The sequence below is a fragment of the Nicotiana tabacum genome, chromosome 2, assembly GCF_000715075.1.
Source record: "Nicotiana tabacum cultivar K326 chromosome 2, ASM71507v2, whole genome shotgun sequence".
Lineage (NCBI taxonomy): Eukaryota > Viridiplantae > Streptophyta > Magnoliopsida > Solanales > Solanaceae > Nicotiana > Nicotiana tabacum.
Genome location: NC_134081.1, coordinates 125,142,972 through 125,215,060, shown reverse-complemented (window position 1 = coordinate 125,215,060; position 72,089 = coordinate 125,142,972). Strand labels below are relative to the sequence as shown.

Genomic DNA, 72,089 nt, shown 5'->3' with positions numbered 1-72,089 from the left:
AGATAACTAAAATTACATGAAGAAAATTCGTTTTAAAGAGCAATATTTCAAATTTATTATGATATTAAGTAAAGTGTGTACAAAATATAGAAGAAATAAATGATTTCTGTAGATGACATCAACTTGCGAAAAGTGTGGTTTGCTTGTGCTCGTCTCACTTACATTAAATAATTAGATTCTAACATTTGCGATGGTCTTTTGTAATTTTATTTAAATATGTGTATGTCAATGTAAGAACAACTGTGTTACTTCAAGAACCTCAAGTCGTATAATTATAATGCGTTATAAAAGTTATTTAGTATATGAATTATAAATTAATTTTTTTAGTAGACATTAGCTAAAGTCTAACTCATACGGTTCATGAATAAAAGATTACATTGTGATCTTCGATATATTATACTACTACAATAATTTCTCATTTCAACTATCATTTTTTTTCCATGAATTGAGTTTGTATTCACATTAAAATTGTATTAAAATTCGCATTACTTTAAAGTTGCACTTTGAAACCCATGTGTGTTATTTTTTCTTTTTATGCTTTTTTGGTTTAGAGCAGAGGGAATAATTTCATTTGGAGATTCTGTAATGGTGTAAACAAGTACACAAATATGGCGTAATATATTATTTTGAAATAATTATAAAAAAATGGCTCCATCTTAAAAGAGGTGCAAAATAGTTGTCGTGTAGTTCTGAGAAAAAAACATAAAATTTAGTGAAGGAGGTGACAGTAAACAAAACCTAAGCCTTTCTGTAAGGTGTGTTTGGTAAGCTCAAGTCACGTCATCTCTCACAATGACTCGGATAGTCAGAAACCTTTCTGTCAATTTTTTCTTATTTTTTATTTTTCTGGAGACAACAATTGTATTTGATATATTTTTTCGGTTTTTGGTAAATAAGAATTTTACTTTTCGTTTTGTCAAGTAAAATATCCTCTCATCTATGGCATCATTACATCTATGACGTTGAACGAAGTCTTATGCGGCGCGAATTTGGATATAGTCATACTCAAATACGGATATCAGATATCGGATGAAAAACCCCAATAAAACATATGTAACGTTTCAATCTAGTTTAGTATAGTTTGAACCTTTGATAAAGTTTTGGGAAATAACTGCAGATTAAACTAATTGCTAATAATGATTTTTGGAGAATTTATTGTTGGTATTATTCCTCTTTAGGCGTTACTCTAATTTGATAATGCAAAGAACAAAGAACACTTCTAATCTACAATTAATTCGTGGTTAATTGTCATATCTATCCACCATTAATTTGCTGTAACATTTCTAGATTTTATGTATATGCAGAGTGGGAGAATGAAGTTACTACTTCATAAATGGTTCACATTCATTCATATGACAGTTTCTTAACTTTTGTGACTTCGTTTGTAAAAAGATACAACTTTTCAGAAGGTTTGAAGTTACTGTCTTTATGAAAATTTTGTCATTAAACCAAAATAAATGTTACATAACATTAACTCACATTTGGCCTCTTACGATTTTCTGATAGAAGAAAACATAAATGATTTGCCTATATAAACATCATCATTTGTGAGTTAAAACACCAACCAAAAATATTATTCTCTCATCCTCTCAAAAGATTATTCTTCTTCCTATTTTTTCTGGGCAATTATTTTTTGCAAACTCCAAACTTTCAGCCACGAGTGCACGTGTTTGGAAGTACTGTGGAACTTTGGGGAGCGACCGGTCTTAACGATTTGCACCCAGTCCGACCGAAATCGCTTTCAAGCCAGTGGCTTGCCACGACACAGTATTTATTCGATAAGTTATTTCTATTCTTGGTCAATATTATCTACTATTTTTCTTATAATTTGAAAACGATTTCGTATATAATATTGACTAATGGCTACCACTTTGAACAAAACACTTCCTGATCCGTCAAAGCTTGAGCCTTTAGATGGCAACAATTATAAGCGTTGGTCTCAGAAACTTCTAATTTTCTTTGAATAATTAGAAGTGGATTACATTTTGTTTAATGAACCTCCTACTGATGTTGTTTTCAATACTCCTAATGTTGCTGATAGTTCTAATATAACTGCTACTGTTGTTGCTGATGATGCTGCTAAAAAGAAATTTGAAAAGGATAATAAAACTGTTCGAGGGCATCTGCTTAACCATATGACTAATACTCTCTTTGATTTGTTTATAAATTATAAATCTGCTAAAGTCATATGGGACAGTTTGGAGAAGAAATATGGTGCGAATGATACGGGAAAAAAGAAGTATGTAGTTGGAAAGTGGATCAACTGAAACACAAGAAGAAAAACTTAACTCTTCAAGAATTGATCAGTCACATGAGGACCGAGGAAGCAAACCGTCTCAAAGATGAGGAGGCAGAACGACTTAAGGATAAGATGAAATTTCTCTCTCTTAATTCTTCTAAAGCTAACCTTGTGGAATGTGCTAGTACTTTTGTAAAAGACAGGTTTAAAGGTAAACAGAAGAAAGGCCAGAAGAAAGGATATGTAAAGAAGCAGAATTACTTCAATAAACCGGATGGCCAAATCCAAAAGTCGAAAGGACCTTGCTATGTCTGTGGAAAAATTGGTCACAAGGCTTTCAAGTGCAACCAAAGACAAGGACAAAGCTCGAAGCAGGGAGGGAAAACTCCACCCCAAGCTAACTTTACTAAAAGTGGTGATGCGATTGCTATGTGGTCGTTGAGGCAAATATGGTGGCTAACAAGACTGATTGGATACTGGACACAGGCGCTTCAAGCACCGCTGCATCAACAAGGAATTGTTCCATGACTTTGAGGAGTCTACTGATGGCGAGTGTGTTTACATAGGTAACTCCACTACCGAAGGAGTTATAGGTAAAGGAAAAGTTCTTTTTAAGCTAACTTCTGAAAAAACGTTAGCCTTGAACAATGTTCTGTACGTTCCCTCCATCCGTAGAAACTTAGTTTCTGGTGCACTTCACAACAAAGCATGCCTTAAACTTGTTTTTGAATCTAATAAAATTGTTATTTCTCGTGGATGAGACTTTGTTGGGAAGGGTTACCTCGATGGAGGTTTATTTGTACTAAACATTGTTCAAGAGATTACTAGTAATGCAAGTACTTCAAATTCTGCTTATATTGCTGAGTCTATTGATTTGTGGCATGGTAGGCTAGGTCATATTAATATTGATTCTATAAAAAGACTTAGGAAAATGGAATTAATTCCTGCGATTAATGTTGATAATTTTTCTAAGTGTCCTATTTGTATAAAAGCAAAATATACCAAAAAACCTTTTAAAAATGTAACTAGTAGAAAAACAGAATTGTTTGAACTAGTGCATTCAGACTTAACTGATTTTAAGAATACTGTTAGTAAGGGTGGAAAGAATTACTACATCACTTTTGTGAATGACTTTTCGAGATGCACTAAGGTATATATTCTTAAGTCTAAGGATGAGGCTGAAAGCATATTTTTAAAATACAAATCAGAAGTAAAAAACCAATTAGACAGAAAAATCAAGAGAATTAGGTCTGATAGGGGTGGTGAATATAGTACTAATACTCTAGAAGTTTTTTGTGAGAAAAATGGTATTATACATGAGGTTAGTGCTCCCTATACTCCCCAACAAAATGGTGTAGCTGAATGAAAAAATTAAACCCTTAAAGAAATGATGAATTCTATGCTTTTCAGTTCAGGTTTATCTGACAAGATGTGGGGGGAAGCTGTCTTATCTGCATGTTATGTTCTTAATAGAGTTCCTCATAAGAAGTTAGATAAAACTCCTTATGAGTTATGGAAAGGATTTGCTCCTAACTTGAAATTTCTAAAAGTGTGGGGGTATTTGGCTAAAGTTGGTCTACATGAATTTAAACAAGTAACCATAGGACCTTGTAAGGCCACGTTAAAATTTTTCTAATGATTTAATATTTTAAAGTACGCCAACAGTATTTGGGAATAATGTGCTAGAGTATTAAAGGAGACCCATGGGATAGAACCACATTATTTCAAAATAAAAAGTATATGTTTAAGGTGTGTTGAAACATACTAAGGAGTTTTGTGAATGAAAAGAATTCGTGTGGAACAAGTAGGATATATTAAGTGGAAAAGATGTCTTAATTCGCATAAGATCCTACTTCAAACGCATGCTGCTATCAAACTATAATGACTTATGAGGTGATCTACCTATCAAATTAAAGTCCTTTGAGTCTAGTTTCTAACGCTTCAAACCGTTCATCATTTGGACATTCCTACAAGAAGTTATGTTCAAATACCCAAAAGCTAGCCTGTAGCTCGCTACAGAGCTCGCGAGGCCAGGTCTGTAGCACGCTAGACCAGGCTATACCCCTCGCGAGGCTAGCCCTGTAGCGCTCTAGACCAGGCTATATCCCTCACGAGGCCAGGTCTATAGCTCGCTACAGAGCTCGCGAGGCCAGGTCTGTAGCCAGATCCAGAATTTCAGAGTATCCATTTTCCTATGTTTTAAACCCGACCCTATTCCGTTCAAACACCTACCTTGGACCATTTTGAACATATTTTCTGATATTTTGAGAGTGAGAGAGAGAGGGTCCTAGAGGGAGAAGTGAATATTCATCAAAATTGCTCTTCAACTCTCACTTAAAACTTTGAAGATTATCAAGAGAGGCACCTAGGTCTTCTTCCTAAGAGGTAAGATTCTACACCCTAACCCTCAATTTCGAATTTTGTCTAGAATTGGGTAATTAGCAAGATAATTTTTGGGAATGAGAGTTGTTTATTTTACATGCATGTATTATCAAAGGGTGTAGGAAGATTGTTGAGCTAAAAATGGTGAAGATTGGGTTGTGGGATGATGGAATCCTCCATAAAAGGACATTAAAACCTTAATGCACACCTAGTGTTTGATAAAATGATCAAATGAGCTAGAACCATGATCATCTTCCTAATTTTAATTCAATTTGTTATATTTCTATAATAGATTGGAGTTGCTAAGAATTCCGGAATATTTTAGAGTTTAAGGAAGCTCAATTGAGGTATGTTGGCTAAACTCTTCTCTTAAAATTGGATCACACGATATTCATGTGAATTATGTAAGTCCCGAGTGATTCATTACAAAATTGGCTATTCCGAGTAAGATTGGGTTAAAAGATTTATGTTCAACAAGTATTCCAAATACTTTATTTATGTTATGTTATCAATTGAGGATGTGATAAAAGTATGAGCTGTGCATTGAAAATGTTCAACTTCAAGTTAAATTCAAACGAAGGCTATTATGTCAAATTTTTGTGAAGAATCTCTATGTGCCTTAGACTCTTAATTACTCACATGTGTACTACATGCCTTGATTTGAATTGTTGTTGTTGTTGATGATGATGTTGATGTTAGAAAGTGAAAAGGTGAGCATGAAATACTAAGGACCCATTTGGCCATAGATTTTGCCAAAATATATTTGGGTTTGTTTTGGCAAATACATGTTTGTTCATAAATTTTATCCATATTTTGGCAAATTTCCAAAACTCAAAACCCAAATCCCAAAACCAGCTTAAGAGCTGGTTTTGGCCCAAAATATTACTATTATATTTTAAAAAAATTGCCCCAAACTTTTGTATTTTATAAAAGAGCTCACAATTTATTATTTTATAACAATGTTGCTTCATCTTCTCGGTCATCTGATAGTGTATTATGTAGTTCATTATATAAATAATAATTTTGTACCAAATTTATTTTTGTTCAGGACTATGGTTTGCGATAATATAATAAATATTATTGATGAAGGTATTGTTAGGTATTTGTGATAATTTTTAGAACTTATGGGTATAAGACATGTTTCATGTTTTTTCAAAAAAAAAAAGTGAAATATCTTTTGAAAACTGATGTCCAAACACATTTTCATCTTCAAATCAAACTTCACCCAAATCAGATTTTTCAAAATAAATTTGAGAATCAATGGACAAACGCTAGCTAAATATGGCCAACGTGCCAAGAATGATCTTATAATTATGGCCATTAGTGCCAATGAAATGAAAAGATGTGAAAGTAATATGAAATGTGATGATTGACAGAAAATGGTTGATGTCTCAAGTGAGATAGCCTAGCCGATCGGGCCGAGATCGGACTCCGTGTAAGAACACAGTGGTATTGTGAATGAAATTGTGAGAATGGTTGATGTCTCAAGTGAGATGACCTAGTCGATCGGGCCGAGAATCGGACTCCGTGTAAGAACACAGTAGTATTGCGGATGAAAATGTGAAAATGGTTGATGTATCAAGTGAGATGACCTAGCTGACCGGGCCGTGATCGGACGCCATGCCGCACACATGGTAGTAACTGTGCTAGAAATGATAATTGAAATTGTGGATATGGTTGATGTCTCAAATGAGATGACCTAGCCGATCGGGTCGAGATCAGACTCCGTGTAAGAACATAGTGGTATTGTGGATTGTGGCATATGGCACTAAAGATTACCCAACCTAATAAGATGGAAATTGACCTGAGAACTTATGTGATCCTTACTTGATGTTTTAGTATTGTTTTGAAGCTCTTATTGAACTCATGACTGTTTTCCCCCTTGTATTATTGTCCATTCTATTGAGATGGTGCTTTATCTTGACATACTAGTACTATTTGACGGTACTAACGTCCCTTTTGCGGGGGCGCTGCATCTTTAAATGGATGCAGGTGGTTACATAGCAGACAATATTGATAACAGTTAGTGGTACATCATCATCTTCCCAACAGACTCGGTGAGCCCCATTTCATTCTAGGGTCATGTATTGTACCTTTTGTTTTTATTGTGGTCACTTTTTGAGGTATAGCCGCGACCTTGTTGCCAGCACCATCTTTACTCTCTTTTGTATCTTTAGAGGCTCCGTAAACACTATGTGTGTTGTATATGGGTGTTGGGAATGTTAAACCAGTTATGTTGTGTTTGATCACTTGTTCCATTCGAATTATAAGAAATATGTATTTTGAGACTTAAAGGCGCATTGGCTAATCAAATGATTTAGCATCGTATGTATGAACTTCCTTCTGTATAATTTATGAAATCATATCTTTTCTTGATCATGGGTAAATTAGGTAGAAAGAATCTAATAGGCTTGCTCGACCGGGTTTACTCGGCTGAGCGTCGGTCGAGCTCCTCGATTTTGGGGCGTGACAAATTTGGTATCAATGCCTAAGGTTTTAAAGTGTCCTAGGATATCTCGGAGTCGTGTCTAGTAGAGTCCTTCTTATCGGTGTGTTGTCGACCACATCTATAAGTTGGAGGCTACTCGGACATTTAGGAATAATACCCTTCTTTAATATTCTGAATCGTGCGATGAAACTGGTTGTGAAACTGTTCTTCCTCCAACTCGTGCGTTGAGGTTCAAGGTAAGTTTAAATGCTCTTTTGGTTTATTCCAAGTAATTTCGTCATGTGACATGGCGAATGGGTAAATGCCTGGATATTAAACAGACGGCACATGTATCATGTTGAATGAATAGTATGACCATATGAGACAAGTATATAGTACCATGAGCATACTTTATATGAGAAGAGTGCTATAAGTGATTACCCACCTCCAAAGGGGCATTGACGTGATAAATGAGACCTAAGCTTAACTAGTACATGTGGATAGTATGGGAATCATGTGTATGATTCAAAGATGTAAATTTGTTACATAGGCACGTGATATATAAAAGGCATGGCCTGGAGAGTAATGATAAATGTGTAGGTCTCTCACGGTAGACAAGAAGTTATGAAAGGAGAGTTAAGTGAACCCACAATGAGGAGACCCTAGCACTATGAATGTTATAAAAATCCCAGGAATGTGCGAAGTGGTGTTACACTCCAAAAAGGATATTAACACGAGGGATTTGGATTCCAAGCCTATGTGGCTGAATAAGAGTAGAGAACTTATGAGGTTAATACCATGGGGACTTAAATCTCCCTAATAGTCAATCATATACAAGAGGACTAGAGATGTGAAACATGTGTCCCTCAAATTGCTAAATTCAAGACTTGTGTCAAAATGTGAAACATTAACCCCAAGTGGGGAGGGAAGGGCCATGGTGAGGCTAACTTAAGTTCGATAAAACGAGAGTAAGGCCGTGTAGCTATGATGTTTGGATATTTTGTTGAAGACATGTGTAGCATAGAAAAGTGGTAAGGGGTAACGTGATTCTCTAAGAGGATATGCAAATGATAAACCACTAGTACAAAAATAATATGGAAGGTTAGGAAATGTAAATTCTTTGTACATGGCAATATACATGGCAAGGTCAACGATACTAGAAACTAAGAGTAAGGTTTGCAAAAGGGTTTTATACTTGTCAGAGAGTCAGGGACAATGGAAACCAAGGAAGTACTATAGATCAAATGTTAAAGGCTTGCGAGTTCTTAGAATGAGTTAATCATGGATTTGCGATTTAGTTAAAGTTCCAAGTCTTTAAGAAAGACAGAACGAGTGGGAGAGATAAATGTGATGTTATAATAACCCAAGAGTGCATCGGGACTTGATGGAGAATCTCTTAAGAATCTTACAAGCAAGGAAGTGTTAAGTGATACACGGATGAACACACTTTCCCATGGATATCCCAACAAGTGTCGAGAGGCGAGCAGGATGAATTTCCAACTAAGGGAAAAGTCCATGTAACATATGGAAGAATGCATGGCTATTTACTAACTAGGAAGAATGAGGCGAGAAGAATTAGAAGAAAAATCTATAAATTTAGGTAGCCATGGTTATCGCAAAATAGTTCGTATCAGAATGGTGGACTCGCATAGAGCACAAGTGTTAATAGAAGATATAAAGGATCAACTGTAATGCAGCTGACTTGAGTGATACTGAATATCAACTAAAAGATTTAGAGGGAGTTCACGTCTACATATTACATTGGAAAGTGAGACTGCTGGTGATGAAGTGGTGGTGTGATAAACTCAACAAACCAGGCACAATGATACTACAAGTGCATGAGAAGCAGACAAGTGTGTGGCACAATAAGGCTGTCAACTATGAATTAAGGGCAAAAAGGGAAATGTTTGAAATAGATTGAGAGAGGATGAACTCTTGTTACGAACCAAACATGTTTAACATGATAGCTCTTAGACTGCAATACCAGTAAACACTATTGGTGACTACAATACGGGGAATGAAGTGAGTTACTCATCGAGGATGGAATCAGGTGGACTAAGTCCTACATTTATAAGGAAAACAAGTAGGCGTCGTTGAAGAATTTAGGAGGATCTCAAGTTTCAGAAAAGGCCCTGTTCGGGCCAATGATTTTTTTTTGAATTGAATATATATGAAGGGTGTCGATATGTGTTTTGGGAAGTGCTTAGTAGTAAAGAGGAATCGTGAGAATGTTCACGAAGGAAGTAGAGTGGTTTCTTAAAATCCTATAAGACTTATAGGGCGTCGATATGTCTTTTGTTGAGAAATTTGGGAAAAGCAAGTTGCAAGTACTAATAAGACTGTAACCGTATCAAGGAAACTTTGTAGAACTCAATTCCTAGGAGGTCATATGAAAGAGAAATATGATATAGATGTTCCACTAATGATGAAATGTGGCAAGACTCTCATTTATGCTTCAAGGCAACTCAAGAATCATGTGAAAAATTATCCAACACATGACTTAGAACTTGCGGCTGTGATTTTGACAATTAAAGATTTGGCGTCATTATTTGTATGGGGTCCTGGTGGACATATTCACGGACCAAAAGATCCTTCCATATATTTCCAAATAGAAGAAATTAAATCTAAGGTAGAGAAGATGGCTTGCGTTACATAAGGATTACGATATCGATATTCTATATCATCCGGGGAAGTTAATGTTGTGGAGGATGCTCTTAACCAGAAATCTATAGGTAGTTTGGCTCACTTGGAGGCATGTCAAAGGCCATTGGCCAAGGAAGTTCATCGATTGGCTAGTTTGGGATTCGTCTTGCGGACTCTAATGAAGGAGGGGATTCATAAACATAAAACCATGGCTTTTTCTCTTGGCATGAATGATGACACACTAAGGTACCAAGGACGACTATGCATTCCAAATACGGATGGTCTCTGTGAAAGAATTATGACCGAAGCTCACACTTCTAGGTATTCCGTGCACCCAGGTACTACGAACATGTATCATGATCTTAAGGAAGTCTACTGGTGGAATGATATGAAGAGGAATGTAGCGGACTTTGTGGCGAGATGTCCAAATTGTCAGCAAAGTGAAGGCCACACACCAAAGGCCCGGTGGGTTGGCACAGAACATAGAAATTCCAATGTGGAAGTGGGAAATGATTAATATGGACTTTGTGGTAGGATTACCTCGTACTCCTCGTAAGTTTGACTAAATTTTGATGATTGTGGATCGACTCACGAAATCAGCACACTTCTTGCCGATTAAGGCTACCGATTCAGTGAAACAATATGCTCAGTTGTATATCAAATAAATAGTCAGGTTGCATGGCACTCCGGTTTCCATCATTCCTGATCGAGGAGCACAATTCACTGCTTATGTTTTGGAAGAAATATCAGCAAGGTTTGGGTACTCAGGTGAATCTTAGTACAACCTTTCATCCGCAAACTTACGGGCAGGCAGAGCGGACTATTCAGACACTTGAGGATATGTTACGCGCTTATGTTCTAGACTTAAAAGGTAGTTGGGATGATCATTTGCCACTCATAGAATTTGCCTACAATAATAGCTATCACGCTAGCATTTAAATAGCACCATTCGAGGCTTTATATAGTAGGAGATGTAGATCTCTCATTGGGTGGTTTGAAATTGGAGAAGCAGAGTTGATAGGGCCAGACCTCGTGCATCAGGCTATGGAAAAAGTTAAAATCATTAAGGAGCAGTTGAAGACTGCTCAGAGTCGTCAGAAGTCCTATTCGGATGTTTGTCGTAGGAATTTGGAGTTCAAAGAAGATGATTGGGTATTCTTGAAGGTTTCCCCCTTGAAGGGTGTAATTCGATTTGGTAAAAAAGGGAAATTGAGCCTTAATCATTCAGAGGATTGGTCAAGTGGCGTACAAACTTGATCTACCACATGAGATGTCATTAGTGCACCCAGTATTTCATGTGTCTTCCCGACACTCATTGTTCCCGTTAAAACTATTGAGATTAATGAGGAATTGACTTATGAAGAAATTTCAGTTTCTATTCTTGATAGGCAAGTCCGAAAGTTAAGAAATAAAGATATTGCCTCTGTGAAAGTGTTATGGCGAAACTAGCAGGTTGAAGAGGCCACTTGGGAGGCCGAAGAAGAAATGAAGAAGAAGTACCCTCATTTGTTTGAATAGCTATGTAATCGTTTCTATGAAATTGTTCCCTATGAATTGTGTGTCACCTGTACAATTTATGCTAATGTTGTTCCTTTCTGGTAATGTATTGCTTATAAGTCTACGATTGGTATTGTTTCATATTATGTTACTTCATTGAATTATGTATATGTTGTTAGGATTGGTTTATGAGGTTCTCTGGCAGGTGGATAGGCCCAATTACAGAGGAGACTCTGCCGAAATTTCAGGAAAAAAAAATTGGAGTTAGTCAAATTTGGGAGTTTGAGATGTGCAAAAAAAAGGAAGAGATGTATTATGTTAAGTGTTTGGGGATGGACTCTACTCCTCATTCGAGGACGAATGATCCTAAGCGGGGGAGAATGTAAGGCCCCGTTAAAATTTTTCTAATGATTTAATATTTTAAAGTACGCAAATGGTATTTGGGAATAACGTGTTAGAAGTATTAAAGGAGACCCATGGGATAGAACCACATTATTTCGAAATGAAAAATATATGTTTAAGGTGTGTTGAAACATACTAAGGAGTTTTGTGAATGGAAAGAATTCGTGTGGAACAAGTAGGATACATTAAGTGAAAAAGATGTCTCAATTCGCATAAGATCCTACTTCAAATGCTTGTTGCTATCAAACTATAACGACTTATGAGGTGATCTACATATAAAATTAAAGTCCTTTGAGTCTAGTTTCTAAATCTTCAAACCGTTCGTCATTTGGACATTCCTACAAGAAGTTATGTTCAAATACCCAAAGGCTGGCATGTAGCTCACTACAGAGCTCGCGAGGCCAGGTCTGTAGCACGCTAGACCAGGTTATACCCCTCGCGAGGCTAGCTCTGTAGCGCTCTAGACCATGCTATATCCCTCGCGAGGCCAGGTCTATAGCTTGCTACAGAGCTCGCGAGGCCAGGTCTGTAGCCAGATCCAGAATTTCGGAGTATCCATTTTCCTATATTTTAAACCCGACCCTATTCCGTTAAAACACCTACCTTGGACCATTTTGAACATATTTTCTAATATTTTGAGAGTGAGAGAGAGGGTCCTATAGGTAGATGTGAATATTCATCAAAATTGCTCTTCAACTCTCAATTAAAACCTTGAAGATTATCAAGAGAGGCACCTAGGTCTTCTTCCTAAGAGATAAGATAATACACCCTAACCCTCAATTTCAAATTTTATTTAGAATTGGGTAATTAGCAAGATAATTTTTGGGTATGAGAGTTGTTTATTTTACATGCATATGTTATCAAAGGGTGTAGGAAGATTGTTGAGCTAAAAATGATAAAGATTGGGTTGTGGAATAATGGAATCCTCTATAAAAGGACCTTGAAACCTTAATGTACACCTAGTATTTGATAAAATGATCAAATGAGCTAGAACCATGATCATCTTCCTAATTTTGATTCAATTTGTTATATTTCTACAATAGATTGAAGTTGCTAAGAATTCCGGAATATTTTAGAGTTTAAGGAAGCTCAATTGAGGTATGTTGTCTAAACTCTTCTCTTAAAATTGGATCCCACGATATTCATGTGAATTATGTAAGTCCCGAGTGGTTCATTACAAAATTGGCTATTCCGAGTAAGATTGGGTTGAAAGATTTATCTTCAACAAGTATTCCAAATGCTTTATTTATGTTATGTTATCAATTAAGGAAGTGATAAAAATATGGGTTGTGCATTAGAAATGTTCAACTTCAAGTTAAATTCAAACGAAGGCTATTATGCCAAATTTTTGTGAAGAATCTCTATATGCCTTAGACTCTTAATTACTCACATGTGTACTACATGCCTTGATTTGAATTGTTGTTGTTGTTGTTGTTGTTGTTGTTGTTGATGATGTTTATGTTAGAAAGTGAAAAGGTGAGCATGAAATACTAAATATGGCCAACGTGCAAAGAATGATCTTATAATTATGGTCATTTGTGCCAATGAAATGAAAAGATGTAAAAGTAATATGAAATGCGATGATTGACAAAAAATGGTTGGTGTCTCAAGTGTGATGGCCTAGCTGATCGGGCCGAGATCGGACTCCGTGTAAGAACACGGTGGTATTGTGGATAAAATTGTAAAAATGGTTGATGTCTCAAGTGAGATGGCCTAGCCGATCGGGCCGAGAATCAGACTTTGTATAAGAACACAGTGGTATTGCAGATAAAATTGTGAAGATGGTTGATGTCTCAAGTGAGATGGACTAGCCGATCGGGCTGTGATCGGACTCCATGCCGCACACATGGTGGTAATTGTGCTGGAAATGATAATTGAAATTGTGGATATGGTTGATGTCTCAAATGAGATGACCTAGCCGATCGGGCCGAGATCAGACTCTGTGTAAGAGTACGGTGATATTGTGGATTGTGGCATATGGCACTAAAGATTACCCAACCTAATAAGATGGAAATTGACTTGAGAACTTATGTGATCCTTACTTGATGTTTTAGTATTGTTTTGAAGCTCTTATTGAACTCATGACTGTTTTTCCCCTTGTATTATTGTCCATTCTATTGAGATAGTGCTTTAGCTTTATATACTAGTACTATTCGACGGTACTAACGTCCCTTTTGCCGGGGGCGCTACATCTTTAAATGGATGCAGGTGGTTACATAGCAGACAATGTTGATCGCAGTTAGTGGTACATCATCATCTTCCCAATAGTCTCGGTGGTCCCCATTTCATTCCGGGGTCATGTATTGTACCTTTTGCTTATATTGTGATCATTTATTTTAGGTATAGCCGGGGCCTTATTGCCGGCATCATCTTTACTCTCTTTTGTATCTTTAGAGGCTCCGTAGACACTATATGGGTTATATATGGGTGTTGGAAATGTTAAACCAGTTATGTTGTGTTTGATCACTTGTTCCATTCGAACTATAAGAAATATGTATTTTGAGACTTAAAGGCGCTATGGCTGATTAAATGATTTAGCATCGTATGCATGATCTTCCTTCTGTATAATTTATAAAATTATGTCTTTTCTTGATCATGTGTGAATTGGGTAGAAAGAATCTAATAGGCTTGCTCAACCGGGTTTACTCGGCTGAGTGTCGATCGCGCTCCTCGATTTTGGGGCGTGACAGACCTAAGACTTTTGATGCCGCTTTTATTGGTTATGCTCAAAACAGTGTTGCATATCTTTGAATGATCATTCTATTTGTGAATCTAGAGATGTAGAATTTTTTGAGCATGTTTTTCCATTGAAATATAATGTTCCCACTGATGTGCCTAATAATACTTCTACATCTATATCTGTTAATTCTCATATTGTGCCTTCTTCTAGTATTACTGCTAATGATCATGAAAATGAACTTAGAAGGAGTAATAGACATAGAATTGAAGCTAGTTTTGGTCATGACTTTATCACTACTTTCTTGACTGAAAATATTGAGCTTGATCTTTTGAATTATGAATTAGTGTCTACCTATTTAATAGAAGAAGACCCTAAGACTTATGATGAAGCAATGAGGTCAATAGATGCTAATTTTTGGAAAGAGGCCATTAAAAGTGAATTAGACTCTATAGTTTCTAATCACACTTGGGACTTGTCTGATTTACCTAAAGGTTGTAAACCCATAAGTAGCAAGTGGATATTTAAGAAGAAATTGAGACCTGATGGTACAATTTAGAAATATAAGGCTAGACTTATTATTAGAGGTTTTAACCAAAAGAAAGGCGTTGACTACTTTGATACTTAGTCTCCCGTAACTAAAATAGCAACTATTAGAACTCTTGTTGCCTTAGCCGTTATTCATAATTTAGTGATACATCAAATGAATGTTAAAACGGCTTTTCTAAATGGTGATTTAGAGGACGAGATCTATATGACTCAACCTGAGGGTTTTGTAATGCAAGGACAGGAGAATAAAGTATGCAAATTGAGAAAGTCTCTATATGGTCTTAAACAGACACCTAAGCAATGGTATGAAAAGTTTAATAGCACACTAGTAGATAATGGATTTGTTGTTAATGCATCTGATACTTGTATTTATTTCAAGATAGTAGGATCAGATTGTATGATTATATGTCTGTATGTGGATGACATGTTAATCTTTGGCCCTAATGTGGATATTGTAAATGAGACTAAGAATTTGTTATCTTCTAAATTTGAAATGAAAGATGTTGGAGAAGCAGATGTAATTTTAGGGATTAAAATCAAAAGAACAGCTAATGATTTTTCATTGTCTCAGTCTCATTATATTGAGAAAATATTGAAAAGGTTTGATTGTTTTGATGTAGCTCATGTGATAACTCCTTATGATCCTAGCATACACTTGAGAAAGAATAAAGAATCTAGTGTTTCTCAAACTGAATATGCTAAGATAATTGGTAGTGTAATATTTCTCATGAATTATGCACGGCCCGATATTGCTTATGTTGTTAGTAGATTAAGTAGATATACTCACAACCCCAGTAGTGAACACTGGAATGCTCTTCATCGCTTGCTAAGGTATTTGAGAGTTACTATGGATTGGTGTTTGCATTTTAATAATTTTTCTGCTGTTTTAGAAGAATTTTGTGATGCAAATTGGGTTACTGACAATGATGAAGTTAGCTCCACTAGTAGCTATGTGTTTACTTTGGGTGCAAGTGCTATTTCGTGAAAGTCTTCAAAATAGAGTTGTATAGCACATTCGACCATGGAATCTGAATTTATTGCTCTTGAGTTAGCAGGGCAAGAAGCTGAATAGTTGAGAAACTTATTGGCAGACGTGCCTTTGTGGGGAAGACAAACTTCACCAATGTCTTTACATTATGACTCACAAGCGGCAATTGAAATTGCTAAGAATAGTGTGTACAATGGAAAAAGAAGACATATTCGCATTAGACATGGTGCGGTAAAATAATTATTAAAATATAGTATTATTTCCTTGGAATATGTAAGGTCCGAAAGAAATTTGACGGATCCTTTAACCAAGGATTTTGGCAAGGAGAGTTATCCTTGAAACGTCGAGGGAGATGGGGCTAAAGCCCATAGATTGAGAAAGTATGGTGGATACCTATTCATGGTCAAACGAAGCCATATGAGACTTTAATATGCACTATATTTCCTATCCCTATGACGTGTGGTAGTGCTTTATAAGGTTGAGCCTATTTTTCTCTTAATGATTCCATATCCTTAGGTGGTCTATATGTTTATAGACTTGGTGAAATCACCTACATGAGTGTAAAGGTGCGGTCGCCTTTTATGAAAGACTTGGGATGTCTTTCTAGAGCACTCATGAGGAGACCCAAGGTGTGTGCATGACCATAAAAGTACTTTATTAGTATCGCGGAGTTTGCATAAAATTAAGGATATAGTATGTGTGTTGAGGGTCTCAACTCATGTCCATTCAGTTCAAGAGAACTTCACTTTGTGGATATTAGTCGTTGCCTCATTTCACTACGTGTCAATTCAAATCAAAAGATATTGACACTTAAATACATATTCCTTCCTTTTGCCCAGGAATTATTCTTATTCTTTATCTTTGCATTAGTGGGGGATTGTTGGTATTATTCCTCTTTAGGTGTTACTCTAATTTGATAATGCAAAGAACAAAGAACACTTCTAATCTACAATTAATCCGTGGTTAATTGTCATACCTCTCCACCATTAATTTATTGTAACATTTCTAGATTTTATGTATATGCAGAGTGGGAGAATAAAGTTACTACTTCATAAATGGTTCACATTCATTCATATGACAGTTTCTTAACTTTTGTGACTTCGTTTGTGAAAAGATACAACTTTTCAGAAGGTTTGAAGTTACTGTCTTTATGACAATTTTGTCATTAAACCAAAATAAATATTACATAACATTAACTCACATTTGGCCTCTTACGATTTTCTGATGGAAGAAAACGTAAATGATTTGCCTATATAAACATCATCATTTGTGAGCTAAAACACCAACCAAAAACATTATTCTCTCATCCTCTCAAAAGACTATTCTTCTTCCTATTTTTTACGGGCAATTCTTTTTTGCAAACTCCAAACTTCCAGCCACGAGTGCACGCGTTTGGAAGTATTGTGGAACCTTGGGGAGCGACTGGTCTTAACGATTTGCACCCAATCGGACCGAAATCGCTTTCAAGACAGTGGCTTGCCACGACACAGTATTTATTCAATAAGTTATTTCTATTCTTGATCAATATTATCTACTATTTTTCTTACATTTATTTCATGTGAAAGCTATTGAATCGATTGAGTTAATTTCTCAAATAATCACTAGGTTGGTGAAATATTGTAGTAAAGTACTTAATCTTATTTTTGTAACAATAAAATTACTTAAGTCAAAACTTGTTTCATATAAAATAATGTTAGAGTATCTCGGTCATTTTAACAAACAAAAAATGTATCATTATATTTTACCAAAATAAATTAAATGTTTATCATCAATTTCAGCAGTTATATTCATTATGAATTACTTATATATAATATATTTTCAATATTTATTGCTTATCAGTTACTTTAATCAATTAAGTCGGCTCTAAATCATTACGAATCTTTTAACAAATAGCTGGTTGATAGCATTATTTTATTTTTTTAGTCGGTATGCATAGATTATACGTTATATATATATATATATATATATATATATATATATATATATATATATATATTGACTATTTTTTATTTAAGAAATTAAATGAGCGACTATTTAGGTTAATTATTTAAATCTTTATTCGTTTGGTAGCGTAAACGGATAATTGAACAAAACATAATAATGGGCTCGTTGGCTTTCTATTTGGTTGGAACATGATGTCTCTTCATCAATCAAGTCTTGGCTAAACAGGAAATATATAGAGTATTACGATTGCCTTTTTTTTTTTTTTTTTTTTTTTTAATTTTTAAAATTGGCTTTTTCTCGACAGTCTAGTTAGTTATTATTCATAACTTGGCTCAAATTGCACGTTTTGTTCCAATATAAATAAACATGAAAAGAATGGTCATAACTAATCTACTTAACGTCTTACAAAATTATCAGGACAAGAAGCTCAGATAAGACTTGAGGATTAAAGAATCTTGGATTTCTCAATTTTATCAACAGTAAGTGGATTAGATTATGTCCAAATGGTTTTGGATTTTATCTTATCATGTTTCTTTTCTTTTAATTTTTTATGCCTTTGGGCCAAACTTATACAATGTGTACACTCTATGTAGGTCCGTTATTGCTTATGTTTCGACTTAACCAAGTAGCTTGGTATCATATTTGTGTTGAATCTTTTATTTAATATGCATAAATAATTCAAGAATACAGTTACTTTTTTGGAATTTAAAATTCATAAACTTAAAATCCTAATTTCGACTCTAAATTAAGAAGAACCAGAAACATTCGTCACATTCAATCATTCATACAAAAATGCTGTCTGGTGGTAGTCTCCTCTAAATTCTAATAAATGGTTTACACTTCGATTAAACTAGCAAACTATTCGAAGCCAATTATTATAATAAGTGCCCATTTGATTTTTTTTATTTTTATTTTTATTTTATTTATTTTTACAACTTTTCCCTGAATTGTTTTTTGTTTTTTTTTTATAGAATAAGTGATTGGCCATGAAATTTTAAATTTCACTTAAAGTTGAATTTTAAAATTTTAAAAAATTTTAAAAAGTTATTTTTAAAATTTTTTACTTCAAATAACTGGAAAAAAAAAAAATTCAAAAACAACTCCAAATTATATTCATGTCCAAACACAACTCTAATTTTCAAATACCATTTCACTTGAATTTTTTCCCCACTTTTTTCGAAATTTCACAATTCTTGTGCCCAAACTCCCACTAAGATTAGTCCCCACATCGTATAAATAATATTTCTGAAATGTTAAAAAAAGATCTACGTTTACTTAACCCCCAAAAAAGTAAAAGCTTAGGTCAAAGCAAGGGATCTTACAAACTATCCTATTTCTTTCATGGCATAAACAAAAAGTGTAACCAACCATAAAAGAATCCTAGCCCGTCAAAAACTACAATAAAATAACTTACTTTCACATAATTATTTTTTTAAAAAAACGGATTAATTATCCACTCACTCTTACAAGAAACTCTATCGAACACAACATTTTTTTCTGGACAAGGTAGTAGTAAGTCAGTGTACTCGCTACCCTCCCCAGACTCCACTTGATATGTTGTTGTTGTTGTCGTCGTCGTCGTCTCTCGAGAAAACGGAGGAGGAAACAAAACGAACATAGCTTCATTACTTATTCAAATTTGGTAGTTGAAAATCTCCCACTTCATAATACTCTTCCGTCTCAGAAGTATGCATTTGATAAGAAGTTGCAGCATTTGGCAACATAGGATGATACTGATGAAAGTAGTTATTAGGTGTCGCCATTGGAACAAAATAACACAATGGTTGAGGTTGTTGATCAACATTATTGCTAAACAACATATTATTATCTCGGGCCAAATCCCTGTGACACATCGTTGACTTTCGATAACATTTCCACTAGCATTTCTTCGCTAAATGTGGCTCATAACCGGTACCGGTGCAGTGAGGTATTCCAGTTGAGATTCCCGAACTTTGATGATTATCTCGTTGTATAATCTGATGTTGCCCAAATGGCATAATTTCTGTCTCCGGGAAATTCAACGGTGGCACCAATTGTTGTTGTTGCTGCTCAATAATTTCAAGTTGCAAACTACTTATTCTAACCAAACTCTGCATTACACATTGAGTATTTGGCTGAGTTACTTGCTTTCCAAGAAAACTCATTGCATGCATGTCTTCTAATGATATTGTCTGCGTTCCTTTCAAGAGTTCCAACCTGTTAGAAAAATAGTAGAAAGATATAATTGTAAGATGTCTTTGAAGCGCGAGTAATCACTATCTTTAAATAGAAAAATTAACCCAAATAGTCATCCACCCAATCACTTAAATTAAACATAGTCGGCGGAGGTATAATATCTATACATAATTTATGTAATATATGTGTATGATTGTTATAATCTATATATATGGCTAGAAAAGTAAATAATGAATATGACCGGCTATTTCTGTAAAGACCCCAAATAGAACTCCTGCATACTTCTAAGTAAATTTTATGTCCGAATTCATAGTCAAAACTAAGTAAATTTCGAACAACGTCGCATAAATTGGGACCGAGAGAGTATTTAACAATACCTTTGCTTCATAAACTCTATTTTCGCACCCAATAAGGCAGAAAGTTGTTTGAGTTGATCAGAAGATAAACTATCGTAGTGTTGATCCCAAGTTGGATACTTAGCCTCAAAATTTCTTTTGCGTAATTTTGAAGACTCGATCTCGACTTTTCTCGTTAAGTCTCTGAAGTAAAAGGATAAATCATGAGTTCTCAATCTCTTATCATCGTCCGATCGGGCTCTGTACGAGTAGATTAAGCTCAGAACTGTATCTTTATCGGGCCAGATTGTTGGTTCGCTATCTTTTGGACCGTATACAATCATGCATAGCTTGACTTGACATAAAATTGATAATTCATTCGACTTTTTCTCCAAACTTTTTTTTCTCTTTTGATACGTCGAATTTCGAGATCTTTCGTTTTTAATCAGTTCCATGCCAATTTTTCTTCGGCTCATCTGTTGAATTCACAAGAAGTTCAGGAAAATTTGTGATTTTGGGTAATAAAAAAGAAAATGGCTAAGTTAAAGTAGCATATTCTATATTTAAAGTAATGTATAGAGTTTTAATAAATTTTCCTACTACCACAGATAATTAAATTGGTCTTATATGAAGGTATACCATTGTTTTCCTTAAGAAAGAAACCTTTGGGCAAGAACAATTAATTACTTCATTCGGTCCACTTTAATTGATTTTTTGATTGTTTTCACATGTATTAAGAAATTCATGTTTTAGCATTAATTAACAATAAAATTGACCATATTAACCATAATTTACTCCAAGAACTAACTTTGAAAAAACTAAGTTAATTTCTTCTTGATATCTACGAAAAATAAATATTGTGGACCAAAAGGAGCACTCATTTACATGCTAAAAATAAATATTGTCTCTCAAAATTCGAAGTGCATCACATAAATTAGAAAAGAAGGAATATCTAAGATGAAAAAAATATAATTAAATATAATAGAGCCTAAGGTTCAAGAGCAAGAAAATCTTTATACAAATAGTCGGTCTTATACATGGATTATACATATACTTACTATTTTAAGTTTAAGTGCTTGGATCGACTGCTATTTAAGTTAATTCTTCAAAATTGAAAGCATCTATACATCTTCTTGAAGAAATTTCAGTTAATTGTCTTTATGTGACAGAACAATAATAAGAAACTCATAAGTATTTGCAAACATAAAACATCAAAATCAAGAAACTTTGTCTGTTTTAAAAGTATATATGTTTGTCTGGTACAGAATAATTGTTCAGTAAATTAAAGCCAAGAAATTAACAATTACCTCTTTGTAATTAACTTTAAATCTTCAAAATTAAACCCTTTGTTTCTGAAACACCAATGTGGCTGAGATAGTCAGCCTAAAAGAAAAGTATGCAAAAGTTTAGTAACCCAAATGCCAGAAAAAATAAAAATAAATAAACAAGAACACCAATAATTAATACAACTGCTTGAATTAATTAAACCCAATTTCAGGAATAATTGCTAAAGTAATTGGACGAATTTCTTACTACAAAATAAATAATAATTAAAAAAAATGAGGATAGAACAGAGCTAAAAACAGCAAGAAAGAGAGAAATTGAAGAAGGAATACCAAATTAGTCGCCGAGTTAAATCAAAGAAGAAGGCTTCAATCTCCTTTTAAGGTATTTTATACTTACCATTTTTTGTTCTTTGTATGTATGTAGTCTAAATTGTAGTACTAATACGTTTTGAGTAAGAATATTTTTCTTTCCTTTTTGGTTTACTTCGTATATTTTCTTTTTCCTAATTTTGCTTGTTAGCTTTTATTTCATTTTTAGGTTCTTATATTGATTATGTTTCCTTTAATAGAAGTTGTACTCAATTTACTTGTCCACTCTCTACGTTCAAGCCTTTTATTAGTCTTTATTTAATTTTCTAGGAACACCACCCAATTGTAGTAATAGATTTCCACGAAATACATGGGTTTTTCTATTCAATATGGTAAAAACACCCCTTCAAATGCCATTAAAATTTAAGCGCACACAATATTTATGTCAAATCAATAATAATTTCAATGTAGACAATTTACTCTAATGAAAACATTAATGACTGTTTTCACGGTTTGAACTCGTGACTTTTAGGTCATTCAGAGACAATTTTATCGTTGATTCAAGATTTTTCTTCTTTTTATCATCTAACTATTGTTAATTAATATGCCTTTTCACCTCATTTATTACTTAACCGTGATAAAATACATCGATTTAGTGTAAATAGGGTGTTCGCAAGTCCTAACCAAGAATGTCACATAATGATTTCTTTTTTGCTTTGTTTTCTTGGTGACTTCAGAACTAAAAATCATGTGTTACAAAATACTTAATTAGCGACGTGTTTAATAAAATGTAGTAACAAAATTTTATATTTTCACGTGGTTATTTGGTGTATCGCGCGAGTACTAATACTAGTTTTTATTACAACAATCATATAATAAGTGGAGACTAATTGTAAAATAAGATAACTAATTTGGTGCAATAAATTAAACTGCTTTTGTACCGTAAAAAGAAGTGTTACATTGTTATTATATTTATGTCAAAATCTTTTGAAGAATATTAAAAAAAAAAAAATTGGGATCTAAGTTAATGAATTGCGACATTTTATTTAACATGCCGTGGTCTGTGTGTTGGATTTAACTAGTTCTTATTGGCAAAACTATACAGTATAGCTGCTCTAAAAAATAATAGCCGATAAATATAATATACAAAAAATATATATGATTTATGCATAATTAATATGTATTTTTTGTATATTGACTAGTAAATGTAATTATTTGGGCCGGCCGGCCAAATATGTAACTTGTCTGTTCTTATTTGGGTCAGCCCAATTTAAGTCTGTACACGGTCATTGGGAGCATTGATACTGAACAATGGGAAAAAAAGAAAGGGAAAATGACACTATAGTGCCGCTCTAATAGTCAAAACAATATACATTTATGTTATATATAAAAATTATACAAATTTGATACCCTCTTTCGACTACCAAATATAAATAGTTGCCGGCAAAGTGTAAAAAGCCCAAACGATTTATGCAAATGCCTCTTTAAGATTGAACTGCTTTGCTTCTGCAAAATGAAATGTGATAAGTGATAACTAAATTCAATACTATTTTCTGGCATTATATACACAAGACTTCTTTCAAATTTGTGTTGCAACATTGTACTATGACAATTTCTACACTGTCAAAAAGAGCTTTTACATGCAATTGCAACATCTCAGAAAAACTCCGTATATTTTCTTTGTCCTAGTTTTGCTTGTTACCTTTTATTTCATTTTTTTAGGTTCTTATATCGATTGTGTTTCCTTTAATAGAAGTTGTACTCAATTTACTTGTCCACTCTCTCCGTTCAAGCCTTTTCTAGGAACACCACCCAATTCTAATAGATTTCCACGAAATACATGGGTTTTTCTTTTCAATATGGTAAAACACAAAGTTTATGTCAAACCAATAATAACTTCCGCATACTCTTTTATCATCTAATTAAAGGACAGTCTGGTGTACAATTATCCCCCGTTCACATAGAGTTCAGAGAAGGGCCGTACCTCAAGAGGTGTGGTGTAGACAACCTACCCTAATGCAAACATTAGTGACTATTTTCACGGTTCGAACCTGTAACCTATAAGTCACACGAAGGCAACTTTACCGTTGCTCCAAGATTTTCCTTCTTTTATCATCTAACTATTGTTAATTAATATATATTTCACCTCACTTATTATTTAACTGTGATAAAATACATTGATTTAGTGTAAATACGATGCTTCCAATGTATACGGTAAAATACGTCATGATACGTGGCCGCTTGAGAGAATGATACGTGGAATTAAAGGCGAGGGATAGTTAGAACCGAAGGCAGTTAACCCGTTTGTCGCCGAAAAGAACAACACTCGTAAAGATACAACAAATACCCTCCAACCGGTAGCATTTAATGGAGGATATTACATAACATTTAGTGTGCTGCCCCGTTACAGAGAATTTTTGTCATTTATGCTCACCGTTACACCTTCATCAATGGCCCTCATAATTGACATTAAAGAAGGGCACGATCCTATGACCTTGTTCCCTAGGCGTAGCTATAAATAGTGAGCTCTGTTATCGTTGTAGAGAACATGACTTTTCTGGCAAATTTACGCTATAATCAATCAAAAGCTTTACATAACTTTACTTTCTTTTTCCTTATTTTCATCACTGTTTTACCCGAAAATTCTGCTCCCGGAATTACTGTTTTTCGTGATTTTACCTTCACTTCAAGGCTAAGTATTGCGCATTTCTTTAATTATTTCATTATTTTAGGATCAAATTAATTCACTTATCTAGAAATCACGTATAAATTCAAGTGTACCGTTTTATGGGTAACACCCAAGTCTTAACCAAGAGTCACACAATGACTTCTTTTTTGATTTGTTTTGTTGGTGACTTCAGAACTAAATATCATGTGTCACGAAATACATGATTTACCGACGTGTTTAATAAAATGTTGTAATAAATTTTATATTATCAGGTTACCTTAATAGTTATTACATCAATCATATAATAAACGGAGACTAATTATAAAATTAGATAAGTAATCTGGTGCAATAAATTAAACTGCTTTTGTACGGTAAAAAGAGGTGTTACATTGCTATTATATTTATGTCAAAATCTTTTGAAGAATATTACAAAAAAAAAAAGGTGATAAAAGTTATTGAATTGCGACATTTTATTTAACATGTCATGGTCTCTGTGTTCGATTTAACTAGTTCATATTTGGGTCAGCCCAATTTAAGTCTGTACATGGTCATTGGACTTCAGCAATTGATACGGGTGGAAATGAAAATATATCCATAGTTTATAATATATTTACAGATTAGTTAATTAATCCAAATTTCAGGATACTGACGTTCTAAAGTTTGAACTTCATGACATTGTGTTGAAAAGTTCGAAAATTGTGTTCAAAAATTCGAATCTTATGCCTTTAATTTAAAATTGGCAGTTCAAAAATTCATGACACTTAGTCCTGAATTTTAAATTAGCTAACTTATAAATTTAGGATACTAAGGGTGTGTTTGGTATGACCGAAAACATTTTTCGAAAATTCCCTTTTTCCACTGTTTGGTTGCACAAAATAGTTTGGAAAATATTTTCTTAGATATCACCTTTTCCTGAAATTGGAGGAAAATGACTTACCTAGAAAAAGTTAAGAAAATATTTTACAAAAACTCAACCTACCCTCACATCTAACCCCAACCCCCTCCCTCTTCTCTCCCCTACCCCACCTCTCCTGCCCCCTCTCTCCAAAAAGGCTTTTTTTTTAATTTTCAGATTTCAGTTTTTTTTTCTTTTCCGTCATCACCCCCCCCCCCCCAACCCCCGCAAATTATTATAAATTTTCATATTTGTTTTTTTTTTTCAGTTTACTGGTTCGAAATTTTACGAGTTCTAAAGTTATGAGTTCGGAGGTTTATGTGTTTGGAAGTTTGCGGATTTAGAAATTATAGAATTTACGGGTTCGAAAGTTTAGCGGTTCAGAAGTTTATGAAATTTGTGGGTTCGGAAGCTTGTTGGTTCGAAAGTTTATGGTTTCATGTTTATTGTATTTAAATTATTTATGAATACTCTTGAGAAGTTATTTCCCTTAATTTGCGTACCAAACACCGGAAAATGAGTAAGATTATTACTTGTTTTCCAAGAAAATATTTTTCACGGAAAATATTTTTCGTTATACCAAACACACCCTAAGTGCTGAATATCAAATTAGCAGCTCAAAAATTCAAGATATTTAATTTTGAACTAACTGGCTAGTTTTTAAATATATTATAAATTCTGAATATATTTTAAATAATAGTCTTAAAAGTAACTATGGGAAAAAGAAGCAGGGCAGTAAGAACATGGACGGACGATTTATGCAAATATCTCTTTTTAGGTTATTCTTTAGACTTTGTCCCTACTTTCAAAAGTTGTGTAAATATAACCCTCAAGAAATCATCCCTTACAGACAACATTAGACGCGGTAGTAATGTTTGCTCATAAAATATTAGATTGTGGTACAAAAGGTCCATCAGTAAAATGAGGGTTATTTGCTAAATAACTAATATAAAAAGGAACAAATGGCAAAACAAGATTGAACTGCTTTGCTTCTGCAAAATGAAATGTGATAACTAAGTACAGTACTATTTTTCTGGCATTATATAATATATACATAAGACATCTTTCAAATTTGCGTTGCAACATTACACTAAGACAATTTCTACACTGTCAAAAAGAGCTTTTACATGCAATTGCAAAAACTATGGAATAGTTCCCATAGCTCTGCCCAAAAAAAGATGAGTTACTATGGAACTTTCTACTTAAAAATTTTTTAGTGTACATCATTAAATGAACCATCTCCCATGGCTAGCATAGCTCTACTTGATAGAAAAACTACATAAATAGTCATAAGTCCCAACCCTAACAACTTGCTCGGGCGCATATCGTTTCGTGGTAGCACGACGAGTGCCCAAACCAATGCCAACATTAGAAATCCCATTGTGTAATACAAGCTATCATCTCTTGGAAACATATAAGATTGTGGCTTCTTAGACAAAGTTCCAAGGAGCATTGAGATGCCTAAACCAATAAGTGTGTTGAACATAGGCCCGGCGTAACAACCCGACATAGCAATCTGCACACCATCTGCACTATTCACTGCTATCGCGACATTTGACATTAAGTCGCCCATTGAGTTGCCCCATGCCAATACAGTTAACGCTAGAATCGATGGATTGACACCAAAGATAACACCAAATGCCACTAGCAACGCCACTAGCTCGTTTGCCACGATGTAAAACCAAATGATACTCATAAAGAAACCTCCGAAAAGCCATGGAAATAAACATCTCCTAGGTGGATGATCAACATTCGTGTAGACGAATGCAATACCTCCAAGTGTACCACCAACTACAGCACCAAGAACATATGCAACGCTAGTAGGGTAGCGCAAATCGTCCTGAGTGTTCCAAAGGAATGCTAAAAGCAGGGGCGCCAACGTAGCACTGGAAACAGCATATACTTTTGACCATCTTTCCTCATCAACAATGGGAATTGTTAACCTTCTTGGAAGTGTCAATGGTATTTCTAGCAGTGAAAACAACTTGGAACACGAAAAGGAAGACGACTGATAATTCACATCGTCCTGTTCATTCCAACCCCACAAAGCCATTGGACTTTCTCCGCGATTCTCCTTCACAACTTCATCAGAGAAAATCGCCACATTCGAAAACCACATCCAATGTGGCATCTGACCCTGTAGTTGCACCAATCCATCTACAGATTCCGACTTAATAAGAGGCACACGTAAAGAATCGTGCTCTCCATCTACACTACTAGACAACATACTTGCTGTAACCGGTAACAATGGAGCAACCGAATCCAACTTCAAACTACTACTGCTACTATTACCACCACGACGATTCCTCAACATCTCAGTTACAGCAACAAAAACAGCATACACCAAATAAATAGAGACAAAGGCAACAGCACCTAAAACAGTCACCTTGCCTATAATCAAAAGAGCTAGAAGCGAAACGAGAGCTATAATAAAGAAACACACATCCCTAATAAAACATTTCTTATCAATCCTAATACATTGCTCAGCAACACATAAGGAGACAGTACCAACTACAACACAAGTAACAAAAACAGCTCCACCAAGAACACTATTCAACCCCACTTCCCCAGAATCACTGCCCATAAAAGCAGCAATACTCGCAAAAACATCAGGTGCTCCATTTCCTAAAGGGAGAAGAGTAACCCCAGCTACAGTTGGTGGCAGTTTTAACAAATTAGACAACTTTTCAAGACAACAACAAAAGTAATCAGCAGCTGTATTTCCCAACAAATAGAACAAACCAATCAACCAAATGGCAAGTGTCACATACCCTAAAAAACTAAAACTTTCACAGTCACAGTAAAAGAACATAAGATAATTAAAGAAACCCCCTGAATTACATTGAGGATTAGCCTTTAAATACTCACATTTAGTACTATAACCCTTATGTTTATACAACCCTGCACAGAATTTGAGATTACTAGTTGACACCCCAACATCTTGAATTTCAACAATTTCTCTTCTAACAGTAGTAATTTTGAAGCTCCTTATAAAGGAATAAGATTTCTTAGAAAGTGGAATTTGAAGAACATTTTGTCTATGGAAAAAGAAAAGAACCAAAACCGACAAACAAAGTCCATTGAAAATTCCACGAAACCTGGACCTTTTCCTACAGTAAAAACGATTCAAAGCTTCCATTTTTTTTCCAATTCTTGAAAAAGCTTAATTCTACGAGAAAGTGACTGGCGAAGAAAAAACCAAAATTTGGGTCTTCCAAGATTTTGAATTCTATTAACCAAACTTGGAAAATTCAAAGGAAAATTCCTAGAAATTTAGCTGAGACAAAAATTGTCAACTGAGGATGTTATAAAGCAAAAGAAAGAGAAATTTCTAGCTGGTTTGCTACTCTTTTTTTTCTTTTTTTGGGGTGAATTTTGAAGAGAGAAATGGTAAGAAAGGAGGAGGAGAAGAAGCTGGGGAGTTAATTAAGTTAAGGGAGCAAAATAATAGGGAGAGGGAGCCATGAAAAGTGTGACGCGTAGGACAAAGGAACAGAAGATTTAGCATAGGAGACAAGTGGTCGCTTTCTAGGATGAGTCGAATGTTCTTTTCGATAATTTTGGGCTTTTTTGGGCCACCACCTATAGTTAGGTAATGCTTACCCAATCATAGAGTCCATAATATTAAATGATAAAAATCTCTATTATTTGGGATTTTAACACTGTTAGTCTCTTTTTAAAGAATATTTATATAAATTTATATAAATAACATTACTTTGGCTTTATTTTAAAAATAGCGCATTCATTTACGATTATAACCTTTTTAAAGATTCTTTACCTGACATCTAATTTTTTAAACGTAAACACTAACCACAATTAAAGGGATTATTGAACCACATTAATTTATCACAACATTCTCTCTCATCATTAATCTATTCTTGTCATTTTCTTTGAATCTCAGAAAAAGTCACATTTTTTATTATTCTCCCATACACAATCTAAATCAATTTACATTCCATTACTATAACAATATTATTCAAAGTATTTTGCATGAGAATATGATTATACCAATATTATACCAAATACATTACATAACAAATAAAAGTAAAATATTAGCATACCATTATTAAACCAAGAACAATTAAATAAATATAATATACCACGTATTTTAAGAAAAAATACATATAACTTTTATACCTAAACACAATAAAAAAAAAGAATATACCATGTATCTTGAAGACAAAGTACAAAAACTTCTTATACCTAAACACAACAAAATAAACAAAATATACCATATATTTTTAGGTATAAAAATGGTATGCACTTTATTTGCAACTTGATTAACATTTACTTGGGTTAGGTAAAATAATTGAGTGTCGAGTTTGGGTGTGAAAATAGAATATATGGGTGCATATATAAACATATAATAGACGGATATATATGTACAATATACTTAATATATATTGTACACTTTATTATGAGGCTGATTTGGAAAAGAATATAGGGGAAATTAAACATGATTTATGGCGGGAGGGGAATGATATGTTAGCAATGAATGTGATTAGGAGATAATGGCCATAAATTTAAGGAGATAAAATTGAAGTCCTAATTTTTTGGAGATATTTTTGGGATGAAATTGCATCATTCTCGCACATTAAAGGGATGTCAACTTCTTTTAGATTTCTACTAATCTCTCTCTCTATATATAAAAGAGGGCCAAGGGCCAATGAATGGCATATCTCTTAAGCTAAGCTAGTATTGATATTTATCTTTTTTGTCAAATTTTTGGCATTTTTCTCTTATTTTCACCTTAAGATATTGCTTAAAATTATATAAAGACCCTCTATTAATTTCTTCCATAAGTTTCTACCGTTAGCTTCTTTATTACTCCTAGAATTTACTTACATGTATGGACGTTACATTATAGCACAGCGCAAGAGGCAAAAGCTTGATGAATTTGTTCTTATATTTGAAGACCAGGTTTATGGCTTTGCACTAAGTACGTACTATTTTTTTTTCTTTAATTTCTTCTTCATACTCTTATGCAATTGTTATTTGTGTTCCCTTGGGTGTATTGCAGGGGCTACAAGATTCAACGTATCTGTTATATCGCAAAGGGAATTAAATTTCAAAGCTAAGCATCTGATCCGCCAAGTACTAAATTTCAAAGTCAAGCACCTGATCGGACAAGTACGTTGCAAACTCTGATCGTAATTATTTTTGCATCATATCTTTTTGTAATCTAAGCCTCTTTCTGATAATATTGAAAGTGCTCCGAGTAATACTCGCAGACAGGTTAGCCATCGACAAACTTTTTATATCTCATGAAATTGCATCTTTTTCACAACCTTTCTCTAATTTAAAGGTTTATCTGAGTAATATTGTAGTCATATAAAAAAAGTAAAAGAGAATTTCAAGAATCACAAGAGTTATCAAGGCATATATGGCCTAAGGAAAAGATCTAGAATGCAATTTTATTATAGCACATGAGTTTGGCTCTTCAAAAAACTATTTCGTTATAATTTTCATTCTCAGCATTTTCACTATGGTGAAGAGCACATTTTATCTGCTCTTCAAACCATGCTATGTGTCACGACCCAAAATCCCAACCCATCGTGATGGCGCCTATCTCTATACTAGGCAAACCAATAATTTCGATAAACCACAATTTCTCTTAAATTTGAAAATATAATAATTTAATACAATACAAAATCTCACAAATACTGACATGAACACTCCCCAAAACCTGGTGTCACTGAGTACATGAGCACCTAATATGAATACAAGTCTGGAAAATACGGTCTATAATAGTCTGAGACCAAATACAGTAAACAAGGAGATAGAGAAGGAGAGACAAGGTCTGCGGAACACGGCAGCTACCTCAAAATCTTCTGAAAATCAACTGCGCAAAATGATCAACACTCGCTATGTCCGGGAATACCTAGATCTGCACACGAAGTGCAGGGTGTAGTATGAGTACAACCAACTCAGCAAGTAACAATAATAAATAAGGAACTGAAGATAATGACGAGCTACACAGTTATAGTTTAGTTTCAGCAATTTCAGCAAAGAATAGACATGCTTTCAAATCCAGCAGTTTAAGTCAAATCACTCTTATACAGTTCAAGTTTGTGTAATCCATATATAAAATCTTTCAGAGATTTCACAACAATGACAGATAGCAACCAAGTGTAACAACAAATGCAAAACAAGTACAACCTCTCAGGCAACAGTCACTCAACTCATCACAACAACTCAACCACAAGCTCTCAGCCCTCAGCACTCACACTCGATGGGTACTCGCGCTCACTGGGGTGTACAGACTCTGGAGGGGCGCCATAATTTGTACGGACAACTCATGTGCTATAATATCCTGCACAGACAACTCACGTGCCATAATATCCTTACCTCACCGACATGCCCTCGGCCTTACTCAGTCCTCAACCTCTCTAGTCTCTCGGGCTCTCAGAAATTACAAAGATCAGCCCAAGAAAAGATAAAATAATGTATCAACAAATATCAAGAAAGACTAAGGTATGATACGCAAGTAAAATCATGACTGAGCACAAGATAACAATTAGCAAATAATTCAACAAGTATGTGACCTCTGTGGGTTCCAACAGTACTATCACATAACCTAAGCATGGTTTCTAACATAATTTACAGTCAAATTACTTCAACACATAGAGAGCATATGGCTAACAACAAGTTATTCAACTTTACAGTTTCACGGGACGGACCAAGTCACAATCCCCTCGGTGCACGCCCACACGCGCGTCACTTAGCATGTGCGTCACCTCCAAAATATTCACATGACACAAAATTCCGGGGTTTCATACCCTCAGGACCAGATTTAAAACTGTTACTTACCTCAAAACGTGAAATTCTTTACTCTGCTATGCCTTTTCCTCGCAAATCGGCCTCCGAATGCCTCGAATCTAGTCACAAATAATTTATTTCAGTCAATAAAATTTATTGGAATTAATTCTATAAGAAAATACTAATTTTCCATAAAACTCCAAAATTTAGCTCAAAAATCGCCCGTGGGGCCCACGTCTCGGAACCCGACAAAAATTATAAAATTCGGAAGCACATTCAACTACGAGTCTAACCATACCAATTTTACCAAAATTCGACCTCAACTCAACCCTCAAATCTATAAATTTTATTTCCAAATTTCTAAGTTCCAATCTCCGATTTACACCTCAAAATCATGTAATCTAGTCGGATTATTCAATGATAATTCAATATTATGGAGTAGAAATGATCACAAGGGACTTACCTCAAGTTTTCCTTAAAAATCTATCAAACATCGCCTCTCCTCAAGCTCCAATTTGTCAAAAATGGCGAATGGGACGAAGTCCCTGCTTTATAATTCTGCCCAGACTGCCTCGGTTTTGCCTCGATCTTGGCCTTCGATCGAGGTCCTCGATCCTGGGTCTCGATTCTGACCCTCGATCCTGGCTCTCGACCCTGGCCCTCGATCATGTCTTCGACCCTACCTTCGATCGTGGCCCTCGACCCTAGGCTCGATCGTGGTTTGATTTTGGGTTCGATTTTTGGGCTCGATTTCTGGGCTCGATTTCTGGGCTCGAATCTGGCATAAGAGATTTCCAACAGAAGGAAATTACAGCAGCTGTTGTAGTTTAATTTTTTGATCCGTTAACCATCCAAAATTCACCCGAGCCCCTCGGGACCTCAACCAAATATACCAACAATTCCTAAAACATCATACAAACTTAGTCGAACCCTCAAATCACCTCAAACAACGCTAAAACCATGAACTACACCCCAATTCAAACCTAATGAACTTTGAAATTTCTAATTTCTACAAATGGCTCCGGAACCTATCAAATCACGTCCTAATGACCTCAAATTTTGCACACGAGTCATAAATGACATAACCGAGGTATTCTAATTTTCAGAATCGGATTCCGACCCCGAAATCAAAAAGTCAACCCTCGGTCAAACTTTCCAAAAATTAAACTTTCGGCATTTCAAGCCTAATTCCACTACGGACCTCTAAATAATTTTTCGGACACGCTCCTAAGTCCAAAATCACCGTACAGAGCTATCAGAATCATAAAAATTTAAATCCAAGATCGTTTACACATAGGTCCATATCCGGTCACTTTTCTAACTTAAATTTTTTAATTATGAGACTAAATGTCTCATTTCACTCTGAATTCCTTCCGGACCTGAACCAATTAACCTGATAAGTCATAAATCAAATGTAAGGCATAAATTGAGCAGTAAATGGGGAAACATGGCTGTAATACTCAAAACGACCGGCCGGGTCGTTACATTCTCCCCCACTTAAACATACGTTCGTCCTCGAATGTGCCAATAGTTGTTCCAAGCCATCAAATCACTATTCCATCTTACCACTCGCATACACGGGGGTGATCCCACATCACCCTATTTCACATAGGCCTGATAACACAATACAACTGGAAATCCTTAATTTAGCCTTAGCCCCAAAACCTTGGAATTTAATTCTCAACCTTCAGAATTTCTTTTCAAGACACGAATCTTACATTTACACACTGTATGAGTCTAAACAAGCTGCATAGAGCTATAACTATAATCACGGATATAATCACCCAGCATATTACACAACTCGCCCGCTCGTAGCACCATTCCTGATCACAATAACTATTCCAAACCAACCAAGTACTAGTATAAATTATAAAACCTCGCAGTCAACAGAACCTCATTCCACAACCTTCGTACACTGCCAATGATGAAAGAGACAATCAAAAACTCATAACCACTCATCAGATCAACTAGCCATGGAGCTCTCTCGCCCCAACCAAAATCATAACCCTCTTGAATATACCATAATCAAGCCTGATAGTACCCATTCTAGGTCCAATGACCTTATATTATTCAACACAACTATCCCACAGACACGCTACATCAATATAACTCCAGCCACCACTGCGCAATCCGTGTACCCAAATATGGGAGATGTATCAAGGAAGAGAACCATATTGCAAGTTCAACAAGCACCATCATAACCACAATGTTACAACCAACTCCTCAAATTTCATGAAGATGATAACCATAGGCGCATGTACACAATTCCTCAAATACGCTGCTCGTGTAATTTTTATCGTAGAGGGAAGGAAAAAAAATGAAATCCGATAAATTATCAAAGAAATAAAATTCCCACACACGGTACGGACAACTCACGTGCCAATAGTATGAATCGCCTGGCATGGTCACAGGCCTCCAGTCCCAGCATATCATACAGGAGCAATTAATCAAGTACACTTGTATATGATAATGAAATAAGATTCTCATGCTCCTGGACTGGTATAAATAACACGCCATATTGTAAGCATGTGCAAAGTCTGCTATCACACTTCAAATCGGTAATTTTACGCAGAATTAGTAACTACCCCATTTATTTAGGAAATCATCTTCTTTGTGACCTCAAGTATCGCTCAGATAGTTCTCAACGAAGGCACGAATATGGGAAGCGTTATAACTTTACGCTTAACAGTCAACTTTAGGCATATTATAGCCTAAGCATTCTTCTGAGTATGAATACTTGATTTAATGCCCGTACATGGGCTCAAACCTCACATATATACACACTCATAGAGCATAGCTATCACAAATAATTAACGCAACTAGTGCCTCCACTGAGTTAAAAATAAAATACTCACCTCAAACAGGCCGCAACCCGAAACAATATACTTCTGAGAACTCCCAGTCTCCAAATTCATCAAACACATGAATCACCGTAACTGATCCCAACTCCAGCACTAGAATGATTGATACATCTTCCATTCACGATCTTCCCATACGGAATACTTTCATAATTCTTTCATGCCACATAACAATAATTTAAATATTGTCAGTCTATCAACCAGGTGAGTACTGCAATACCAATGAACATCCATAAGTCAAAACACAATGCGCCTTTTGAAATGCGTCCCTTCTCAGGGATTACCGATTAGTTATAATATTCATCTAATTATCTGAAATTGACCATTCTGTCCAAAATTCGTAATTTTCCTTTCAAGAATGAACTTTTACCTAGTACATGTAAATCCTAATCCCGCACAACACACCACATCTATTATGCCATCATGTGACAAGCACTAGAACCCCATTATCAACTCTGAGTCACCAACAAATTACATACCCGGTTAGTTAGAAACCTCTCTCTTACTTCTTTCCAGGAGGAAATCACAATACGCAACATGTTCCCTACACCGGTAGAAAATATCCGGTTCAAACCATGGTAGAAACCATCATGAACACTTTGAAATTCATTTGCACCTAACCAAGCTATCAGAACTGAATTCTTCTAACTCCACCAAGCCACACAGGTTTCCAAATCCGAGAGTATTGCCACAAAACACCTGTAAAGCCCCACCTCATCGTAAGAACCAAAAGAACCGAGCATACCATCACCATACTGATCCATCATGTTACCCATTTGTCTTATTTTATCCGAGTTTCTTCTGAATTACCCTTAAGTTGACATTTCTCCTTGTCAGAACACTTCTATCCTTACTCAAAGCTCACTACAAGACATCCTGACATAAAACCACATCGCCTTAAGGCCCATAAGCCACTGTATTCTTTTTAAGCACCTCCATAAATACCCCAACCTTAACACTCACTCTGAAAATACCTTATGCGAATTTAAAATTATTCCTCTTTCCTTTCTTATACTGAAATGTAGAATCCATAGTCAAACAGAATTACCACATGTCCTGATACCATCCAATGTAAGTAACTGATTCTAGTGATATACAAATTCCAAAAATATTCAATTTCCACATATACATTTTGAATCCATTAGAACCCTCTCGAGAGTCATCCACTCTGCTCAAATCTAATTTACTCCGCCCCAAACAGGCCGAGAGACATGTGCTCCTTTAGCACAATCAACACTCAAACAAGTAACCATGCCTTATCACGACCAATCAAATTCATACTTCGTGTGCACTACATCCTTCAAAATAACATCATGTTTTCAATAATTTTTATGTTTTCATAAAGTGCAATGTAACCCATGTCCAGGAATTTCTTTACTCGAGTCATCCTCGATCTCAACCTCTACAAGTCATAACTAATCCACGAGTATGCCTCGTACCAAAACTAAAATTTAGCACATAACCATGAAATCAAATTGTCAATAGCAGGCTCCCCCACTTAGCCTTAAGCTGCAGTTATATAAAATTAGAATCCGCAAGGATTTATCCTTCTCAATTACCAAGATCTCGCACCGTTAACCCTCCAAATTTCTCGAAGTCTTTTCTTAAGCTTTTCATGAACATTCTGAATCGCCAGCCACAGTCACACACTCGACCTCTTACCGGGTAGCAAGTAATATTCCTCGTAGAAGTTTCATCAACATCATGCCACTGCTAACTGCTCACAAGAGATAACCCACCTCTGGAATTTCTTACCGACATCTCCCAACGTCACTGCACTGGGTGCAACGACCACGTAATCAGTAAATTCTCTTGAGCTCATGCTCGCCCACCAATAGTATAAGTCTGCACTTTCCCTTTTGAAATCAACTGAAAGTTCAACAATACCTTCCGAACTCAAGTCATATTGCGCCTGAAACGATAATCAGATCTTCACATCCCTCTTCATTTCAAACAAACTCCTTTCTGCCATATCCAATCTTTTTTTCCGTAAAATAACCATCACTCCAAATAAAGTCCGTAGGCCAAATCACATTCTATCACGATTCCAAACCGTTCTACACCTTCTCAAGGCACGCGACTACCCTACCACATAATCCATATGCTAATCTGCCACTCTTACTTCGGTTAAACCATCTCCTTTAAGCAACTTCTCACCCTCTACATCTCCTACTTGACCTGCTAGCCGCGAAACACTCCCGTCATGTCTTCCCTCATACTTTGCTGCCCGACTGTTGCATCAAATCAAAAATGCATCTCTGCCGCACTTGAACCAATAAAATGTTACCGACTCTAAGCCTCTTCGAAGATCATCTTTCTTTAGCCATCAACATTAAAAATGCCCATTCGCAACCACAATTACTATACAATCACTTACTCTTCTTGAGTCCAAACTCATTGACAAGACATGAGAATTTAATTTATCCCATAATTTAACAACATGAAAGATCCTTCAATACACTCACAACTCGAGACTGTACGTCACATCAAAACGAAAATAAAGCACCCAATGGACTTCGTTTACATTTCAAGGAAACACTTCTCGTCATATTCAAATTATCTTAACACATTCCGCAGTTACATCATACTCCTCACCAAGCCATTCCACCGCTCATCGAGCCACAAATTCCACTCGTAGGGACATTACCGGGCATATGAGTCCAAATGTACATGTTACAACTGAAGCTACCGCGAGCCTAAGTTGCGGTCTAAACCTGGCCTCAAGTCCTCCAGACTGGCCCATCACCAGAACACGGAATACGCATCTCAAACATCGTTCATGGAATCATAAGTCGGCGACGCACAGCTAATACTGAGCGCTCATGTACGCATACGAAATACGTTAAAGGAATTCAAAAAGTTATGTTTCAAGCTGAATCAATTATGCACGATAAAATACAAGAAAGTGAAATTTTCCTAAGAGTTTTGCAGCCTCTCGAAGATAAATACAGACGTCTCCGTACCGATCTGCAAGACTCTACTAAACCTGTTCATGACTCGTGAGACCTATGTAACCTAGGCTCTAATACCAAATTGTCACGACACAAAATCTCAACCTGTCATGATGGCACCTATCTCGATACTAGGCAAGCTAATAATCTCGATAAACCATAATTTCTCTTAAGTTTGAAAATATAATAATTTAATACAATACAAAATCTCACAAATACTGACATGAACACTCCCCAAAACCTGGTGTCACTGAGTACCTGAGCACCTAATATGAATACAAGTCTGAATAATACGGTCTATAATAGTCTGAGAACAAATACAGTAAACAAGGAGATAGAGAAGGAGAAACAAGGTCTGTGAAACACGGCAGCTACCTCAAAATCTCCTGAAAATCAACTGCGCAAAATGATCAACACCCGCTATGTCCGAGAATACCTGGATCTGCACACGAAGTGCAGGGTGTAATATGAGTACAACCAACTCAGCAAGTAGCAATAATAACTAAGGAACTGAAGATAATGACAAGCTACACAGTTATAGTTCACTTTCAGTGATTCCAACAAAGAATAGACATGCTTTCAAATTCGGTAGTTTAAGACAATTCAATTTTATACAGTTCATGTTCGTGTAATCCCTATCTAAAATCTTTCAGAGATTTCACAACAATGACAAATAGCAACCAAGTGTAACAACAAATGCAAAGCAAGTACAGCCTCTCAGGCAACTGTCACTCAACTTATCACAACAACTCAACCACTCGGCTCTCAGCCCTCAGCACTCACACTCAATGGGTACCCGCGCTCACTAGGGATGTACAGACTCCGGAGGGGCTCGTACAGCCCAAGCTCTATAATCTGTACGGACAACTCACATGCAATAATATCCTGCACAGACAACTCACGTGCCATAATATCCTTACCTCACCGACAGGCCCTCGGCCTTACTCAGTCCTCAATCTCTCTAGTCTCTCGGGCTCTCAGAAATCACAAAGATCAGCCCAAACAAAGATAACATAATGTATCAACAAATATCAAGAAAGACTAAGGTATGATACGCAAGTAAAATCATGACTGAGCACAAGATAGCAATTAGCAAATAATTCAACAAGTATGTGACCTCTGTGGGTTCCAACAGTACTATCACATAGCGTAAGCATAATTTCTAACATGATTTACAGTCAAATTTCTTCAACACATAGAGAGCATATAACTAACAATAAGTTATTCAACTTTACAGTTTTACGGGACGGACCAAGTCACAATCCCCTCGGTGCACGCCCGTCACCTATCATGTGCGTCACCTCCAAAATATTCACATGACACAAAATTTCGGGGTTTCATACCCTCAGGACCAGATTTAAAACTGTTACTTACCTCAAAACATGAAATTCTTTACTCTGCTACGCCTTTGCCTCGCAAATCAGCCTCCGAATGCCTCGAATCTAGTCACAAATAATTTGTTTCATTCAATAAAATTTATTGGAATTAATTCCATAAGAAAATACTAATTTTCCATAAAGATCTGAAATTTAGCTCAAAAATCGCCCGTGGGGTCCACGTCTCGGAACCTGACAAAAATTAAAAAATTCAGAAGCCCATTCAACCACGAGTCTAACCATACCAATTTTACCAAAATTCGACCTCAACTCAACCCTCAAATCTACAAATCTTATTTCCAAATTTCTAAATTCCAATCTCCGATTTACACCTCAAAATCATGTAATCTAGTCGGATTATTCAATGATAATTCAATATTATGGAGTAGAAATGATCACAAGGGACTTACCTCAAGTTTTTCTTGAAAATCTATCAAAAATCGCCGCTCCTCAAGCTCCAATTTATCAAAAATGGTGAATGGGACGAAGTCCCTGCTTTATAATTCTCCCTAGACTGCCTCGGTTTTGCCTCGATCTTGGCCTTCGATCAAGGTCCTCGATCCTGGATCTCTGGGTCTCGATCCTGGGCCTCGATTCTGACCCTCGACCCTGGCCCTCGATCATGTCTTCGACCCTGCCTTCGATCGTGGCCCTCGACCGTGGGCTCGATCGTGGCTTGATTCTGGGTTCGATTTTGGGCTCGATTCTGGGCTCGAATTTGGGCTCGCATCTGGGCTCGAATCTGGCAGATGAGATTTCCAACATAAGGAGATTACAGCAGCCGTTGTAGTTTAATTATTTGATCTGTTAACCATCCAAAATTCACCCGAGCCCCTCGGGACCTCAACCAAATATACCAACAATTCCTAAAACATCATACGAACTTAGTCGAACCCTCAAATCACCTCAAACAACGCTAAAACCATGAATTACACCCCAATTCAAGCCTAATGAACTTTGAAATTTCTAATTTCTACAAATGACTCCGGAACCTATCAAATCACGTCCGATTGACCTCAAATTTTGCACACAAGTCATAAATGACATAACAGAGGTATTCCAATTTTCAGAATAGGATTCCGACCCCGATATCAAAAAGTCAACCCCCGGTCAAACTTCCCAAAAATTTAACTATTAAACTTTCGGCATTTCAAGCCTAATTCCACTACAGATCTCCAAATAATTTTTCGGGCACGCTCCTAAGTCCAAAATCACCGTACGGAGCTATCGGAATCATAAAAATTTAAATCCGAGGTCGTTTACACATAAGTCTATATCCGGTCACTTTTCTAACTTAAAATTTTTAATTATGAGACTAAGTGTCTCATTTCACTCCGAATTCCTTCCGGACCCGAACCAACTAACCCGATAAGTCGTAAATCAACTGTAAGGCATAAATTGAGCAGCAAATGAGGAACGGGGCTGTAATACTCAAAACGACCGGCCGGGTCATTATACTATGTTATCCAAAGCTGCGAAAGAGTATTGTTATTTGTGCCGGTTCACTTATGAGGGATCTCTACAGGTATTGTTAATTCTTTCGTTATTACTTCTATATAAATTTATATGCTTAATAACACTATTCTCTTTTCTCCTATAACGATTACTAGATGAATCACATCATGGTGTGTGCACGAGTGGTGACGGTACCTGCTACTTGGCTTTGTATTCACTATTCAGGTCCTTGGCTTGGTTACAGTTGTGATAACGACATTTTCGCTCTTGCATATGATTCTCCGCAAAAATCCTAAAGTGCAGTACATAGACATTATCCATGGATTATTGAATTTTGATTTTGATGTAATTTTCACTCTGGTTCTTTCACTATTTCTTGAATTAGCTTTTCTACTCTTATGTCAAACCAAAACTACTTTAAAATTTATTCTAACATCTCGAGAGGATACTATTACTCAACATGGTATATTCTATTATCTTTTTTTTTCATTTACTTGCCTTTATCTTATACTTTCATATCTATCCTATGGTTAGAATAAAAGTCTCTACATTATTCTTCTTATTATTATTTTTGCAATGAGAAGCACTGGCTATGTGTTGTCTGATGACTATAATGTAGATGTATTTGGTGAAGAAAACAAATAAAAGTAGGAAATCGAAGAGGCAATGGCACTGTATTAAAAGAAGATAAAAGTGAAAAATAAATGGATAAATAAAATCTATGAATACTTTTATACTGTCTATATAATTTATATTTAATAAAATTGAGTTTCTTTTTATATATGAATGACATATATGACTTGATGTTAACAAATTGTATCTCTATCTCGACTTGATTAGTAGGGAAAAGAAGTCTCAACTTTAAGCAAAAAAGAATTTGTATCTCTATCTCGACTTGATTTATAAGAAGATAATTCTAAATTCTTTACTGTATCGCATTTTTGCACGAACAAATTCACTAGTGTAAATAATACACTGCCACATTTGACATATACTTAATGGTGCTAGGATTCTGTATATATTATTTAAAAATGTGATAGTTATGAAAGTTTCTCCTATTATTTTCTTTATATTGTTAATAAATATTATTTGTTTCTACTCTTTTTTTGGAGAAATTTACATAGAGTACAACCCTTTAAAGACTTATTTATAGCTTATCAAAAAAAGATTATTTATATTCCCTATAACTATTTTTACAAAATTACTTTTAGTACAACTTATTTCAAAATCTTACCTTTTAAATTAAATTATGTACAACTTTTCATATCCTAAAATCCCTCCCTTGAGATTCCCTGTCACTTAAAATATATCACTATCAACCCTCCCCCCACTCCCCCACACACACCCACCCCAATTTCTCCAGTAAAAGATATTCCAATATATCACAAGCGTCTATTCCCCCTTTTCTTCGTCCCATATATTTTCTGTAGGTCAAGATGCATAAAAAACTCATTGCTCAGAAAATCATGGACAGTGGTGGTAGAGACAATGTTCGGATTGAAGAAATTTCAGAATCATCTATTGAAAGAACTAATTTTTTGTCAATATCCCATAGTTCTGGTGCACTAACACCGCATGCCAGTCATCACTCTCATTCTAATTATCAATAAGTTGCATCTGGAAAAAAACACGTAGAGATAAATCTGTGAAGAAAAAATGATCTTTTGTCTTTCACACCCATGGTGTTCTTTTTCTTCATCTTTTTTCCCCTTTTACTTTCTAGTAAATTCAATCAATTGTTAAATAGATAAAAATTGACATTTTTGAATTTATTTTTCTGAGAAGTTAGCGTGGTTCAACATTTTTAAATGTTGAATCGTGTGGTATCAAGGATTAACGACAAAATACCAAAATATTTATGTATGAATTTGGTATAATATATGTAGATATTTTTTATATGCTTACAATATACCAAGAAAAACCAAATATTGGTGCAATATTCCTTTACATTTACTATATATATATATATATATATATATATATATATATATATATATATATATATATATATATATATATATATATATATATATGTGTGTGTGTGTGTGTGTGTGTGTGTGTGTGTAAAGAAAATCACATTTACGAGGACTATACTAAGTAAGTACCATAAAATGCATATACTATATATGAATACATTATTTGTATATAAATATACATATTTATAGAATATATTTAAGAGCTCTATTATCTATATACAATATAAAGAATATTGGATTTAAGAGGACTATATATAGCATATTTATAATATATAGTATATAATATATTTATAATATGTATAATATACAATTTCTTTAAGTATATTGCATATTTTAGGTAGAAAGTATATTGTTTTATTTATATATGTTATTTAACCATTATTTCACACACACACACACACACACACATATATATATTATTCTGTTATTTATTAATACATTCAAATATATACCTTATACAATATATCTATATCACTATGTAAATAGTATACAATATACTATATATCTGTTATATGCAATAGTGCAAAAGGATATATTATTACTCAATGAACATACTCTCTCACCTATTTTTAATGAAAGCCAAAAGACATTTTTTAAGAGATGATTCATTGTATTTGAGTTGCAGTAAATTTGATTAGGCTAAAGTTTAGGGATTTACAGATTTTTTAAGAAATAATTAGTTGTAGTCAATTCAGTTAAGCTTAAATTTAGGAAATGAGAGGATCTCATTAGATTTGCTAAATTTTTGGGCTTCTTATTACTCCCTCCGGTCCACAATAAGTGATTTTTTGGTTGTTCTCATACAGATTAAAAAATTCACCTTTTAACATTAATTAATAATGAAATTGACCATATCAACATTTACTTTATCTTCACATAAACACTCCTAGCACATACTCCAACACTATTTACTCCAAGGGCAATGTAGGAAAAAAGTAATTAATTAATTCTTGAAATATGGAAAAAAACAGATATTTTGGACCACAAAAAAAGGGCCAAAAAATCACTTATTGTGGACCGGAGAGAGTAAATGATTTCCGTAGAGAGAAAAGAGATTTTTTTAAGATGAATAATTATTAATTGTATAAAATATTGTACAAAACGTGAATCAAATAATAGTTGTAGATGATGTAATATACTCTAATAGAAATTGTATTTACAAAAAAAATCCCTTTTTTTGCTTTTCTCTTTTGTTTTTGCTGGTAAACGGATCAAATTTGTCTTCACACTATATGAAATTGTTTAATTTTCTTTTTTGTTACATTTTTAGTTTATTCATATTATAACAGTCAGTAAATCATTTCGTATTTGTTCTTAGTAAAATGGATGACTTCGTACATCCAAATTCCGTAGGGAAAAAAGTTCATATTTATTTCTAAACTTTTAATTATAATTTTAAATGATCTTTTGATTGGAGCTCTGCTAAAGGTGAAGTCAAAAAAAAAGTTCTTACAATGGACTACGCCTGTCGAAATCTTTTGGGGAGAAAGTTCAAATATAGCTCTCAACTTTGAATTATAATTTTAAATTAATCTCTGATTGAAGCTCCACTAAAGAACAAGACAGGAATGAGGCATTTTCCTTACAGCGAGATACGATTAGACAAATAAAAAACCTAACAAATGGCAAAATTGGTAATATTGAATACGTTTTTATTGTTTATATTTAGGTTAGCGTGTCGGTTTAGCAAATAAATGGGAATGGAACCAGCTGGTTCTTTTATAAAAAATAAAGTGACTTTCTCCCCTAGACCGACAGATATCGGAATTTTATTTCTGGAAAAAGTAATAAGTATTTATTATACCTGAAAAAAGTCATTCACATTTGTTATGATTACGTATTTAATTTAACTAATAATAGCATGAATATTGCCACGTGGATTTTTTTTATGTCGATTAATCTGATGGGACAAGCTCATAAATTATATGAATTTTTGAAATGTGTAAAGTTGTTGGGACACTACTATAAGGATATTAATTTTGCTTCGAGGCTAAGTTGTTGACAATATATAGGAACGCAAAACTTTTCACACTTGCACGAAACAGATAAGAAAAGTTTTTACCGTCTTTGGCTTTAACTCAGTAGGGTATTTTTTTCATTAACCTCTTAAACTCCCAAAATTTTCTATGTAAAAAAAAAGTTTACCTTTGTTTCAATTTATATAACGTAATTTGATCCGGTATTTTCGCTTCGATATTTTATAATCTTGTTGTTGTTACTGCTTATTGCCACTGCTTTATTTTATCTTCTCTTGAGCCAAAGGTCTAACGGAAACAATATCTAGCCTTTTCAGAATAGGGGTAAGATCAGTGTGTACACTACCCTCTCAGATCTTACTTGTGTAATTTTACTGGGTTTGTTATTGTAATTTGACTGGACATATAGTTTAAGATTTATTTTTTTTTAAAAAAGAATGACTATAAATGCATGCCATTAAGTATAAAAGTAGAAAAATATAAAATTAAATTATTTTTAAATATGAAAACGAAAACGAACTAATAAGAAAATATAAGTCGTATACATTTCTTACGCAAAATCTTTCAATACTTCACCCGACAAAGTTAGTTAAAGTTAGATGAGATACCAAACTTTGTAATTAGGCTAAGCGCGGAAAGTGAAAGGACCTTTTCTCATTTTTGGAATCCTCCTTTAATTAATTTTGGAGCGGCTAAGATTGACAAGGAATATATTATAAGTAATTTTGCAGCATACGTAATAGGAATGATTTATAAACCATATCGTTGAAAGCTTTAAAGATAAGATGGAAAGTGACTAGAGGCGGATTTATAGTGTAATTTTTTGAATTAACTGAAACTCAGTTGCTTTTATCAAATTTTGTATATATACTAAAAAATATTATTAAATATTCATATTATTTGTTAATAAATCTAATCATCATATTTTAACTTGATATTGTTATAGCAACTCATAAATTTTAAAATCTGAATCGGTGAAATTAATGTCAACATCTTGGATTTTTTGATGTAGTACAACGTGTGAAACATGCAAACACTCCTTACTAGTTTTGAGGTTTTTAGAGAGTGAAAAATACATAAGAGGAAAGATTCCATTATTTCTTCATTGGACCATTTATTGTCGTACTTTACGATAAGACCTTGGTTCTGATATCATATACTCCTGCCCGTTTTGTTATAGGATTAGTGTTTATCCAATATAAAATTTGGAATTAATTTTATTCGGTGTCTAGTTGTGAGTATTAGCTAAAATCAGAATAAAATTGTTTACCCGAAAAACTGATAGAGTTGAATTTATACGTAGTTCTAAGGATACGTGATATAACTTGGTACAAATTAAAAAAATAAGTAGAAATATATCGAATATTGACTATAAAAAAAGGAATGAAATACGAACCCAAATTGAATAGAGAATGATTTATAAACGAGCAAGATGAACCAATGTCCAAAGCCCAAAAAAGGATGTATATATGTGTAAATATCAATAATCTTTGAAGTGTGAGAGTGTATTGATGTCTGAATGTTGAATATCCTCCTTTACAAAAATGATAGTCACTCTTCGTATAGTGGAGAAATCTCACTTTGGATATAATTAAAAATACATAGTGGGGATCCCATGATAGATTAGTTAATTAGCTTTTCCTTAATTTCCGCTGAGATTCTCTCCCCTAGTGCGGCTACAACGGTTCTTTGTCTCTTAGCTCGATCTTGGCCGGTCTTGGTATTGGTCGATCTCTGGAGCTCGAGCTCGATATTGACTTGAGCTCGGTATTGATCGGTCTCCGGTTCTTGAGCTCGATAACACCACTTCACATCATAGCTCGATATTGACTCGAGCTCGATATTGCCTCGAGTTCGGTATTGATCGGTCTGGATCTCGAGCTCGATAACACGGCTTCACATCATATCTCGATATTATAATGACAATCATCGGTCCACTATGTTCCAATCTTGACTAATTATACGAAGGGCAAACTCGGTTTTGACCGTATACAGATAGTCTCCTTGTTTCTCAGAAAGAATGTGGCGAGAAACGATATTATTTTTCAACCTTTGACTACACTGACGTCTTCGTCGAGCCCGATTATGACGTATGTGACAAATGTCCTGTCGGTTCAGTTACCAAGGCATTAAATGTGCGTCAGACGATGGTCGGCCACTGCCGATTTTGAACCGTCGTTGTCAAATCTATAAATAGCCCCCCTTCTTCATTATTTTAAACTTTTACCTTCAACTCTTCTCATTCCAATCTTCACAGTTCTTCGCCTTCTCCAAAGTTTTATATTTCCAGCTTTAAGAATTTCTTTACTTGTTCTTCGTCAAACACCAAAATATTTCAATTTCCCATCTTCTTTGTTCTTGAAAATTTAGATGGCCAAGATATCTAAAATCGTTCCTCAGAAAGAGGCTGCTTCCTCATCTCGGCCGGCCGGTGAGAAATCAGTGGTGGAGCCACGCCTCGAAGAACTCATTCCCGGGGGATGTGTTATTCATTCTGACTTTAAGGTCTAGAAAACCTCGTCGGTTACTGATCGATGTGAGCCGGTATCGAGATATATATGCTCGATACCTCAAAGCCTTATTGATTTGGTGAAGAAATATTATGGTTGGGAAAACAAAGATGTTGTGATACCGGCACCGGAGGAAGCAATCACTACCCACGTGAAAGGGTACTTGAGTGTTTACACTTACGCTGGGTCCCCTCGATCCGATCATCATCGACTTCTGCCAAAAGTACCAAGTAACCCTCGGTCAAATACATCCTTCTTTCTGGAGGATTGTAATACTACTCTGTTTCTTTGTGAGCAAAATCGACGAGCTTCCCTTCACCATCGACCACTTTGTACGATTGTATAGCCTTCGTCTTTACCGAGGTGGGCTGATAAAGCTTCAACGTCGGGCCACTAAGGCGTTCACCTCGAGTATAGATGAAGACAAAGATCGGGGTTGGATGAGCAGGTTTGTTCGAGTGAAGACCTCGGACTTAATCCCGGCTGAGAGTATGTCATTTCTCGAGAAATGGAATATGAACCGTAAGTGTGATTCCGTTTTTAGCTTTTGTTGTTTTTACTTCGTCATCTTTACTTATTAGTGCTTTTCTTGACACAGTCGTTGCTTGGATGCCGGGAGCGGTTCCCCATCTCGAGAACTGGGTCAGGAGCCTAGTTTCGATGTCGACATATGCCGAGCGCGCATGGCGCGATTTGTCAAAGGGTCGGTGGGAAGCTCGTACTCATGGTAAACCTTCTTCTTGACTCACTGATTTGCTTATTGTTCAAGTATTTTTTCAGGCATAAGTTTTACTTACTTTTCTTTCTTCGTAGGCCTCGGAAAAGATGCGGTTATGAGACCCTCACCAGGTGATGAAGATGTTTTACCGCCTTCCTCAAAATCGGAGAAGGCAATTAAGAGAAAAATGGCCTCGGACTCCGAGGGCCAAAAACCCAAAAAGAGAGCGGCTCGTAAACCCATGGTGAACGTAATCCCCTTGACCATGGAGTCGGTCCTGAGTCTAAAAGATGAAGAAGAAGAAGAAGAAAATGATTCCGGGTTGTTGGTCCGTGCCCAGACTAGTACCGATACTCAGAATACTTCGATATCGGTGGGAGTTGATACTGCTCCGACCAGGTTTGATGAGGTCGAGGAGGGGACTTCAACCCAAGTTCCCGAGCCGAGGGAGATCGAGGATGTTTTACCTCGGGGTAAAGAGAGAGTCGAAGAGGCGGTGAATGCCGGTGCACAAACTGAGCTTGGGGCTCCCGAAGACGGAGGTGGTGCCTCAAAAGACCTACTCGGGGCGATAGAGATCGGGGATTCCCCCTCTTTCCCTTCTTTTTCCCAATCGATGATACGTGACGCTCAAGCTGTGGAGATTTGCCACGGGGAAGGGGCCCATGGAGGGAAAGATCCTTTTCGTGGTTATTTTATCGGGGTATAAGATGTCACCGGCCCGAGTGACTTGGAGGCTCCGAAGAAGAGCTCGAGCGAGGTGGGAGCGCCTTGCCTATTTAACGAAACCCAACAGGCCCTGAATCGGGTACGTTCATACTTTCTTTGTCAATTTTCATACTTGTGTTTTCCTTTCCTTGTATAATCCCTTCTTATTTTTGTAGGCTTCTGTGCTTCATCACGAGGCATTTTTCCAATCCCGAGGGGAGCTGAGCCGGTACGAGGCCAAAGTTTGAAAGCTTACTGAGGAGAGAGATGCTTTAAAGCTTCTCGGTGAGCAGAGAGAAGGAGAAGTAAAAGGACTTCTGGCCGAGCTGGAAGCATCTCGAAAAGAACAAGCTGAGTTGGCCGAGCAGGTACAAAGAATCTTTGAATTTAATGATATTGACTCGGGATTGATGGCTAATAATTTGGTCTCGCAGGTCGAGCAAAAGTTCGATGTGATTAGGAAGCTTCGTGCTGAAGTGGACGCAGTGAAATCGGAGGCCGAGGAGTGGAAGAAGAACATGGACCGCCCCGCCTCAGAAAAGGAGACTGCCCGAACTCAACTGGCTTCGTCCGAGGCCCAACTTCGAAGCTTAAAAGAGAAAGCCTTGGTGCAAGCCAAGAAAATCGAGGAGTTCCAGTCTCAATTGAGCTCGGCAAATTCTGATCGAGAGAGATTGGCCACAGAACTTGCAGCGGCCAAAACAGAGGTCGAGAAAACGATGGCCAATGCTGATACAATGGTGGCCGTTTATCGATCTGATGTCGAAGCTTCTCAAGTTCGAGCAAAGGAGGTTGCTGAGGCTGCTCAGGCTCGGGCAAACTAGGTTGCCGAGCATGCTAAATGCCAGTCTCGAAGGGAGACTCTCGAAGAGATTCATGCTCGTGGCTTCGATCTAACAGCCGAGATCGAAAAAGCTAAGGAGCTTGAAGCCAAAGCGAGGGTGTTGGCCTTTCCCGTTGATGATGATACCGGGAGCGCGAGTGGATCTGAAAGTGAAGGGGGGCCTCGAGGGCGAAGATGCTGCTCTCAGAGAATACTAAAATTCTTTGAATAGTTTTTGTGCTTCTTATAAGACCGTTTTGGTCTTTTGTAAAGAAATTTGATCGGGCCATGCTGCCCTTGTAAATGATTTTCGATATGAATATAAAAACTCTCTTCCTTTCATATCTTCTGAATCTTTGGCCTTTTGTTAACTTGTACAAAGGTCAAAAGTGCCTTAACATTGAATAATTATTCGGAGGTCCAAGATTGAGATGGTAAGGACCGATAGTGAGTACTGCACTCGACTGTTTCTTATAGGTAGTCCCCGAGTGAATGTTCGAACTCGAACTGAGGTGGCCATTAGGCTTGATAGATAGATGTCAAATGAAATGATTTGCTCAAACTTGAAGCAGAGTAGCCTTTTTAAGCTTAACACGTAGTCCCTGGTTCGGGGTAATAGTTCGAACTTGAATTAATGTAGCCCTTGGGCTTTGTGGTCGAGTGAGAATGATTTCTCGGGCTCGAAGTAAGAGTAGCCTTTAGGCTTAATAGTCGAGTGAGTGTTTGCTCGAATTCGAAATGAGAGTAGCCCTTAGGCTTAATGATCGAGTTAGTGTTTGCTCGAACCCGAAGAAAGGGTAGCCCTTAGGCTTAATGGTAGAGGGAGTGTTTGCTCGAACTCGAAGAAAGAGTATCCCTTAGGCTTAATGGTCAAGTGAGGGTTTTCTCAAACTCGAGTTAATGTAGCCCTTAGGCTTTATGGTCGAGTGAGTGTTTGCTCGAACTCGAGTTAATGTAGCCCTTAGGATTAATGGTCGAGTGAGTGTTCGCTCGAACTCGAACTAGTTTAGCCCTTAGGCTTTATGGTTGAGTGAGTGTTTGCTCGAACTCGGAGAAAGAGTAGCCCTTAGGCTTAATAGTCGAGTGAGTGTTTGCTCGAACTCGAAGAAAGGGTAGCCCTTAGGCTTAATGGTCGAGTGAGTATTTATTCGAACTCAAAGAAAGAGTAGCCATTAGGCTTAATGGTCGAGTGAGTGTTTGATCTAACTCGAAGAAAGAGTAGGCCTTAGGCTTAGTGGTAGAGTGAGGGTTTGCTCAAACTCGAGTTAATGTATCCCTTAGGCTTTATGGTCGAGTGAGTATTTGCTTGAACTCGAGTTAATGTAGCCCTTAGGCTTAATGGTCGAGTGAGTGTTCGCTCGAACTCGAACTAGTGTAGCCCTTAGGCTTTATGGTCAAGTGAGTATTTGCTCGAAGCCTCGAACTCGAAGAAAGAGTAGCCCTTAGGCTTAATGTTCGAGTGAGTGTTTGCTCGAACTCGAGTTAATATAGCCCTTAGGCTTAATGGTCAAGTGAGTGTTTGCTCGAACTCGAACTAGTGTAGCCCTTAGGCTTTATGGTCGAGTGAGTGTTTGCTCGAACTCGAGTTAATGTACCCCTTAGGCTTAATGGTCGAGTGAGTGTTCGCTCGAACTCGAACTAGTGTATCCCTTAGGCTTTATGGTCAAGTGAGTGTTTGCTCGAACTCGAAGAAAGAGTAGCCCTTAGGCTTAATGGTCGAGTGAGTGTTTGCTCGAACTCAAAGAAAAAGTAGCCCTTAGGCTGTATGGAGCTCGATCTCGTTGATTTTTCGGTTGGCAGTCCCCGATTTATGGGGTAATTATTCAAACTTCGACCATGGTCGGCCCTTAAGCATGTTTACATAATAGATCGGGAACATGAAGTAGAAGAATCTTTCTGAGATATGAGATATCAGTAAAGAAGAGATTCTCTTTATAAGTCATTATACATGTGTTAATGTTTTGTGCCAGGGCTCGATCAAACTATGCGGTCATGGTTCATTTAACCATTTGGCCCTTACAAATTTTTCCTATTGAGACTATGTTGCCATGAAGTAACGTTCTTGCATCGAACTTGATATATTCGAGGGCAATGCCCCCCCAGTATTCGAGGTTGATTGTAAAGAGGCCTCGGATACTGTTGAATTGTTCTAAGTTAGCACGATCAATGGTTGCCTCATTAAAAACCTTGCCGAAAAACCCATTTGGGACAAAACCGGTCTAAGGGAAAAAGAGTGCAACGCGTGCTTTCAGACCTAAAGGCTTCGAGTTGAATAATCCATCCTTGTTTCTGGTCGAACACCTGCAAGGGTTAATTTCGAAATACAAATGAACATGGGAGGGTCGTAACTTAGCAGTAGTATCGTTTTAGGTGCGACACATTCCAATTGCTCGGTAGTTGTTTGCCGTTTATCATGCCGAGTTTGTAGGATCCTTTTCCGACGATTTCGAGAACCTGATATGGTCCTTCCCAGTTCGGACCCAGTTTCCCTTCATTCGGATCTTGGGTGTTGAGGGTGACTTTCCTTAGTACCAAGTCCCCGATTTAAAATGTCGAAGATTGGTTCTTCGATTATAGTATCTTTCGATCCGCTGTTTTGGGCGGCCAATCGGACGAGAGCGGCCTCTCGTCTTTCGTCCAATAATTCTAGGCTCGTGTTCATGGTCTCGTTATTCGACTCTTTTGTTGCATATCAAAACCTGATGCTAGGTTCTCTGACCTCAACCGGGATCAGAGCTTCGGCGCCATAGACCAACGAGAATGGCGTTGCTCCGGTACTGGATTTCGATGTTGTGCGATATGCCCATAGGACCAAGGGTAGTATTTCTCTCCATTTTCCTTTGGCATCGGTCAATCTCTTCTTAAGATTTTGGATGATGGTTTTGTTGGTCGATTTGGCTTGTCCATTTCAGCTGGGATGGTACGGTGTTAATAAGATCCTTTTGATCTTGTGATCCTCGAAAAATTTAGTTACTTTGCTGCCGATGAATTGTTTTCCATTATCACATACAATCTCGGATGGCATTCCGAATTGACATATGATGTGGTCCCAAATGAAGTCTATCACTTCTTTTTCTCTGACTTTCTCGAAAGCATGTGATTCAACCCATTTAGAGAAATAATTAGTCATAAACAAAATAAACTGAGCTTTACCTGGGGCCGATGGGAGGGGGCCGACGATGTCCATTTCCCATTTCATGAAAGGCCATGGAGATAGGACCGAGTGGAGTAGCTCCCGGGGTTGATGAATCATAGGCGCATGTCTTTGGCATTTGTCGCATTTTCGAATGAACTCCCTAGCATCCTTGCCCATATCGGTCCAATAATATCCTGCTCTGATTGTTTTGTGGACCAGCGAATTGGTACCGGAATGGTTTCCACAAGTGCCCTCGTGAATTTCCCGTAGGATGTAATCGGTATCCCCTGGTCCCAAACATATCGTCAATGGTCCATCGAACGTCCTTCTAAACAGTGTTCCTTCTTCGGACAAGGTGAACCGTGCTGCCTTTATACGCAAAGCTCTCGATTCCTTTGGATCTGAAGGAAACTTCCCGTTCGTGAAGTACTCTATATATTTGTTTTTCCAATCCAAGGTTAGACTTGTGGAGTTTATCTGACCTTCTTCGATCACCGATCTTATGAGTTGTAAGACAGTCCCCGAGTTGAGTTCGTCATCTTCGACCGATGAACCTAAGTTTGCAAGAGCGTCGACCTTGCTGTTCACATCATAGCTCGATATTGACTCGAGCTCGGTATTGATCGGTCTAGATCTCGAGCTCGATAACCCGGCTTCACATCATATCTCGATATTATAATGACGATCCTCGGTCCACTATGTTCCAATCTTTACTAATTATACGAAGGGCAAATTTGGTTTTGACTGTATACAAAAGTTATACTAAAACTATGAGATTGTTGTCTATCCTACATAGAAGATGAAGTTGTCTATCCTAATTACAATCTCAATATTATAATCTTGAGATAACGTTGTTTTGAAATCGACCTTTAAGAGTTGTTCAGACTAGATACTTGCAGATACAGTCAAACTTCTCTATAACAGCCTCATTTGTTCCAGATTTTTTAGTTGTTATAGAGAACATATATTATAACATAATATAAAAATTGGTTTAATAAAAACTTGGCTTGTATAGTGAATGACTATTATATAGCAATATTGTTATAGAGATCTTCCGCATTCTGCGGTCCAGGTCGTCCAACCTTTGCACTAGGCTGGTTTTTAGATCAGGCAACGTATCCACGATGGGCCGTAATGCATCAACCGTCTGTTCTAGGGTCGTGATGCGATCTCCGTAATTCACCATGGTCAGAAATGGTGATGATGATGGCAATGAGTTCCCTCGTCCGATGTCGAGCCTATGCTCTGATACCAACTGTTACGCGGCGCCTTCCTGAAGTTACTTGGAAGAGCGACGTAAGGCTAAGCAACCGATGTCAGTCTGATTATATTTCTTATAAGGGGCGGCTATCTCTTCGTTGCCACCTTAAGCCTCAATATCTCGGTGTTATTTAAATTATACCAGGTGGTGACTTTTGTGGCCCTGTATTTAGAAGTTATAATTAGTCACTTTCTCAAAATTAAATGTCTTCGGACCAAGTGGCCATTTCAGAACTTCAGATCACTAATTTAATATTAAAAATAGATGGCCGACTTCTAAAATACAAGGGTAACAAAACTATTTGTGCAAAATGAAAATCAGTCCAATTTCTGGATCATGTGATCGTTCCCTAAAGGCCTAATCTCAAATTCTGATTTCTGTGGCTTATACTTAAAGAAGAAGTTCAGAGAAATTCGTTTAGAATTTAAATTTTTATTCAACATGTGAACACTCATACTAAATTCATCAACATCTACAGTGCACTACTGCAGAGAATGGAAAGAATTGGAATTTTAGTACGATTAGTCATTAGCATGACGATTTTATCCCAAGTCTGAATAATTTACTGAACATTGTAAATGCTCTTTTTTAGTTTAACCATTAAATAGCTGAATATACTTACAATTAAGTATGACTACCACTGACAGTTCAGCAAAATATAAATAAAATTGTTTTTAATATACAGGAATTTGCTCAGCCAAAAATCTGCTCAGATTTCTGAAAAATCAAAAGCCTATTGAGATCTCATCCTCTTCTCTAAGTTCTTTTTACCTGTATCTGGTGAGTCCCTCTTTGAGACTGATGCGCTGTTTCCCTTTGCCTTTCCGCTGTTGATAAACTGAGAGAAAGACAGGATAGGTGGTAACTCTGAACTCGCAGATCCATGTAGGGGTGAGACTGATGGCCTTGTTGGATCTTCTGATCCAGCATTGTCATGGACTTTTTCATCGTTAACCATCGGTGATACAGGCATAGAAGGATTTGATAATGCTGTAGAGCAGTTGGCTGTGGAAGTTACATTCTCAGGAGTAGAGCTGCTGAGCTTATTCACTAATTCCTTAGGACCTGCTGTGGAAAGCCACCGAGCTGTACTTGCCATTAGTGATAAATAGAACGATTTTCCACTTTTTCCATACTTCTTATAACATTCATTTTCAAGGGAAACTGCAGATTTATCAACGTCAATCCTGCAAATAGGCAACCAGCAAGAAAGTCGATGAGAGAGCAGAGTTTTATCTGAGCAGAAACCCTTTTTAGCTACAAATTCTGAAGGATAATACAGAGAACTCACATACCTTGAATCACTGACCAGCTGCTGGTTTTGCTTTATTGCATTTAACAATCTCTGCTTGCCTGCTTCCCTGAGTGTTTCAGCTATGGCATTCTTGTCATGTTTATTGGCCTATTATTAGTAAAACAAAATGTTATCATATTATGCAGACAAATGTTAGTTACGCGAAATTTGCATTAGTTGCATCTCGAAGGATCCAACCTCTAGATTGCTTCAATGCATTTGTTTTCAATATAGCAGTACTTCCTATCAAAACTAAGTTCAGAAACAAAGAAGCCACCATCGCTAGAGTGATCCATAAGCACTTTTAGTATAATTTTCTCCAGTTATAACATTGAACGCAAGCAGTAGATAAGTTAGTGAATGGACCTAACCGAATTCAGAGTTGGCACAAACGGATTTCACTAGTTGAACTTTGTCACTTCCCTTTCCATCACTGAAAATCTAAATATATAGCTTTAAAACAGAAAGGAAATCAAGCAAAAACTATGCAGCATTTTCCAAGTTCTTTGGAAAAGGATGACTTGGCTTTGTGCATTGTGAAATCGTTATGCAACCCAGTGAATGAGAAATACTTCAACATGTAAACTAAGAACACCCTGTCAATTCAACCAAAATGTATTTATTAAAAAAAGACTTTAAAAAGCCACCTGTTTATCAAGGCTTTTGTTCTGATAATAATTCTCTTCTGCACGCTGCAGCATATCAATTTTATCTTGCAACTTGAGTTTTGCAGATGTTTTTGATGAAGCGACACTCTTTGCAGCATCCAGAGCATCTAAATATAAGTAATTCCGACTTAGCCAAGATTGAAAATCAATGAAGGGAAACAAGACATGAAAGCTTCAAAGTGGCTTCAGTGAATGGGCCCCTATAACCTCAGTAATCAGTACATACCATCGGATTCAGATATATCTTCTTCTGACCCACTAGCTTCATTATCACGATTCCAGAATTCTGACATTTGTCCTTCGGCATTGAAACTTGAACCGCTGAGAAGGATATAGTAGTTTAAGAAGAAAAACTCCCACTATGCCTAACTGCTCTACAGTTTCATAAGAAGTTCAGAATTTTTTATATTGCAAGCGACAAATAGGCAGATTCTCATACAGAAGAAGCAGTGTTTTGTATTTAAGGCAAATTTGAGGTGAATTCAAACTCGATGTTCACTAGAACAAGAAACAAATTAGTCAGGTGCACAGTTATTCTAACCCCCTCTACTAAGTGCGGCACATTCTTTGATATTCCTTCATCTGTATTAGATAATATTGTTCTGTATGTATCTTATGGTGCTCTTGGGTGACACCATAGACGAGGCCTCAAAGGTGATGTTCTAGTTTCCAGTATGTATAGCAATATCTGAGGCTAGTGTATATCCTAGAACTATTGAGCAACAACAATAGACTAAAATCTAGTGACACACCCACTGAATGCTCTTTAACAAGCAGAGTTTTATCTTCTACCATGTAACATGAGATCGTATTCATCATATTATTGATTTATCTTGCAAAAGTATAAATTTCCATTTCAATAAGCATCCCATGCTAGCTAGTGTTGGAATAAGTCTAAGGTGCCTTATCATCCTGCTATAAATTTCCTGAACCCAGATTTGAACTCCCAACTTCGGTCTCATGCTCTCCTTTTCTTCCTCTAACGGTTGGTAACATCACCCTTCAGTTCCAACATATTCCACAATGTATCATAACCTGTACACAATTGGGGTATGAAACAATTAGTGGTTAATATTCTCCCCATTTATTGACATGAAACACCAACTAATCTAGACGTCCTCAAATTTTCAGTTGTTAGGGTGGATTCTTAGGCTGCTGTCCATGGAAAGAAAGGTATTACTGGCTATCTTTATATCTTCCCCACTTGTTTCTGATAAATGATAAATCAAATATTTCTCATGGATTCAAAACAAGTTGGTGTAGCTATACAAATGTGACTTGACACTGGTATGTGTTGGCCACCCAAAAGTCTAGCCAATTATCTATACAACCTGGAAAATCCTCTTTACAGGAAAAATACAAGTAACAACAACATACCTAGTGTAATCCCACAAGTGAGGTCTGGGGAGGGTAGTGTGTACGCAGACCTTACCCCTACCTTGTGAGGTAGAGAGGCTGTTTCCGATAGACCCTCAGCTCAAGGAGAAAAATACAAGTAAATAAGAGATATTTTGACTCTTAATATTGAATTATCCACTCCTTCAAATTATCAACTATTCCGTTCTCTCCATACTAACAAGAAAAGACAAACAAGGGCTGCCTTTCGTAACTTCTTTTTCCCAGCATCCAATTTGATCATCCTCCAACTTGTCATTGTCTCTACCACTGCTCTAGGAAGCGTCCAATTTGCTCATATTTCACACACTTCTTCCACATCTAAACACTCACAAAAGACGTGGCACTCAGTACCAAAAAGAAGGAACGATCCGTGCAAGTACTTATCTCTAACTGATAAAAGCTGCTAATAAAATCCGTTCATCGACTCACATTTTAGTTTTTATTTTATAAGAGCATTGACTGGTATAATAGAATATTCGACTCCGGCAAGCATCTTATGCTACCATTCTGTAAAAGGAAGAGAACAATAGAAAGTAAAAGCATATCTCCTTTTTATAATAATCTTTGGCATATAATGAAGCAATGAGCATTCAGTGAAGATGATAGGAAATGCAGCAGATCCCAATTAAAGTGGTAATCCATGTATCAGCAGTGAGATGAATGCAAAACAAGATACCTGGTCATATATATTCTTGAAGATCCAGTTCGCTGACGAAAAGCAGTTTCAGTTTTAAGTTGCTCCAAGTAACTTGTTACTAGATTAGGATGCTTGCACACATCACATGATTTTTTACATAAGGAAGAAGGTACCTAATTTTAAAGATAACACAAACATGAGATAATATAAGCCAGTAAAAACAACATCTTGCAGTTACCATTTGAAAAGGACTAATAATAATAACGAATGAATATACCATCTCTCCAAAGCTCTCAAGTATCATTTTCCTACGACAGCCAGACCCTTCACAATACTCAACCATCTGAACATATTTCATAGACAAGATTATATAAAGTCAGTGCAAGAAGAATCATGTTAGTTATAATGTAAGAAAAGCTCATCAAAAAATTAATTTGATTTTACAAAAGAAAGGGGGACCTGGTTGAAGTCATCAAGGGACTTCTTAGAGGATTTATCTTGCAAGCTTGAGGATTCATCCTTATTCCTTTTAGTATTGCGTAAGATAAACTCCTGCAATACATGTGACTTATTCAAATTTGGTAGCAACATTGAGAATGAAAAATAAAAGGAAAAACAACTGGTGATAGGTGATTCAACCATTTTCCTGCGGTCGTCCACTCCATAATACAGTACACTTCTGGAAGGCAACTGATCACGCCCAGCTCTACCTGACTCTTGATAGAAGCCTTCCACTGACTTGGGAATATTGAAGTGACAGACCACTCTGACATCCTTTCTATCTATACCCTATAATAATGAAAAACATATGAGCTCTACATAATCCTTGTCAAGATTGCTATCAAAAGTTATCCTGGAAAACTGAATCAAGATATTTTGAGCTATTACATGCATACCATCCTACAATGGAATCAAGATCTCAGCAGTTGTTTGTGCCTCAGGTGCTCCATTGTTATCCAGAAGCATTAAAACAGATAAAAGCATGATACCCCGTATCAAAATGAACGGAAAGTATAGAGAATCATGTGACTCAAATCCATTGCTTAGAGGCTACTTAAAGAATTATCTGTTTCTGCAAGAGAACTCTTACCCAAAAGCTACAGTTGCTACCACCACTTGTGTCTTTGAAGAAATCCAGTCATCCAAGACAGAGCTCCGCATTTTACTGTTCAACCCAGCATGATATGCTAGTAGTAAGGCAATGTACATCAGTAAAACGCATTAAAGACAATTGCATAGAATTTAATCGAGCCATTCCTTACCCGCACAAGAAATGCCGCTGCTGGTTAGATGGGTCGCAAGATCATCACACATACTACGTTCCAGGCAGTAAATAATGGCACAAACATTTCCACAAGATTTTAGTAATTTACACACATCATCATATGGATCATCCATAAGGTCTTTATAGCGAACTGCAAAATAGAGATTATGATCAGGTATGTAATCGCAAAAATGATGACAGATACGGTAGATAACCTGATAGTTAAAAGTAGGCCCCAATAGAAAAGTTTGAGGTATAGTATGGTGATGACTGATACAGTAGATAACCTGATACTTAAAAGAGTGATGATTGATGAGTGATACGGTACATAACCTGATAGTTAAAGGTAATAAGATACATGATTTACCCAGAATTTAGAGCATATAAATGACCATAGATATTTTATCTGATACACACAGCTGCATACAACATATAAAGGACAAATGCAGCAAATTAGACTTACACAGCATTTTGTCATGGCCCGCCACATCATCATGCCATGTAGGTGCCACTTGGCATATATTTTTGCCATATGGAAGGGTTACATAAGTTAGGGACTAGCTCTTGGTGGAATATTCTACAACTATGGAGAATTTCCTTTGGAAAGCTCTAGATATTTATGGACTTGGTAGGAAGACTCTTTTGGAAAGCCTTGGAATGTTCTAGTCATGTAGAAAATTCTAGAGGGTGTACTTATTTGTAAATATAGAAGGACTTGTGGAACAATTATTATTTACACACTAGCCCCTAGATGATTAGTATAAATAGGGGGCATTCATTTGTAACTCACCAAGCAAAACAATCAAGTTCTCTCTAATACAAAAGCTTCCTTTGGCAATCCTCCTGTGTTCTAACATTCCCTTAGCGATCTTTAGTGTAGTAAGGCTGACTTGACATAGCAAGAACGTGAGCAAGTTGTGCAAAATCCCGAACGAGTTGTCAAGTGCCGCACGTGTACTTAGTCAAAGACTAAGGACGTGACAATTCGGTCCCATGATTTTAAACCAAAAGCTACAGAATCATATATGGCCATTTTGAATCTCCGCAATTGTCTTATAGTTACATCCCCCTTCCCCTCAGTTTTTAAAAGCCATAACAAAATTTAAAGGAGGAAAAGCAAAAGAAAATCAAATGAGTTGTACTATAAACTGTTGCCAGCTGATTCCTCATAGATTTAAGAATTGGCAGTTAAAGAAATTGATTGGTGACTGGCTGTTCATCAATTACATATCAAAACACTTGCACTTTATCAAGGAATAGAGATCCTTAGAGCTGACCTTCATAATAGATATTTGGCCGGTTGAACGACGATTTCAGGACTAGAGGGCTTTGCAAATTCAATGATTCTATGACATCTTTCTGAACTCTGCAGAGAAAGGAAAAGGTCCGAGAAAATGAACAAATCATGGTTCTTCAATGATCATTTCAAAATAAGCAGCAAGGAACTGTTAATTAGAAAATCGTTAAAAATATATTTGGCAGTGGGAAAGAAAAAGCCAGAGGAAAGTAAGATCACATATAATTCCTGTTACAATGAGAGTGATCTCCATTGACGTATAGATCGTAATTACTTACTTCTCTAGCAAAATGCACATAAGCAAACTTACTTAGGGACAGCAGTTGCAGTCAAAGCCAATACTGGTATATTTGATAGGTGACTTCTCAGGGAAGAAAGCTTCCGATAGCTAGGCCTAAATGGGAGGAAAAAAAGTCAAGGGACCAAAAGATTTACACAAGGATTAAATGCATAAACTTAATAAAAGAAAATGAAGAGAAGAAGTTAAAAGTTGAAGAATTAAAAACAAATGACAACTCCAATATAGGAAACTTATAGCTTAAAGGTAGAAAGGATAATAGTGTGTATAACATTAAGCTAAAGATCCCACTTGAAATGAGTATATGCACATTATAACGGTAAGGCCAATGTGCCTTTGGATCGGAAAGTGTCATTTTGGAACTAGAGTGCAAGCATCAAAGAAAGCACTAAATGGCATGACCTTTGTTGTGTTTTTTTCCAATGCACTTGTACATGCAAAATTCGAGGATGAAAAAGGAGGTGAGATGTCTCAGGCATTTAACACAAAAAGTACAGTGGCACTGGATATTCCAGAAAAATGCTAGTAAAATCTATCTTCTATGTTGGAACATACTTCCATTTTCATGGAAAAATTATTCTAATTTACAAGCTCAGAGAACCATTAATAAAGCCCATAACATGTCCACAAAATAAACCTTATTTGAACCAGAAAGGACAAAAGAGTGTATTAAATTAACCACAACCACCAACAACCACGATAGAAGGAGACATGTGGATTGGGAATTCACCTGAAGTCATGGCCCCAGGAAGAGATGCAATGTGCCTGGATTTTTTTAAACGAATGATATTAATAGATAAATAGCAAGAGAAACTTCTGACAGAAGTAAATGGGGATGGAGTTAAACCTCATCAATGGCAATGAGATTCAACAATCCTCTGGCATGAATCTTTGTCAGCTTTGACATAAATCCGGATGTTGCAATTAGTTCTGGTGTCACATACAGTAACCTTACAGCTGGCTTCCCAGATTCCAGGTCTTCGTATATCTAAGATTCAAGGGAAAAATGCAGTTATATACATGTGTTGGACCCTTACGTTTCGTTCCATGGTCTGAAATACATTTAAAAGCAATAGGCACACTTCAAGTCATTGATGACTGATCCCTCTAGGGCACCTTTATAGTGAACCTTATGAAATGCACATGGAACTTTTGAATCAACAACAATAAAATAGAGCAATCATCCTTAACAGTATGAAGTGGATGATAAAGAAATTAAATGACCTCTCCAAAGACTCAAAAACAGCAATCTCATATTATGGTTACAGAAGACCTAGCCCATATGAATTTGCCAAGAACTGTTATTGAATATTTGTGTGCTTTTGTGGAGCAGCTCACTGTGGCATAGATAATAATTCTTTTGTGTTAAATAGGGCTAAATAAGTACAGAAGACCGGCCATATACTTATCAATATCACATTTGTGCCAGATGGAATCTAAATGGGGCAGGCCAAGTGGTAAGACAACTGGTTTTGCTCCTCTATTTGGAAGTTAGATCCTTTCGTCCGAAGTTAGAATGATTTCGTCCAGAACACATATATTCAATGATAAAAAAGATTGATCTTTTAGCAATGTTTTATTTACAGATTCAGAAGTGGTTGTAACAGAGTAGCTTACTCCTAAGATGGATGTGAGGACAGATGTTCACTACTACCACAAGAAAGCCACCTTGTATCTTCTAAAGTGGCCCGTCACTCTCATAAGTAAGGTTAGTTATGTTTGATAGAGGGTAGGGAAAAAAAGGAAAGTGAAAACTCTCAGATGATATATCTTTTAATTCCTTTAGTTCATCCCCTTAAGAAAACTTCAACTCGTGACTCATACTAAAGGATTTCCCAGAAATTGTATTCGTAAAATCACCCCTACGAATGCTTTTTCAAGCATAAAGGGATATGAACATGCAAATAACTGAACTTACTAAAGGAAAAGAGAGCTCACAGCTAAGGTCATAATCAATCAAGACTCATACTCCACCTGTCCCATTTTAGGAATTATTGTCTAACTACAGACGAATTTAATAAGGTAATTGGCTTGTATATTGCTGAAGAATAAAAATAAAAATAATGGTTGACAGGTCATTGTAAGGGGATGAACATCACATCGTTATTGAAAACAGTATTACTTAAGCACATAACCTGAATTACTAATCCTTTGTGTACCTTGGTCTTCCTGACATTAAATACCAATCATCTTAGCACATCCCAAAAGAATGTGTTCAATATAAGTTGCTGGCAAATGATCAAATATCTAGGCAAATGGGATAGGGAGAAAGTGATCCCTGTCAACCATGCTGATCAAAGGATTCATGAAATCAGCCGCACTATAAAGCCTCAACTGTAAGCTACACCTCTCTTTTCTCCATTATCATTTAATGCATCCGAAGGGTTCATACAGACTACAAACAACTGTGTTTTGACTATTATGAAACTAGCATGAGATTGTAGATAGAACATAATTTTTCTCGAAGAGTATTTTCAAAATCAACTAGCAGCCACTAATCTCACTCCCACAATAACTTGACCATGCTTCAGAAGCTTAGACTTCAAATATCTCTACAAATGTATTAACTTATCCCTATTTACCTTGTTTTTCACTTGAACTGTCTGGGTTGATGAAAGAAATTCAGCAGGAATCCCTTTTTCTTTCAAGGCTGACACTTGATTTTCCTAAGCGAGAAAAGGGAAAATTAGAAGACAAATCTATGAAAGTAGATAAACATAAAACCAGAGGCAAAATTCTTATATTATACTTACCATGAGAGCTGAGAACAAATGGCAAACCGATGAAAGGAGTCAATAAGGTGTACTAGAATTTGCAAGCGAACGAAAAAAAATAGTATAGCTTGTGCTTTCATCATAAGGTAAAGCCAAACAAGTTTAATAGAAAGCACCTATCAAAGGGCTAACAACAAGCACAATTCCTGGTTTTGCCAAAGCAGGGATCTGATAGCACATGGACTTCCCTCCACCAGTTGGCATAAGGCAAAAGCAATCCCTTCCTACGTATTTTTCACATATTATTAGCACAGTAGAGAGATACCACACCACACTACATCCCAAATAATAAAACCATATTTAACCAGCAGAAAAAAAGGTTGATAAGAGAAAACAAAGAACACAAGGAATATAACCAAAATTTAAAAAAAAAAAAAACAAGGAGTATAAAACGAATGCCATACAAGAAAATGCTTAAGCTAGAAATTCTATAACTATAATATCACACAAAAATAATGGTTTTCTAACTCAATGCAAAAAGATGCTCAACTATGCGAATGTGAAAAGAACCTTACCTGATAAAACAGCTTCAATAGCATCCAATTGTTTCCCCCTGAAATTGGAATGTCCAAAGTGCCATCTCAAAAGCTTGACTAAAGCTTCCTTCCCAATCACCTGCTTCTGAGGTCCACAATTACTTTGTAGTGGTAATGGTGATTTCTTCATTTCCACCACCAAACCTGCAACAACACCCAGTGCTTTATTACAACTTGTCTTGCATCTTAATACTCTTGCCCATAAAATTCAGTGTGGAGCTAGCCTGAACACCCCCTTATTTATTTATTTTTAAATAAAGCCTAAAATGCCCAAAATTGTAACTTTGAAATTATTCACCTCATATTGGGCAATAACAGACAGCACCAATAAACACAGACACAACACACACACACACACACTCTGCAAGCACGCAAAACGCACAATTTTTAAATGAAATAGAAACACTCAGGCAATGCCAAGTAGAAGAGCTAGAAAATAGCACTACATCGAAATGAGACTTTAAAATTCTAAATCGATTCTAAAGAACTAATAAATGGACAAAAAAACAAAATTATTGAAGTGTAAATGATAATCAGAAGATCGTAATGGATAATTCAAACATCAAGTTGCATGAGATGAAACTGAACCTTGATAAGATAAACTCCAGCAAAAGAAGCCGAACGGAGGGTTTTGCCGGGAAAGCGGAGAGTATATAAATGAGAAAGGAAGAAATTCGGGGAATTTGAAACAAGGGTTGTGATTTGTAATTCAGATATTAATCAGGGGTACTTGAGACAATTGCAATTTCAGTATAGCTGGCTTTGTCCTCCGAGGGCAAATTGGCCCCTTGAAAACGGTTATTTCCAATTATAACCCCTAAAGTTAGGAAAAAAACTAAAAAGTGTAGTAGAATATTTTGAATTTAGTTTTAAATTTAACAATAGCAATTTTTTGTTTGAAATAAGATCCTTGAAATAATTATCAACGGTTTAGCATGCGACTAAGAAATTGAAAGATTCTAAATATACTTCTAAATAATTAAAAAGGTCTAAATATATCTTGATACAACTTTCACATTAGCGCGAGAGGAATATTTGGATCTTTTTAATTGTTTATATTTGAGACAAAAGATAAGGGTGAAGGCTTTTATGAGCCGATAGATTAACTAACAACATATATAAATCAAATAATGCATAAGAGTATTTTTTGTTAGTTTTGATTTTTTTTTAATCACATATTTGTTTATATGTTGTTATGATGGTTGGAGCTTGTTAAAAGAATGTTACAATTAAATTAGAAAAGCAATTAGTGATGAACTATACACAATTTCTTGTTGAATGGTACACATAGATAACTAAACAAGCACAATACAACTCCGAAATAAAATTAATCACCACTGAAATGTATAGTGATTATATTTATCTCACTTTCTAAGTTATTCAAATCATATATTACATAAATACTCGGACTTAATGTTTACATTAAGCAAATATATGCAAGGCATATGTCTTGTAGATATATTTTATCACTTAGTTTGTTTACCCGTAAAACGGTATAGTTGAATTTATACTGATTTCTAGACAAGTGAATTAATTCAATCATGAAATAATACAAGAATTGAAGAAATATGCGATACTTAGCCTTGAAATGAAGACAAAATAGCAGAAACAGTAATTCCGAGAGCAGGGCCTCCGGGCACAACAATAATGAAATCAAGAAGTAAGAAGGTAAAATTGCATAAAGTTTTGAATTGATTATAGTATAAGTTTGCCAAAAAAAATTTGTCCTTTACAATTATAACAGGGCTCATTATTTATAGATACACCTAGGGAACAAGGTCCTAGGATCATGCCTTATCTAATATCAATTAGTCATTAAAGAATGTGTAACGGTGAGCATAAATGACAAATTCTTTGTAACCGGCTGTGTATTAAATATTGTAGAATATTCTCCATTAAATGCAACCGGGTGGTAGGTATTTATTGCATCTTTATGAGCGGCATTCTTTCCAGTGACAAATGGAACAGTTATTTTCGGTTTTAACTATCATCTGCCTTCGGCTCCACGTGTCACTCTCTTATGCAACCACTTGGTAGGGGTGAGCGTTAGGGCAATTCGGATTGGATATGAAAATTTCGGTTTGGATTTTTGATTTTCGGATTGAAGAAATGACAATCTAAATCTAATCCAAAAAAATTCGGATTGGATCGAATTTTTTAAGTTTGAATTCGGATTAATCGGTTTGGATATTTTGAATTTTCAGTTTTGAGCTTATAAGTTGATCAGATGTTTCTTCTTTCTACAGTAATGAACATCCAAATGAAGTTTTTATGTAAATTAGCCTAAAAATCCTCATTTTCACCGCAATCATCCAAATAAAGTATTCAAGTAATAAAATCATCATCAAGAAAATACACAAAGACATTAATAAGGCCGATAAGAAGTAACAATAGTAAAATCATGTCCAAATAGAAAGTATTCTGATAGTTACTAAATAATTTGGTATTGAATATATGAGATTATATCTAATGGTTAGGATATTGGCATATGAATAATGTACTAAATATAAGTTATAAAAAAATTGGATTTTCGGATACCCAAAAATCCGAAGTACTAAATTCATTATCCAATCCAAAATCTAAAATTTTTAAAAATTAAATGTAAAATCCAATCCATAATCCAAATAATTCAGATTTCGGGATTGCCCAAACTATGCCCACCCCTACCACTTGGCATAGCATATTTTACCCTATAGAGGACGATTGCTTGCCTTCGGCGCCTGTGCCAAGAAACGGGGTAGGAGTTATACTTAGCTCACATGATGAACCTTTATTCCCCCAAGATCTTCCTTGTGGGAATGATCAACTTCAGCAAGCGAGGTCACCATGCATTGCTATCCAGCATGGATGATGATAACGATTGTGGGTGGATGGAACAATTTTTTTCGTTGCTACCAGTGACATCACCCCGGCCTCGGCTCCTTCCTTCCCGGAATTGTGGAACCGTGCTCGTAAGTATACAATTTGTTTCTACTCTTGTTAAAGGTTCGTTTCTCATCATTAGTAACTTTTCTTTCTTTACCTGCCTCGGAGACTCAGTGGGTTCCCCCTAGGGTTGAGGGATTGGACCAATGGGTTTAGAAAATTTCGGACATTACTACGCTCGAAATCCGCTCGTGAAAAGAGTTGTCCCTGAAATATGGATGGAAAGCCAAAAATCATGGTAAGTTTAACTCAGCATGTCCTTACCTTTTCTTATGAGAAAGTTATATGGTTCTTTTCTCCTGTTGAATATAGGTCTACCCCAGGGCTTAGTTGTCATCCCCGAAGAGGACGTTTTGGCTGATCCTGTTGATTCGGCGAGACTGCTGCAAAAAGATTTTTCACATACAGGCGTCTCCGGGCCTGCTTCTGGTGCAAGTGTTTCTTCTCGGAGTCCCCAGTCGGAGAACAAGCAACCAAAAAGAAGGCGTTCCTCCTCGGCCGGGGGAAAGAATAAGAGGGCGAAGAATGTTGCCACTGAGTCATCTCTGGAAGTCGTGGTGATGATACCTCTGCCCGGGCCGGCCATAGATACCGTAATGATTGACAATGATGGAGAAGCTAGAAGACAACGACCTTCCTCAACTCAACAGACCGCTCAATCTATTGAGTTAGTTATACCAACCGAGGACGATGTCTCGGCGCTCTGGGGGAGTATGAAATGGTGGAAAATGCCAACTCTCGCTTTCGAATCCCAGTCGTTGTGCCCGATATTTTGGGGCTGAGTACCGGGTCCCTTCCATCTTCGGTTGATGAGCACCCAGCAACCAGCATTGTGTTTATCGTAGCTGTTTCTCATCCTTCAACACCATCAGCTTCATTTCCATCTTTACCAACTCTTCCACTAGCAACTGCTACATCATCTCCACCGGTCGCGTCTACCTGAGAAGAGGGTGCACTTCTTACTCAGTTCCCAGTTCATGGGAATTTGGGGCAAAATTATGCTCCCCCATCAGAAGATCCGCAAAGGAGGAGGATCATTACTCTCTCGGTCTCCACCAGATGCAATTTTCTATCCCGGACAGTGGAACTTGCTAACTATCTGAATTCTTTGGCTTTAGATTTATACCATGGAAAAGATACAGGTTCTCTCGGGAGAGTACTTGTTGAACAATGCCATGCACAACGCCACCACGGTACATTCTTCACTTCTTTTGTCATTTCTTTTGTCTTTGATAGAAAATATCCTGAGTTTGCCTTTCTTGTTTTGTAGGCCAATTTCCTTGCTTCCAAGGGCCTCTAGAGGTTGATTCGGGAGAAAGAAGAACTTATCTCCACACAGGATCAAGTTCTGGTCGAGCGGGAGCAAACTGGTGCTCGCCTCTCAGAATTGGAAGCCAAAGCTGCTAAGGCCGTTGTGTTAGAGGCTTGTTTACAGCAAAGCGAACAATAATTGGAAACCTTTAGCCAAGAGATTGGCCCGCCGAGGGTTCAATTTGATGAGGCCAAGGCCAAATGGGCTGAAGTCTATAGTGTCGTTCTTGCTGCAACCGATCACGAGGCTACCTCCGTTGAGAGATTGACCAACCTAGAGGCAACCTTGAACTCCAAAACTGAAGAGCTTGTTGTTGCGGGGGTGAAACATTCCCAATTGTAGGAGCAGTAAAAGAAGACCATTGAGCATAATAGAATTTTAGCTCTACTGTCCGCGAACTCGATGTCAGCCTCAAGTCCATTAGATCTATCCGGGAAAACCTTTCTGCCGAGGTTATCCAACTCAAAGAAGAACTTAAGCGCCGAGCGACTTCCCTCATTGTTGAGAAAACTTATGTTATGTACAACATAAGGAGAAAAACCCTGGAAGAGTCTAAAACGTGTATCATTAACTTTGATGCCAAAATATCTAGGGCACGTGAGCTTGAGTCAACTGTTAAAAGGGGTCTCCTGGCAGGGCCTAATGCTTCCGGTTCCGAAACTTCGGGAACTGAAGAGGAACCGGAAGGCGAAGATGTTGAAGGCCAAACTGATGAGGGCCAAGATATTGAGCCATCGGAGGATCTACCCACTTCCCCTGGGGTGTGGACACTTCTCTTCCTCCGGGTTCTGGAGATGCAGCAGTTTAGCTTTTCCTTTCTTTTTCCAACTTTTATATCTATGCCGCTTCGGCACGTTTATTGTGAATAAAGACATCTTTTGCTCAAGTATCGCATGAGTTTTTTTTCCGTTTGAACATCTATACAAGTTTTAATCTTTGCATTCTTTTTTGCTTAAGTGTTCTGTGCAAGTTTTATTGTTTGCGTCTTATTATGTAAGGCCTTGGGTGTATTTTTTCCCCGAAAGCATTTGGATTTCGGGCACAAGTTCTTCCGAAATCAACCCTTTATCGTGAGGGTTTTTATAAGAGAGGGCCCTCTTATATTTACGGTGATCTTGAAGAGGATGTCTCCTGTTAATTAAGGTATTAGCATTTGAAGTACTTGTTTAACTTTTAAATTATAAAATCAATTAATTGGTCAGACAAGAAACAAGATGGAAAATAAAATGACTTTACTTTATTCCTTCCCTTTTCAAAAAGTACATAAGCATTCATTATGCTAAAAAGAAATTGTCGTTTCTTGTGGCTAACTTGTACAACTTATTTCTACGGGGCTGGCCGCGCAGTCCCTGGTCCCGGTGATACAACTATGTTCCCAGTTTTCGTGTTCTGGTCGATGTGGCAGTCATTATTTCCGTATCCTCATATCATTCTCCCCCAATGTTCGAATGCGAAGAATGCGAATGGGAACACTAGAAGTTTTGCACCTTCGAGGACCACACTAATGAATTACTAGACAATATTCAGCTCGGTAACAAACTTCGCTTCCCCTTAGGAATTTATGCTATCGAGCAAAAGACTATCTAACAACCCTTTAGTGGTTTGCACTTTTGAACAGTCGGGTAACCTTTGCTTGATAGCAAACTCACTTTCCCGGTGGGAATTTTGCTATCGATCCAAAGATTATCTAGCCGCTCCGGAGTGGTTCTTCGTTTGTGTGCCTTGCTATTAAAGGTCTTAATTCTGCTGATGAAACTTTCTTCGTAGTATGTTTTCCATTGCTACCTCGTTAAAAACCTTGCCAAAAAAATTCAATTAGGACAAAACTGGATGAAGTGAAAAAGAGTGCAGCACATACTTTCAGTACAGGTGATGTTTGTCAGCAATAAGATCTCTTGAGGTGTGCCGCATTCCAATTGCTTGGCAACTTTTCTCCATCATAATTCTATAACTCGTATGAATCTTTCCCGGTGACAGCTGAAATCCGGTAGGGGCCTTCCCAGGTTAGACCTAGCTTCCCTGCATTGAGTTCCCGAGTGTTTTGAGTTACTTTTCTGAGGACCAAGTCTCCCACTTTGAAAATAACGGAGGTTGGCTCTTCGATTATAATCTCTTTCCATTCTCTGCTTCTGGGCTGCCATTCTTAAATGCGCCAAGTCCTTGCGCTCATCGAGTAGCTCCATAACATCGATTCATTGTTCATCTCTTCACTTGCCTGGAAATATCTCAAGGTAGGCTCTCCTACTTCTACCTGGATTAAGGCTTCTGCTTCGTACACAAGGGAATTGTTGTTCAATACGCCCATAGCACTCCGGGCAGTTCCTCAGTCCATTTTCCATTAGCCGCTTCCAACCTCTTATTGAGATTTTGTATAATCACTTTGTTCGTTGATTCCGCTTGACCATTTTGCGCTCGGATGATAGGGTGAATATGTGATTCTCTTGATTTTCAAATCTTTGAGGAACTTTGTGATCTTTCCGCCTATAAATTGCGGCCTGTTATCGCAGGCTATCTCTTTTGGTATTCCAAATCTGCAAATTATGTTCTCCTACGAGAAATTCACCACTCCACGCTCGTCGATCTTCTGATAAGGACCTGCTTCAATCCACTTAGAAAAATAGTCAGTTAAAATTAAAAGAAACTTTACCTTACCAGGGGTTGGCGGCAGTGGTCTGACGATATCCATTCCTCACTTCATGAATGGCCACGAAGATAGAACTGAATGTAGTGTTCTGCTGGTTGATGTATCAGTGGTGTGTAGCATTGGCACTTATCACATTTTTGCACGAAAGCTTTGCCATCTTGTTCCATTCGGGGCCAATAATATCCTGTCCTTACCAGTTTTAGCACTAATGAATCTGTGCCCGAATGATTTCCACATATCCCCTCATGGACTTTTAGCATAACATAATTAACTTTGGACGCTCCCAAGCATCTGGCCAGTGTGCCTTGGAAAGATTTCTTGTATAGTTGGCCTCCTTTGAAGCTATATTGTGCTGCTTTGGTGCGCAGCGCTCGAGACGCCTTGGAGTCTTCGGGCAACTTATAGTGCTCGAGATAATCGATGATATCATTCCTCCAGTCCCATATCATATTAGTCGTATTTACCTCATAGTAGCTATCTGCGCCCAGAACCGAGTGCATGAGTTGTACTACCATCCCGGAATCCGATCCCTTCATTTACGTTGATGAACCGAGGTTAGCTAATGAATCTACTTCTGCATTTTCTTTCCTCGGGATGTGAGTGATCGAACACTCCCAAAATCGAGCAAGCAGAGCCTGAACCTTCACTATGTATTGTTGCATGCGCTCCTATTTGGTTTTAAAGATCCCGTAAACCTGATTTACCACCAGTGAGAGTCACATTTGATTTCTATGATCTCAAAATCTAGTCCCCGGTCCAGTTCGAGTGCTACAATCAAAGTTTCATACTTTGCTTCATTGTTAGTTAAACGAACCGTTCTTATGGCCTGCCATAGGGTTTCTCCCGAAGGCATGGTTAATACTATGCCAAGCCCGACCCTCTTTACGTTAGAAGCTCCGTCTGTAAATAAGGTCCAAACTCCTAGTGTCGATTATGACACCATCACTACTTCTTTGGTTGCTAGAGACAACAATCCCGGACTGAAATTGGCCACAAAGTCGGCCAAAACTTGTGACTTAATCGCAATCCTCGATTTATACTCTATGTCGAATTCACTCATTTCGACTGCGCATTTGGCCAGTCTACCCGAGAGTTCGGGTTTGTAAAGGATATTCCGC

The 72,089-nt window shown here is 36.6% G+C and overlaps 2 protein-coding genes across 2 annotated transcripts; both read right to left on the bottom strand.

Annotated features, from left to right (window-relative positions):
* Window positions 1-26,488: 26,488 nt before the first annotated feature.
* On the bottom strand, window positions 26,489-28,890 carry LOC107759900 (cation/calcium exchanger 3-like). The gene has a single exon (XM_016577905.2). The coding sequence runs from the start codon at window positions 28,554-28,556 to the stop codon at window positions 26,631-26,633; it is 1,926 nt and encodes a 641-aa protein (XP_016433391.2). The 5' UTR covers window positions 28,557-28,890; the 3' UTR covers window positions 26,489-26,630.
* A 25,601-nt stretch (window positions 28,891-54,491) lies between these two features.
* On the bottom strand, window positions 54,492-64,778 carry LOC107759901 (ATP-dependent DNA helicase Q-like 3). Its single transcript, XM_016577906.2, has 20 exons — window positions 64,679-64,778; window positions 64,070-64,234; window positions 63,671-63,778; window positions 63,534-63,541; window positions 63,363-63,446; window positions 61,628-61,768; window positions 61,511-61,545; window positions 60,793-60,876; window positions 60,463-60,551; window positions 59,184-59,336; window positions 59,012-59,108; window positions 58,818-58,821; window positions 58,561-58,710; window positions 58,381-58,473; window positions 58,199-58,264; window positions 57,961-58,094; window positions 56,113-56,207; window positions 55,866-55,993; window positions 55,220-55,326; window positions 54,492-55,111 (listed from the first exon to the last, which is right to left on the bottom strand). Exons 2-20 carry the CDS (start codon window positions 64,218-64,220, stop codon window positions 54,658-54,660), a joined length of 2,181 nt encoding a protein of 726 aa, XP_016433392.1. The 5' UTR covers window positions 64,221-64,234; window positions 64,679-64,778; the 3' UTR covers window positions 54,492-54,657.
* Between the last annotated feature and the right edge of the window lie 7,311 nt (window positions 64,779-72,089).

Excerpts from the sequence above, each read along its gene's own strand:
- LOC107759900 (XM_016577905.2), bottom strand. The coding sequence starts at position 28,556 with ATGGAAGCTTTGAATCGTTTTTACTGTAGGAAAAGGTCCAGGTTTCGT.
- LOC107759901 (XM_016577906.2), bottom strand. The coding sequence starts at position 64,220 with ATGAAGAAATCACCATTACCACTACAAAGTAATTGTGGACCTCAGAAG. Across the intron at positions 61,546-61,627 it reads ATCTCATTGCCATTGATGAG|GCACATTGCATCTCTTCCTG; the intron begins GTTTAACTCCAT and ends AAAAAAATCCAG. Across the intron at positions 58,265-58,380 it reads CCCTTGATGACTTCAACCAG|ATGGTTGAGTATTGTGAAGG; the intron begins GTCCCCCTTTCT and ends AAATATGTTCAG.